This window comes from Euprymna scolopes, chromosome 46, assembly GCF_053919585.1.
Source record: "Euprymna scolopes isolate OS-2025 chromosome 46, ASM5391958v1, whole genome shotgun sequence".
Taxonomy (NCBI): domain Eukaryota; kingdom Metazoa; phylum Mollusca; class Cephalopoda; order Sepiida; family Sepiolidae; genus Euprymna; species Euprymna scolopes.
This window is the reverse complement of record NC_136527.1, coordinates 219,097,560-219,169,648: the sequence shown is the minus strand read 5'-3', so window position 1 is coordinate 219,169,648 and position 72,089 is coordinate 219,097,560. Positions and strand designations below refer to the sequence as shown.

At 39.1% G+C, this 72,089-nt stretch overlaps 1 protein-coding gene across 1 annotated transcript; it reads left to right on the top strand.

Annotated features, from left to right (window-relative positions):
• Window positions 1-36,990: 36,990 nt before the first annotated feature.
• LOC145271081 (uncharacterized) lies at window positions 36,991-55,885 on the top strand. The gene is made up of 2 exons (XM_080126625.1): window positions 36,991-37,094; window positions 54,823-55,885. The coding sequence occupies exon 2, from the start codon at window positions 54,871-54,873 to the stop codon at window positions 55,804-55,806; it is 936 nt and encodes a 311-aa protein (XP_079982751.1). The 5' UTR covers window positions 36,991-37,094; window positions 54,823-54,870; the 3' UTR covers window positions 55,807-55,885.
• The last annotated feature ends 16,204 nt before the right edge of the window (window positions 55,886-72,089 follow it).

Here is a 72,089-nt window from a genome sequence, read left to right as displayed (position 1 = left end):
AAGATTAAGTTCATACAGTTATTGCCATTTAGTTTATGGCAGTTCTATATTGGAAATAGGCTACAAATTCTGGTGAATCAAATAAGACTTAGATTAAGTTCATACAGTAATTTCCCTTGATTTTATGCCATTTTTATGTTGGAAATAGTCTAGGAAATGGTGCTAAATCATGTAAGACTAAGATTAAGTTCATACAGTTATTGCCCTTTAGTTTATGGCAGTTCTATATTGGAAATAGGCTACAAATTCTGGTGAATCAAATAAGACTTAGATTAAGTTCATACAGTAATTTCCCTTGATTTTATGCCATTTTTATGTTGGAAATAGTCTAGGAAATGGTGCTAAATCAAGTAAGACTAAGATTAAGTTCATACAGTTATTGCCCTTTAGTTTATGGCAGTTCTATATTGGAAATAGGCTACAAATTCTGGTGAATCAAATAAGACTTAGATTAAGTTCATACAGTAATTTCCCTTGATTTTATGCCATTTTTATGTTGGAAATAGTCTAGGAAATGGTGCTAAATCATGTAAGACTAAGATTAAGTTCATACAGTTATTGCCCTTTAGTTTATGGCAGTTCTATATTGGAAATAGGCTACAAATTCTGGTGAATCAAATAAGACTTAGATTAAGTTCATACAGTAATTTCCCTTGATTTTATGCCATTTTTATGTTGGAAATAGTCTAGAAAATTGTGCCAAATCAAGTAGGACTTAGATTAAGTTCATACAGTTATTGCCCTTTAGTTTATGGCAGTTCTATATTGGAAATAGGCTACAAATTCTGGTGAATCAAATAAGACTTAGATTAAGTTCATACAGTTATTGCCCTTTAGTTTATGGCAGTTCTATATTGGAAATAGGCTACAAATTCTGGTGAATCAAATAAGACTTAGATTAAGTTCATACAGTTATTGCCCTTTAGTTTATGGCAGTTCTATATTGGAAATAGGCTACAAATTCTGGTGAATCAAATAAGACTTAGATTAAGTTCATACAGTAATTTCCCTTGATTTTATGCCATTTTTATGTTGGAAATAATCTAGGAAATGGTGCTAAATCAAGTAAGACTAAGATTAAGTTCATACAGTTATTGCCATTTAGTTTATGGCAGTTCTATATTGGAAATAGGCTACAAATTCTGGTGAATCAAATAAGACTTAGATTAAGTTCATACAGTAATTTCCCTTGATTTTATGCCATTTTTATGTTGGAAATAGTCTAGGAAATGGTGCTAAATCATGTAAGACTAAGATTAAGTTCATACAGTTATTGCCCTTTAGTTTATGGCAGTTCTATATTGGAAATAGGCTACAAATTCTGGTGAATCAAATAAGACTTAGATTAAGTTCATACAGTAATTTCCCTTGATTTTATGCCATTTTTATGTTGGAAATAGTCTAGAAAATTGTGCCAAATCAAGTAGGACTTAGATTAAGTTCATACAGTTATTGCCCTTTAGTTTATGGCAGTTCTATATTGGAAATAGGCTACAAATTCTGGTGAATCAAATAAGACTTAGATTAAGTTCATACAGTTATTGCCCTTTAGTTTATGGCAGTTCTATATTGGAAATAGGCTACAAATTCTGGTGAATCAAATAAGACTTAGATTAAGTTCATACAGTTATTGCCCTTTAGTTTATGGCAGTTCTATATTGGAAATAGGCTACAAATTCTGGTGAATCAAATAAGACTTAGATTAAGTTCATACAGTTATTGCCCTTTAGTTTATGGCAGTTCTATATTGGAAATAGGCTACAAATTCTGGTGAATCAAATAAGACTTAGATTAAGTTCATACAGTAATTTCCCTTGATTTTATGCCATTTTTATGTTGGAAATAGTCTAGGAAATGGTGCTAAATCAAGTAAGACTAAGATTAAGTTCATACAGTTATTGCCATTTAGTTTATGGCAGTTCTATATTGGAAATAGGCTACAAATTCTGGTGAATCAAATAAGACTTAGATTAAGTTCATACAGTAATTTCCCTTGATTTTATGCCATTTTTATGTTGGAAATAGTCAAGGAAATGGTGCTAAATCATGTAAGACTAAGATTAAGTTCATACAGTTATTGCCCTTTAGTTTATGGCAGTTCTATATTGGAAATAGGCTACAAATTCTGGTGAATCAAATAAGACTTAGATTAAGTTCATACAGTAATTTCCCTTGATTTTATGCCATTTTTATGTTGGAAATAGTCTAGGAAATGGTGCTAAATCAAGTAAGACTAAGATTAAGTTCATACAGTTATTGCCATTTAGTTTATGGCAGTTCTATATTGGAAATAGGCTACAAATTCTGGTGAATCAAATAAGACTTAGATTAAGTTCATACAGTAATTTCCCTTGATTTTATGCCATTTTTATGTTGGAAATAGTCTAGGAAATGGTGCTAAATCATGTAAGACTAAGATTAAGTTCATACAGTTATTGCCCTTTAGTTTATGGCAGTTCTATATTGGAAATAGGCTACAAATTCTGGTGAATCAAATAAGACTTAGATTAAGTTCATACAGTAATTTCCCTTGATTTTATGCCATTTTTATGTTGGAAATAGTCTAGAAAATTGTGCCAAATCAAGTAGGACTTAGATTAAGTTCATACAGTTATTGCCCTTTAGTTTATGGCAGTTCTATATTGGAAATAGGCTACAAATTCTGGTGAATCTAATAAGACTTAGATTAAGTTCATACAGTAATTTCCCTTGATTTTATGCCATTTTTATGTTGGAAATAGTCTAGAAAATGGTGCTAAATCAAGTAGGACTTAGATTAAGTTCATACAGTTATTGCCCTTTAGTTTATGGCAGTTCTATATTGGAAATAGGCTACAAATTCTGGTGAATCTAATAAGACTTAGATTAAGTTCATACAGTAATTTCCCTTGATTTTATGCCATTTTTATGTTGGAAATAGTCTAGAAAATGGTGCTAAATCAAGTAAGACTTAGATTAAGTTCATACAGTTATTGCCCTTTAGTTTATGGCAGTTCTATATTGGAAATAGGCTACAAATTCTGGTGAATCTTATAAGACTTAGATTAAGTTCATACAGTAATTTCCCTTGATTTTATGCCATTTTTATGTTGGAAATAGTCTTGAAAATGGTGCTAAAATTTAACGTAAAATGAGCACCCACTTTATGGTCACCTTGTTTTTGTTGGGGGGGGGGGGGTAAACAATAAATAAAACACTATAAAATCAAATAAAAAATGTTAGACTCTCTCTCTCTTTCTGCTGTGTAACTAAGTGTTATATGATAATAAAAACAGGTAAAAATCAATTAATGTCATAGTGATATTTAGTTGCTGGATTTTTACATCTTTGAAGTCTCGATAATAGCTAAAAAAATAGAAAATTATGATAAAAAAAATGGTAAAGAAAGGTTTTTACCATTTTTTGTGCATAATTAATGTCACGGTGATATTTAATTGGTTAGATTTTTACCATTATTTTTAGTTATTTTCGAGTTTCCAACGATTATCGAGACTCTAAACACACAGTAATAATAAACTATAAACACACACACACACAAATAATGTGGGGGAGGGGTTCATTTATCAATTCTATACTTTCACCTAACAATTTAGTATTAAAAGATACCGTAATTAATTTGTTGTGCATTTTTTCAATTGACAAGAAGGAAATTGTGTTATAAAAACAATTATGAAAGAATGTTACCAAAGGCAATGTAAATAAATCTAAAATAAGATTTTGGGTTTTTAACTCATTTTGAAGTGTTTATTCGGTTCGAAAAAACAACTAGAAATTAGCAGATATGTGTGAGTCGTGTCTTTGAAGTCTCGATAATCGCTCAAAAATTAGAAATTTAAACAAAATGATAAAAATCAATCCAATTCATATTACAATAACATTTACTTATTTTTATTCATTTTCGAGTTTTGAACGATTATGGAGATCATTTTCTTCTATTAAGTTCACGTAAAATGAGCACCTACTTTATGTCCACCTTTTTATGGAGATCAAACTATTGTGGCCTGGAAGACCAACACAAAACATACCTTTAAAAATTTGTTTTCTTGGAGTTTTCCGGTGTGCTGAAAACGAATATCGCATTTAAAATTGGGTCTGGCAACTAGTTTTCACGATACTGAAAAGATACTTTCCCGCATATATGTGCGCGCTTACACGTACAACAATGGCCACCACTAAAGAATTACATTGTTTCATATACGGAAAATTTATTTGTGGAAAAGTATAATAATTTAATGTTAAATTGTGTTCATTTTATGTTGAGCAAACCACTACCCACCAAAAAAGTGGCCATTAAGTGGGTGCTTATTTCACGTTAAATTAATATAGAAAAATGATCCCCCGCTTTAGAACGGTTTTATTTCACACACAAAATAATAAAACTTGTTTATTTACGTGTTTGTACGATAAATTTCAGAATTATTGACATTTTTGGTGCTATTTTTAAAAATCGTATTTCCAAGTTTAATTAAAGTTTTGTGATATGTTTTTTTAATTCAATTGTAAGGTTAAAGTACAGAATAGGTACAAAACACCGTCCCCTCCCCATGTTAAGAATGGCTTTTTAAATAATAACGTTAATATTTCAGCACGGAGCAATAAGTGCACTAGTACGAATTTTTTTTTTGTTTCTTTTCTCCAAAATATTTCAAATCTAACACACACACATATTATAATAATAATAATAATAAACGAACACACACACACACACACACATATATATACACATGCACGCAAACTAAATAAACACACATAAAAAATAAACTATAAAAACACAGAATGGCTTTTTAAATAATAACGTTATTATTTAAGCACGGAGCAATAAGTGTTTGTATTAAAGTGAAAGTGCACTAGTACGATTTTTTTTTGTTTCTTTTCTCCAAAATATTTCAAATCTAACACACACACACAATAAATAATAAACTAACACACACACACACATATATATATATACACACACACAATAAATAATAAACTAACACACACACACACATATATATATATACACACAAACAATAAATAATAAACTAACACACACGCAAACTAAATAAACACACATTAAAAATAAACTATAAAAACACACATCAAATAAAAAATATTAGAGACAAACAAATAACTATTCTATACTTTCACCTAACAATTTAATAAACAAACAAAATAAACTAAAAACGAAGAAAACAACCGGGAGTAAAATGGGAACACTAATCGTAAAGATAACCACAAATAAAAAACAATTTGTTAAAAAAAGTTACGAATTTGCAAATATTTCTTTTATTCAAAATTTAACGTAAAATGAGCACCCACTTTATGGTCACCTTGTTTTTGTTGGGGGCGGGGGTCAACAATAATTTAAAAACTATAAAAACAAATAAAAAATGTTAGACAAAAAAAAAAAACAATATGGGGGGGGCGCTTTACCAATTGTATACTTTCACCTAACAATTTTATAAACAAAAAATACCGGAAGAATTTCGACTAAAAATGAAGAAACAACCGGAAGTGAATTGGAAACACTAATCGTAAAGATAACCACAAAAAAAAAAAAAATAGTAAAAAACAATTTGTTAAAAAAAATTTACGGATTTTCAAATATTTTTTTAATAAAAGACAAAATTTTATGAAAGTTACGAATAGACGAGAAACACAGACACGAGAAAGAAAAAACAAAAATAAAAAATTATTTTTAATTCTTTTTTATTTTTCAATAAAATTTTTTTTTAAATTTCGATTCCAATTCTTTTTTCATCGAATTAATTTCACAAACATCAAATTACTTTGAACTATAAAGGACTCTGCAGTTGATGAATTTTCGTAATTTTGGAATATATTACTATTTTCGACATGACAATTAAATACTTAATATTGGGGTTGTCTTTAAACGACACTTAAAATCAAACACCATTTTTGGAGTAGTTTTTAACAAACATACACATTACTTTGAACTATAAAGAACTCTGCATGTGATGAATTTTCGTAATTTTTGGATATATTACTATTTTCGACATGACAATTAACTACGTATGGAGGTTGTTGGGGACTTTCTTCTGATATACACCGAGACGACGGTCTCATGAAAGTCATCTCGGTCTTGTTCTAATTAAAGTCTCAACACTTGTTTTGTCTCGAAGTAAATAAACGCTTTAAAATAAGTTAAAACATAAAGCCAAGTACGTCCAAGGATGGAATACTGTTGCCATATCTGGGCAGGAGCTGCTAAAAACAGCCTATCCTGCCTTGATAGAGTACAAAATAGACTTCGTGGCTTAGTGGGGGATGCCCTTTTCTCTACCCTGCAACCTCTCTCCCACAGAAGAGACGTTGCGAGCCTATCCTTGTTTTATCGTTATTTCCATGGCAGGTACTCGTCTGAACTCCAATCTCTCGTCCCCCGTCACCAATCTTTCACGAAAAACACCCGTCTGGCTGAATCCACTGTGAAAAATTCCCCCCACTCTATATCTGTGCCTAAATCAAAACGCGGATTATGAACAAAGCTTCTTTCTTAGAACTGTACGCCTGTGGAACTCTGTTCCGTCTGCCTGCTTCCCGCCAGACTACAACTTGGATATTCAAGTCCAATGTTAACAAATTCCTAATGAACCGCCCCCTTAAGTAACCACTTCATCAAATCTCCACACTAACGTAATGTACTTGCAATAACCCTTATCCCTGAGTGGCTTCCGGGCCTTGATAAATGGTGATCACTGTGTAAAAAAAAAAAGAAAAAAAAAAAAAGACCATTCCAGATATTTTTCAAGGGAGATAATTAAAAAGTCACAGTTATGTACCTTCAGGAAACCAAATGAAAATATACTTACAAATATATAAATATATATTCTTCAAGGGAGATAATACAAATCAGAGTTATCTACCTTTAGAAAACGAACACACATACACAGACCACGTTTGTCCAAGATCCAAGCAGCTGGAAGAGCAAAGACTGTTATAGCCAAAGTTAACATCGCTCTGAAGAGGCTAATTCCAACAACAGTAATCCTCACAGAACTCAACCATATGACATATGCAGCTGGCCTCTATATTGACAGAAAAATTAACCTTCGAACATTCAATCACAATCATCGAATAGGGCCCAGAGTCTCTAGACAAACAGGTCACTGGAAGACCAAGCTGCAAAAACAACTGAACCTCTGCAGGAAAGAACTAAGCCAAATAAAACAGTTCCTTGCAAATCCCTCGATACAGGGTCGACTTAAAACCACCATCAAAAAACTCTGTACCAAATACCACCATGAGAAAATTGAGGGATTACATAATACAGCTAGGGAGTTGGAAGGAAAAATACCAGCACTTTCCCAGAGAATTAAAAACCAGGAGAACAAGATCAACTCCCAGATTCAAAATAGGCAGTTTAAAACAAACCAAAGGACTTTTTACAGGCAGCTGATAAGGGACACTATTACTGTAGATAGTCCACCTGCAGAGGAAGCCCTGGAAAACTACTGGAGACTTCTATTTGAAACAGAAGGTAAATATAATCAAGAGGCCCAGTGGATTGAAGATATTATTAGGCTCAATGAAACCAAGCCTCAGATGCCAGAACCAGTCATAACTCCTGGTATAATAACAAGAAAACTGGCACAATTATCCAACCACAAAGCACCTGGCATCGACAATGTCCAAAACTTTTGGCTGAAGCAATTGACTGCACTCCACCCCCACTACAGTGATTGCTTCAGCAGGATGCTAAGAGATGAAGAAGCTACACCATCCTGGCTGACAGAGGGGGACACCAGCCTCATACCCAAGACCAAGGAGACACAACGACCAAATAAATACAGGCCAATATGCTGCCTTACAACTACCTACAAGCTTTTCACTGGTCTGATAGCCGATGGTATATATGACCATCTATCTTCTGGGACCTACCTTGAAAAAGAGCAGACAGGGTGCAGAAGAAAATGCCTCGGTACCAAAGACCAGCTATTAATCAACAAGACCGTCCTAGAAGACTGTAGGAAGAGACACAAAAACCTGAGCATGGCATGGATTGATTACCAGAAGGCATTTGACAGTGTGCCACACTCATGGCTACTTCGGTGCCTTGAGTTATACAAAGTCCACCCGGTAATTAGAAAAACAATGGCTGCTCACCTTCAGATGTGGAAAACTACAATATCATTAAATCACAATGGAGGAAAAACCATCATCCCTGAAGTAAAAATCAAAAGGGGAATATTCCAAGGTGATAGCTTATCTCCCTTACTCTTCTGTATGGCAATAGACCCACTAAGCAAGCTCCTGAATAAAAATCAGAGCGCCTACAATTTGAGTCAGGGACGCCATCGAGATCCAAGCAAGAGAATAAACCATCTGCTCTTCATGGATGACCTTAAGCTGTATGCTAGCTCTGACACCGATCTGCACCACCTTCTGCAGGTAGTACACACATTCTCCAGTGACATCGGAATGAAGTTTGGCCTGGATAAATGTGCCAAATGTACACTCAGAGCTGGGAAGAAGACCCACACAGAAAATATGCAGCTTAATGAAAACATCGACATCAGGGATCTAGAAGAGCATGAGCCTTACAAGTACCTTGGCATTGAGGAAAACGAGAACATACAACATGCCAAGATGAGGGAGAAGATTAGTAAAGAATATGTACGCCGGGTGAGGAAAATATGCAAAACCCAGCTCACCAATAAAAATAAAATTACTGCCATAAACCAGGTTGCTATGCCAGTAATAACATACAGCTTTGGTATCATTGACTGGCCACAAAAATACATCAACCGGCTAGATGTAAAGACACGGAAGCTACTAACGCTTCATAAAATAATATATAGAAATCAGTGTCTACCAAGGCTGTATGTGCCCAGGGGAGAAGGAGGTCTGGGACTCTCAGAGATTAATCATCAACATAGGGCAACTATTGTGAGCACCAGTCAGTATCTGAGAAGCTCCCAGAATGACACCCTCTCAATAGTATATGAACATCAAGAGACAAGAGCCAGCAGAACAACATCAGTCACCCAGCTGGCCAAACATTTTGGTCAGAGTTGTCTCTCAGATGAGGACGAAACACCAAACAAGTGTGCCACAGAAATAGCAAGAAAGAGCCGGCAGAAATATACCGAGACCTTTCAACAGATGAACCTTAAAGAATGGGAACAACATCAGCGTGCAAAGTATTTTCTGGGGGAACTTTCTCGGGAATACATAGATAAAGAAGGTTCTTTGGACTGGGTCAAAAGAGGATCCCTCCACCACGATCAGGAAAGGGTCATAATGGCTGCCCAAGACCAGGGATTGATGACCAATGTATTCAAGAAGATGGCAGGGATCAGTAATGACAATAAATGCAGATTCTACCACACAGAATTGGAAAGTGTTGGTCATCTGATATCAAGTTGCAAAGTTCTTCTAGGGGACGGCTACTATACAGCGAGACATGATGGAGTATGCAAGTACCTCCACTGGATCATCTGTAAAAAATTAAACATCCAGTGTAGCAGCAAGTCCTGGGAACATCAACCTGAAAAAACAGTTGGAAATGATTTATATACCATACATTACGACCATGTAATCCCTACAGCCACCTACCTTGAAAATGCTGCTGTGAAACCTGACATAGTTATATGGAATAAGTCAGAGAGAGTTGCAACCTTGATTGAAGTGAGTGTTCCTAATGATGGCGGTCTTAACAGAGCTGAAAGTGAGAAACAGACCAAATACCAAGGTCTCATGTATGATATGAAAAGAAATTGGAACCTAAAGGGGATATCGATCATACCAGTTATCATAGGTGCCACAGGACTTATGAAGAAGAACCTGAAGTCCTACCTAACTAATATTCCTGGTGAACCAAGTGCAAAAGAGATTCAGACAATTGCACTTAAGGGATCAGCGAGGATACTAAAAAGAGGTCTCGGTTAGTTTCAATAAAAAAGCGGGGCAATGTTGGCAGCTGGTTTGGCTGCCCCAAGCCCGGCATTACAATCTTCAAAGGAAGAATAATAAAATAAAATAAAAAAAAATTTATGAAGATTAGAACAACTTTGGAACGACATTCGAATAAGCACTCGAGATCATGGCTCTGGATGCAGGAATATAATCAAGTCAAAACTGGTAGAATATCATTGGGACCGTTAAAGATAAATTTCCCAAGACCTCCGATTCAAAGAAGTGTCCTATCACATCACATCTACTTCTATACAAATTTAAGAAGATTAGAATAACTTTGGAACGACATTCGAATAAGAACTCGAGATCATGGCTGTAGATGCAGGAATATCAATGAGTCAAAAATGGTAAAATAGCATTGGGACCGTTAAAGATACATTTCCCAAGATCTCCAATGTATTTTCTCTACCGCTCTCCCTCAAACCAAGACTGTACCCTAATAAACAAAGTCTCAGACAGCATAGATATAGCACTCTCCCTCGATACTAGCGCACAAATACATGTATTTGGTGACTTCAATGTCCACCACAGTAACTGGCTAGCTGGTAGCGCAACTCATAGCTTCTCTATATCCCATTCCCTATCTCAGTTGGTTACATTTCCAACACGTTTCCCAGACCAGCACGATCAACATGCCTCACTTCTAGATCTCTTTCTGACAACGGTTCCCAATGACTGTACAACAAATGCCCACAGCCCGCTCGGGAATGCTGATCACGCTGTGATAATGGTAGAAATCAGCCTAAATTCTTGCCCTAAAACTGAAGACCCACTTCTCAAAACAACGAGGTATTACAAAAAGGCTGACTGGGAAGCCATCAGGGAGCTCATCAGAGATGCCCCATGGCAAAATATCTTTACTCTTCCAGCGGAACAGTCTGCAAATGAGACAACTGAATGGTTCAAAACTGCTATTGAAGCACATGTTCCCGCACGGAAATACTATAGCAAGCCCCACTCTCCCCATGGTTTACTTCTGCTTGTGCAGCTGCCATTTGTCAAAGGCAGCATGCGTTCCGCAGATTCAACCGACATAAGTCCAGCTCAAATAAACAGAAGTTTATAGAAGCTAGAAATAATTGTAAGAGAGTGATAGACACAGCTAAGGCAGATTACTCTGAAACCACCAGAAAGCGCATCGAAGCACAGAAATTAGGAACCCGGGATTTTTGAAAAATCTACAACAGCGTAGTTAATAATGGACAGTCAATTATTCCCCCACTAACAAACAATCATGAGGTTGCTTGCACGGCAACTGACAAGGCTAATCTGCTTGCCAGTCGGTTTGCCTCAAACTCCACACTGAACTCGGTACACCACTCACTCCCTGATTTTCCTCTGCGAACAGACGCCACACTTGACGATTTGAAAATCACCCCTTCTCAGGTACATGCTATTATAAAAAACCTAGACACCTCAAAAGCATGTGGACCAGATCTCATCCCGGCTGTGCTATTAAAAAAATGCTCTGCTGAGGTTGCTCCAGTTCTGTCCAAACTTTACAATAAATGCCTTAACGAATCTTGTTTTCCCGACTGCTGGAAAACCGCCTTTGTGGTACCAGTCTTCAAGAATTCTGGTGAAAGAATTGACCCACTAAATTATCGCCCCATTAGCCTCCTCCCGCTTTTCGCCAAAATATTTGAGTCCTTAGTTCATCAAGCCCTAGTCCAGCACCTAACAGCTGCTAAACTCCTGACTGACAAACAATATGGATTCAGGCAGGCCCGTTCAACAGCAGATATCTTAACTGTAGTTTCTGAACGTATATACCGTTCATTGGACAAAACAGGGGAGCGTAGAGCGGTGGCCCTTGATATATCTAAGGCTTTTGACAGGGTATGGCACGATGGGCTTCTAAGGAAAATTAGATCATATGGAATCACTGGAAGAATTCATAACGTAATTAAATCCTTCTTAAGTAATAGAAAAATCAAAGTTGTCCTCGACGGACATACATCCAAACAATATGACATAAATGCGGGAGTACCTCAGGGGTCTATCCTTGGACCTCCATTATTCCTGATATTCATAAACGACCTCCCTGATAATATTGTTTCGGAGATGGGTATATTTGCCAATGACACCACTTTCTATAACATATATGAGGGGAAAACAAATGAACACATATCCAAGGAAATGGCAGAAACACTAGAGGACGACCTCCAATCCGTAGTGGAATGGGGACAAAAATGGTTGGTCACATTCAATGCTGCTAAGACTAAGCTTTTTTCCTTCAATAACTACAAGAAACCTTCTCTACCACCAATAGCAATGGCCAAGAACACATTGCCTGAAAGTACTTCTTTTAAACTCCTCGGCCTAACGTTTACAGGGAATATGAACTGGAATAGATACATTGAGAGCATTGCCAAGGCTGCTGCAAGGAAGGTTGGCTCCCTCTACCGTGCTAGAAAACTACTTACGCCTGCTAGTATCCTATACCTCTATAAGGCAACCATTCGCCCATGTATGGAGTACTGTTGTCACATCTGGGCTGGTGCATCTGCTGCTTGTCTCTCGCTCCTGGACAGGGTTCAAAAAAGAGTCGCCAACCTGATAGGTCCTGAACTGTCATCTAGGCTTCAACCTCTGTCCCATCGACGAGATGCTGCATCCCTCTACCTGTTCTACAAATACTTTAATGGTGAATGCTCTGACGAACTGCTAACACTTGTACCAACCCGACGTAACTACCCCCGACAAACCCGACAAGCTACTAAGTCTCATCCCTTTACAGTAGAGATCCCTAGGTGCAAGAAAGCCTTTTACTCCAATAGTTTTCTTCCCCAGAACTGCGGGTCTTTGGAACTCCCTTCCGGGATTCTGCTTTCCCAACTGCACTGATATGCAGAAGTTCAAGTGTAATGTTTACAAACATCTTTCTACTCTTCTCCCCTCATAATGACCCCGCTAATTAATTCCCTAATAGTAGCCCCCTGCTTCACAGTTGCACTGTGCCTTGTTTGGGGTGAAAATTGAATAAAAAAAAAAAAAAAAAAAAAAAATGTGATGTGATAGGACCCTTCTGTTAATAAGAGATCTTGGTAAATGTATCTTTAACGGTCCCAATGATATTCTACCAGTTTTGACTCATGGATATTCCTGCATCTACAGCCATGATCTCGAGTTCTTGTTCGAATGTCGTTATAAAGTTGTTCTAATCTTCTTAAATTTGTATAGAATTAAATGCGATGTGATAGGAGCCTTCTGTTAATCGGAGATCTTGGGAAATTTATCTTTAACGGTCCCAATGCTATTTTACTAGTTTTGACTTATTGATATTCCTGCATCTACAGCCATGTTCTCGAGTTCTTTTTCGAATATCGTTCCAAAGTTGTTCTAATCTTCTTAAATTTGTATAGAAGTAGATGTGATGTGATAGGACCCTTCTGTTAATCGGAGATCGTCGGAAATTAATCTTTAACGGTCCCAATATTCTACCAGTTTTGATTCAGTGATATTCCTGCATCTACAGCCATGATCTCGAGTTCTTATTCGAATGTTATACCAAAGTAGAATATCATAGGGACCGTTAAAGATAAGTTTCCCAAGATCTCCAATTAACTAAAGGGTCCTATCACATCACATCTACTTCTATAGAGTTTTGACTTATTGATATTCCTGCATCTACAGCCATGATCTCGAGTTCTTATTCGAATGTCGTTCCGAAGTTGTTTTCGTCTTCTTAAATTTGTATGTAAGCAGATGTGATGTGAAAGGACCGTTCTGTTAACCGGAGATCGTGGGAAATGTATCTTTAACGGTCCCTATGATATTCTACCAGTTTTTACTCAGTGATATGTCGTTAAAATGTGATGTGATAGGACCCTTCTGTTAATCGGAGATCTTGGGAAATTAATCTTTAACGGTCCAAATGATATGCTACTAGTTTGGACTTATTGATATTCCTGCCTCTACAGCCACGATCTCGAGTTCTTATTTGAATGTCGTTCCAAAGTTGTTCTAATCTTCTAAGATTATTTATAGAAGTAGATGTGATGTGATAGGACGCTTCCGTCAATCGGAGATCTTGAGAAATGTATCTTTAACGATCCCAATGATATTCTATCAGTTTTGACTCAGCGATATTCCTGCATCTACAGCCAAGATCTCGAGTTCTTATTCGAATGTCGTTCCAAAGTTGTTCTAATCTTCTTAAATTTGTATAGAAGTAGATGTGATGTGATAGGACCGTTCTGTTAATCGGAGATCTTGGGAAATGTATCTTTGATGGTCCCAATGATATGCTACCAGTTATTATAGACCATTTTGTTAATCGGAAATCTTGAGAAATTTATCATAAACGGTCCCAAGGATATTCTATCAGTTTTGACTCAGCGATATTCCTGCATCTACAGCCATGATCTCGAGATCTTATTCGAATGTCGTTCCAAAGTTGTTCTAATCTTCTTAAATTTGTATAGAAGTAGATTTGATGTGATAGGACCCTTCTGTTAATCCGAGATCTTAGACAATTTATCTTTAACGGTCCCAATTATATATTACAATTTTCGTTCCAAAGTTGTTCTATTCGAATGTCGTTCCAAAGTTTTTTCGCCTTCTTAAATTTGTATAGAAGTAGATGTGATGTGATAGGAGCCTTCTGTTAATCGGACATCTCATTAAATTTATCCTTTACGGTCCCAATGATATTTAACCAGTTTTGACTCATTGATATTCCTGCATCTACAGCCTTGATCTCGAGTTCTTATTTGAATGTCGTTCCAAAGTCGTTTTCGTCTTCTTAAATTTGTATAGAAGTAGATGTGATGTGATAGGCCCCTTCTGTTAATACGAGATCTTGGGAAATGTATCTTTAACGGTCCCAATATTCTACCAGTTTTGATTCAGTGATATTCCTGCATCTACAGCCATGATCTCGAGTTCTTATTCGAATGTTATACCAAAGTAGAATATCATAGGGACCGTTAAAGATAAGTTTCCCAAGATCTCCAATTAACTAAAGGGTCCTATCACATCACATCTACTTCTATAGAGTTTTGACTTATTGATATTCCTGCATCTACAGCCATGATCTCGACTTCTTATTCGAATGTCGTTCCAAAGTTGTTCCAATCTTCTTAAACTTGTATAGAAGTATATGTGATGTGATAGGACCCTTCTGTTAATCAGAGATCTTGGGAAATTAATCTTTAACGGTCCCAATTATATGCTACCAGTTTGGACTTATTGATATTTCTGCATCTACAGCCATGATCTCGAGTTCTTATTCGAATGTCGTTCCAAAGTTATTTTCGTCTTCTTAAATTTGTATAGAAGTAGATGTGATGTGATAGGAGCCTTCTGTTAATCGGACATCTCATTAAATTTATCCTTTACGGTCCCAATGATATTTAACCAGTTTTGACTCATTGATATTCCTGCATCTACAGCCTTGATCTCGAGTTCTTATTTGAATGTCGTTCCAAAGTCGTTTTCGTCTTCTTAAATTTGTATAGAAGTAGATGTGATGTGATAGGCCCCTTCTGTTAATACGAGATCTTGGGAAATGTATCTTTAACGGTCCCAATATTCTACCAGTTTTGATTCAGTGATATTCCTGCATCTACAGCCATGATCTCGAGTTCTTATTCGAATGTTATACCAAAGTAGAATATCATAGGGACCGTTAAAGATAAGTTTCCCAAGATCTCCAATTAACTAAAGGGTCCTATCACATCACATCTACTTCTATAGAGTTTTGACTTATTGATATTCCTGCATCTACAGCCATGATCTCGACTTCTTATTCGAATGTCGTTCCAAAGTTGTTCCAATCTTCTTAAACTTGTATAGAAGTATATGTGATGTGATAGGACCCTTCTGTTAATCAGAGATCTTGGGAAATTAATCTTTAACGGTCCCAATTATATGCTACCAGTTTGGACTTATTGATATTTCTGCATCTACAGCCATGATCTCGAGTTCTTATTCGAATGTCGTTCCAAAGTTATTTTCGTCTTCTTAAATTTGTATAGAAGTAGATGTGATGTGATAGGACCCTTCTGTTAATCGGACATCTCATTAAATTTATCCTTTACGGTCCCAATGATATTTAACCAGTTTTGACTCATTGATATTCCTGCATCTACAGCCTTGATCTCGAGTTCTTATTTGAATGTCGTTCCAAAGTCGTTTTCGTCTTCTTAAATTTGTATAGAAGTAGATGTGATGTGATAGGCCCCTTCTGTTAATACGAGATCTTGGGAAATGTATCTTTAACGGTCCCAATATTCTACCAGTTTTGATTCAGTGATATTCCTGCATCTACAGCCATGATCTCGAGTTCTTATTCGAATGTTATACCAAAGTAGAATATCATAGGGACCGTTAAAGATAAGTTTCCCAAGATCTCCAATTAACTAAAGGGTCCTATCACATCACATCTACTTCTATAGAGTTTTGACTTATTGATATTCCTGCATCTACAGCCATGATCTCGACTTCTTATTCGAATGTCGTTCCAAAGTTGTTCCAATCTTCTTAAACTTGTATAGAAGTATATGTGATGTGATAGGACCCTTCTGTTAATCAGAGATCTTGGGAAATTAATCTTTAACGGTCCCAATTATATGCTACCAGTTTGGACTTATTGATATTTCTGCATCTACAGCCATGATCTCGAGTTCTTATTCGAATGTCGTTCCAAAGTTATTTTCGTCTTCTTAAATTTGTATAGAAGTAGATGTGATGTGATAGGACCCTTCTGTTAATCGGAGATCTTGGGAAATTTATCTTTAACGGTCCCAATGCTATTTTACTAGTTTTTACTTATTGATGTTCCTGCATTTACAGCCATGATCTCGACTTCTTATTCGAATGTCGTTCCAAAGTTGTTCTAATCTTCTTAAATTTGTATAGAAGTAGATGTGATATGATAGGAGCCTTCTGTTAATCGGAGATCTTCAGAAATGTATCTTTAACGGTCCCAATGATATTCGACCAGTTTTGACTTATTGATATTCCTGCATCTACAGCCATGATCTCGAGTTCTTATTCGAATGTCGTTCCAAAGTTGTTCCAATCTTCTTAAATATGTATAGAATTAAATGCGATGTGATAAGAGTCTTCTGTTAATCGGAGATCTTGGGAAATGTATCTTTAACGGTCCGAATGCTATTTTTCCAGTTTAGACTTATTGATATTCCTGCATCTACAGCCATGATCTCGAGATCTTATTCGAATATCGTTCCAAAGTTATTTTAATCTTCATAAATTTGTATAGAAGTAAATGTGATGTGATAGGACCCTTCTGTTAATCATAGATCTTGGGAAATTTATCCATCTACAGCCATGATCTGTAGTTCTTATTCGAATATCGTTCCAAAGTTGTTTTAATCTTCATAAATTTGTATAGAAGTAGATGTGTTGTGATAGGACCCTTCTGTAAATCGGAGATCTTAGGGGAAATTTATCTTTAACGGTCCCAATGCAATTTTACAAGTGTTGACTTATTGATATTCCTGCATCTACAGCCATGATCTCGAGTTCTTATTCGAATGTCGTTCCAAAGTTTTTCTAATCGTCTTAAATTTGTATAGAAGTAGATGTGATGTGATAGGACCCTTCTGTTAATCGGAGATCTTGTTGAATTTATCTTTAATGGTCCAATGATATGCTACCAGTTTTGATACATACATTTTTTTTTTTTTTGTGAAATATGGAAGGGAGGGATGTTACATGATACGGGCTGTCCCCTGTTCATGTAAGTATAAAAATAGAGAGATTAGTTAAAATGAAAATAAGAGAAAGCAGAAATCGAACCCTGGACATAAGTTTTAAAGAACAATAGGTTTAAATGGAATGTCCAGTAAATTGTTAATTCGGATGAAATAAATAATAAATAAACTATTCAATTGTTAAAAGAATGTGGATAATAAAATATGGGTTAAATAAATTAGATATGTAGGTTGAATTCCTTTGTGGAAACAACACAAGAAAAAATAGGTTATTGGGAAATCAATGTCGGAAACGTGCAAAGTCGCGCATGTTGAAACACGTGAATTTTGCTCACGTGGCCGGGATGCATGGATTTCTCAATATAGGGAGTGAGAGTTAGTTGGTCGGAGAGACAGTCAGGGGAGACGGTCAGTGAGAAAACTCAGAGACAGGCGGACGTCTGAAGCGAGACGTCACTTCAGAAACTAAAATGTGAAACTTTGAATTCTTAATGAGGAAATCACGACCGGTCGTAAGGAAATAAAATTCATCATGTGTTTTATGATAAAGCTCATCTTTGTGTTTGTGATTTCTACAAAAAGGCAAATTGTATTGTTATTATATGTCTGTGTTATAAAATGTCATTACATAACACTATCTCATCATTACAAGAGCTTTCTTCATATCTACACGTCTAAGTAATGAACATTTAAAATATAGGAATAGTTATAAACGAACAATCTCTTTTAAAAAGCCTCTCTCTCTCTCTCACAAGAAAAAGCATCACTTATAATACTCTCTCTCTAAGACTCTTTAATGAAACCCCTGTATAACAAATAAACGGAAAAGATACTCCCATCATTAATTAATTCTGCAAAAAAATAAATAAAATGTTAATTTAGTGTTTAAACATTTCAACAACACTCGGCTGAATCCGGTGATTGCCGGTCGAACCCTAGACTAATTGGAATCCAGTGCGAGGAAGGGGGGGGGGTTAGGGTTAGGGTTAGGGTTAAATTCTGAATGACTACCATAATTTTAAATTTTGTCTTTTGTTCAATTTTTTGTGTGGGATTTCAGCGCTAGCAAACTAACAAATTTAACCAAAATGCAAAAAATTCAACAATTAAATAATTTTAATAAGTGCCCGGCTCCTAATACAAACCCTAGTAAATCAATCCCCCTTATTGGAAACACTGAAAGGAAGGACGAAACCAAATTATTGCCAGTATGTTTGGGAGAGGTTCTATAGGTGTATCAGAAAGTGGCCGTTAAAAATGATGATCAGAACCAACTTGCTATTTTTTAAGCTTATAACTACTTGAAAATATAATTCAAACCCTAATTTTTTTTTCAATTAAAGGAGCAAAGACCAAAGTTTAAAAAAATAACAGGTTTAATAGCAAATTATGCAATATTTGTTTCTTTAAAGCGGTTTTCTTTAAAAAAAATATAAAGAAAATCAACATATTTTGACTTGCTTATAAATATATATATATATATATATATATATATATATATGCAAAAAAATCACTTACCTAAACAAAATATTATTAAATGGGTAGTTCCATTCTTCATTGTTAAGAATTTATCCATATTTATATTTTAAATTCCATGTATTTTTTAAATAAAAGGATTTTTTAAAGCGAGGGTCCTAGAAAATCGCATTTTTGTAACATGTTTTGTGTGAAGCGTTAAATAGCTGCTGCTGCTAAAATGAAATTTATGAAGTATGGTTTCGTCCAAGGGCATAAATAATGTCTCTTTTTTATTGCGTGTGTTAACCAAAATTAGTATTTTTCATCGTCCGTAGTTAAAAATGAAACGCACATTCACTTATAAGTTTTCAGAGAGGAATTTCCATTTATTATTGTTTTATTTTTAAAATTAATAATTTTTAAAAACTAATTATTTTACTTTTAAATTATTTTAACCATTTTTTTACTCATAGAAATGAATTTGCATTTATTATTGTTTTATTTTTAAAATTAATAATTTTTAAAAACTAATTATTTTACTTTTAAATCATTTGGACAATTTTTTTTACTCATAAAAATGAATTTCCATTTATTATTGTTTTATTTTTAAAATTAATAATTTTTTAAAACTGGCCCTGACGGCATTCCAGTTATAGTGCTGAAAAAGCTCCAACCAGAAATTGCCACCATACTTACAAAACTGTTTAAGCGTTGCCTTAAGGAGAAGTGCTTTCCAACAACCTGGAAAACCTCATCAGTATGTCCTGTATTTAAGAATTCAGGTGAAAAGTCATCTCCCTCTCAGTACAAACCAATAAGTCTCCTGTGTGTTATGAGTAAGTTACTGGAATCCATATTAAATAGAGAAGTAGTCAACCACCTACGCAGAAATAACCTTTTTTGTGACACGCAATATTGTTTCTACTCTGCAAGATCTACCACAGATGTGCTAACGGTTATATCTCATAGGATTAGTGAATCTCTTGACAAAGGCTTCCTTTCTAGGGCAATTGCTCTTGACATATCAAAGGCCTTCGACAAGGTATGACATAAAGGCCTACTTCACAAGATTTCCAGCTACGGTATAACTGGAAATGTTTTCTCAATCATTAAATCATTTCTCTCCGATAGACTCATAAGAGTAGTGGTTGATGGACAAAAATCAGAGGCCTGCAGTATTAATGCTGGAGTCCCTCAAGGGCCCATTCTGGGCCCAACTCTCTTCCTGATCTACATCAATGATCTCACAAAACACATACTAAAATCATTCGTTGACATCTATGCTGATGACACGACCATCTATGGCAACACATCAAAAGCTGTAAATGAGAAATTTCTCTCTGATTCTCTCTCCTCTGATCTTGAGCGTGTGGTTCAGTGGGAGAAGAGATGGCTGGTTACTTTTAATGCATCTAAAACCAAACTCCTATCTTTACATCATCAAAGCTCTGATCCCCATTGAGCATCAATTGAAATAGATGACGTCTAGGGGAGGCCCCATATTTTGACAAGCTTCTGGGTTTGACCTTCTGATCTGAAATGGAACACGTACATCAAGTCTGTTGCCAAGGTCGCTGGAAAAATGGTGGGATCCTTCTACCGCTCCAGAAGATATCTCACTTCTGATGCAATTCCCTATCTATATAAAAGCCAAGTACGGCCAAGGATGGAATACTGCTGCCACATCTGGGCAGGAGCTGCTAAAAATAGCCTATCCTGCCTTGACAGAGTACAAAATAGACTTTGTGGCTTAGTGGGGAATGACCTTTTCTCTTCCCTGCAACCTCTCTCCTACAGAAGAGACGTTGTGAGCCTATCTTTATTTTATCGTTATTACCATGGCAGGTGCTCGTCTGAGCTCCATTCTCTGGTCCCCTCTTGCCAATCTTTCACGAAAAACACCCGTCTAGCTGAAACCACTGTCAAAAATTTTCCCCACTCTTTATCTGTGCCTCAATCAAAATGTAGATTCCATGAACAAAGCTTCTTTCTTAGAACTGCACGCCTGTGGAACTCTCTACCACTTACCTGTTTCCCTCCTCACTTTAACATGGATGTCTTCAAGTCCAACATAAACAAATTCCTGATGAACCGCCTCCCCCCAAAGTGATGACACTTTATTAAATCTCCAATACTAATGAATACTGCAACACTATCCCATTGATTACTGTACACAAAATAACTCTGATCCCGAGTGGCTTCTGGGCCTTGATAAGTGGTGACCTTCATGTAAAAAAAAACCCTATATGTAAAACGACGTAACTTTATTATAAATTAATATTATCAAAATAACTTTTATACCATTTAAAAGAAGGGCAAAAGAAACTAGTAATCATTTTTTTAAAAATTTTTTCATTGTACGAAAATAATGAAATTGCAAGACGAAAATCGTGTTTAGATAATTGTATGGAAGCCGGTATTAACCAAATGAACATTCAGTAAAACCGTATTTCATATTTAATATACAAATGTTTATAATATTATTAATCAATAAACTGTGTAAATCTTAAAACCTAACAAAATTATAACAAAGATTAATTATTAATTGCAGTTTGAAGAATATAAACAAAAATTTTAAAAAATCATTAAGTCGCTTCTGCTTTTCCGTAGTTCGTATAGTTAACACAAATCTGACGTCACTGAATCATGCTTTCTTTTTTTCACATTCGGTTGGAAATTCCTATAGACATCTCAAGGTCTTTTTTTTTTACATGGTAGTCACCACTTTTCAAGGCCCAGAAGCCACTCGAGGATGTTCAGTAATCAATGGGATAGTATCGTAGTAATCATTAGTATTGGAGATTTGATAAAGTGTCTTACTTAAGGGAGCTGTTCATGAGGAATTTGTTTATGCTTGACTTGAAGACATCCAAGTTGCAGTCAGATGGGAAACAGGCCAACAGAAGAGAGTTCCACAGGCATGCACTTCGAAGAAAGAAACTGTGTTCATGGAATCTACGTTTTGATTCAGGCACAGATAAAGACTGGGGAGAAATTATTGACAGTGGTTTCAGCTAGACGGGTGTTTATCACGAAAGATTGACGAGGAGGGGGATCAGAGATTGGAGCTTAGACAAGCACTTGCCATGGAAGTAACGATTAAACAAAGAGAGGCTCGCAACGTCTCTTCTGTGGGAGAGAGGTTGCAGGGAAGAGAAAAGGGCATCCCCACTAAGCCACGAAGTCTATTTTGTACTCTGTCAAGGCAGCTTTCCAACGCTACCACTTCTGACGGATTCACGGGGTGAGGGGGGCACGGGCGACCCCGCTGGTCCATGGATTAATTGAGTTTAGTTTATGTTTTTACAGATATGTAGCAGAAACAAATGGGACTTTTTTCTTCCTCGAATCACTGCCTCTCCCCTGTGTGATTCGGCCACATCTTGACCAGTCAGGGGAATGGCACATTGATACTTCCTATCCCTAAAGGAAATCGGCCAGCATCCGGTTCGAAGAAGAACAACTCATTCTTACGCAGAGAGACTCCAAACGGAACGGACCTCCTTTTCTTCTCTCTCTCTCTCTCTCTCTCTCTTTCTCTCTCTCTCTCTCTCTCTCTCTCTCTCTCCACCTCGGTGTTATCTCTACGGTATCGACGATTCCACTGGAATAACTACCGCAATAATACCAGGTGCCGGAGTCCAGCTTTCTACAAGGAAAATACCACATTCTCCTCAATAAACCCTTTCTGTGTTACATTTTATGAAGTGGTTGCGTTTGTCATTTCAGAAGCTTGTATTGAATTATTTATTTTATTAGTGTGCCCTAAAAGCATTACAAACCCTAAAATGGTGACCCGACGTGTACACAAGTTTTCTGAATGGCGAGCCTTCATTTTTCGTAAAACCCGACACAGCATAGAAAAGCCAGCGACCTCCCCCCCCCCAAACAAGAAAAACAGAACATCCTCGTCAAACAAAAAATTAAGGAGCCGAGAGGTGGCCAAAGACACAAAGACACGTGTCACATAAAAAAAAAAAAACAAGAAAAGCTGAAAACATTTGAACGCATTTCATAAGAAATATTCCTCAGTTTCACAGTGAAAAATAAAACATTTCAAACGAAGAAAAAACACATTTTCTTTCACAACAGCTACGCACATATAAAAAATTTTTTTTTTAAAGTGACTAAACATTTCTCTTCGTCCAACAAAAAAAAAAAACGTAAGTACCCTTTTATAAAGATTTACTTCAGTTTTACACATATACACACATTTTAAAAAAAAATCTCTCTCTCTCTCTATATATATATTTTTTTTTTTTATTACATTTTCACCCCAAACAAGGCAAATTGCCACTTTGGTGTAGGGGACTACTATCAGGGGCAACACTACTGGGGTACTATGTAGGGATTTGGGCAGCAAGGTGTCGGTTCACGTTACACTTGAACTTCTGCACGTCAGTACTGTTGGGGAAGCAGGGACCTGGAATGGAATTCCAGAGTCTAGCGGTTCTGGGGAAGAAACTATTGGAGTAAAAAGATCTTTTACATCTAGGGATCTCTACAGTGTGGGGGTGGGATTTAGCAGCCTGTCGGGTTTGTCGAGGGTCCTCACGTCGTGGGGGCACAAGTGATTGCAGTTCGTTTTTTTTTTTTTTTTTTTTTTACACAGTGATCACCACTTATCAAGGCCTGGAAGCCACTCAGGGATAAGGGTTATTGCAAGTACATTACGTTAGTGAGGAGATTTGCTGAAATGTTTACTTAAGGGGGCGGTTCATTAGGAATTTGTTAACATTGGACTTGAAGACATCCAAGTTGTAGTCCGGAGGGAAGCAGGCAGACGGAACAGAGTTCCACAGGCGTGCAGTTCTAACAAAGAAGCTTTGTTCATGGAATCTGCGTTTTGATTTAGGCACAGATATAGAGTGGGGGAAATTTTTGACAGTGGATTCAGCTAGACGTGTGTTTTTCGTGAAAGATTGGCGAGGGGGGACCAGAGATTGGAGTTCAGACGAGCATCTGCCATGGAAATAACGATAAAACAAGGACAGGCTCGCAACGTCTCTTCTGTGGGAGAGAGGTTGCAGGGTAGAGAAAAGGGCATCCCCCACTAAGCCACGAAGTCTATTTTGTACTCTGTCAAGGCAGGATAGGCTGTTTTTAGCAGCTCCTGCCCAGATATGGCAACAGTATTCCATCCTTGGACGTACTTGGCTTTTATATAGATAGAGAATTGCATCCGTAGTGAGATATCTTCTGGAGCGGTAGAAGGATCCCACCATCTTTCCAGCGACCTTGGCAACAGACTTGATGTACGTGTTCCATTTCAGATCAGGAGTAAAGGTCAAACCCAGAAGCTTGTCAAAACACGGGGCCTCACCCAGACGAGAGCCATCCATCACAATTGATGCCAGATGGGGAAAAGTCAGAGCATTCACCACTAAAATACTTGTAGAAAAGGCAGAGGGATGCAACATTTCGTCGATGGGACAGAGGCTGAAGCTTAGATGCCAGTTCAGGGCCTATCAGGTTTGCGACTCTCTTTTGAACCTTGTCTAGGAGCGAGAGACTAGTAGCAGATGCACCAGCCCAGATGTGGCAGCAATACTCCATACATGGGCGAATGGTGGCCTTATAGAGGTACAGGATACTTTCGGGTGTTAGAAGTTTTCTAGCACGGTAGAGAGAGCCCACCTTTCTTGCAGCGGCCCTGGCAATGCCTTCAATGTAATTGTTCCAACTCATGTTTCCTGTGAACGTTAGGCCAAGGAGTTTGAAAGATGGACTCTCAGATAAAGAGTCGTTGGCCATTGCTATGGGTGGTAGAGAGGGTTTCTTGTAATTATTGAATGAAACTAGTTTAGTCTTGGCAGCATTGAACGCGACCAACCACTTTTGTCCCCATTCCACTACAGATTGGAGGTCTTCCTCTAGTGTTTCTGCCATTTCTTTAGAAATGTGTTCATTCGTCTTCCTGTCGTGCCTGCCATAGAGTGTAGTGTCATCAGCATATATACCCATCTCAGAGGCAATGTTGTCGGGGAGGTCATTTATGAATATCAGGAACAATAGAGGTCCAAGGATAGAACCCTGGGGCACTCCCGCATTTATATCATATTGTTTAGATGTGCGACCGTCGAGGACTACCTGGATTTTTCTCTTATCTAAGAAGGATTTAATTATGTTAAGTATTCTACCAGTGATACCGTATGATCTGATTTTACTGAGGAGACCCTCATGCCATACCCTGTCAAAAGCCTTAGATATATCTAGAGCTACCGCTCTGCCTTCCCCTGCTTTGTCTAGTGAATGGTATATACGTTCAGAGATCACAGTGAGGATGTCTGCTGTGGAACGGGCTTGTCTAAATCCATATTGTTTGTCAGTCAGTAGTTTAGCATCTGTAAGATGATGGACTAGAGCATGGTTAATTATGGTCTCAAATATTTTGGCAAAAAGTGGGAGGAGGCTAATGGGGCGATAATTTGATGGGTCTGTCCTTTCGCCAGAATTCTTGAATACTGGTACAACAGAAGCAGTTTTCCAACAGCCCGGAAAGCAGGCTTCATTAAGACATTTGTTGTAGAGTTTGGAGAGAACTGGAGCTACTCCGGCTGAGCACTTTTTTAATAGCACAGCTGGGATAAGATCGGGTCCACATGCTTTTGAGGTGTCAAGGTTTTTTGTGTCATCAGCATATATACCCATCTCAGAGGCAATGTTGTCGGGGAGGTCATTTATGAATATATATATATTTATATTATTTATATATATATACACTCACAAAAAAAAAAACACACACACACCCATATGTTAACTCTTTTACCACTTCCTTGCATTTCTATTTTGTTTTTTTTTGTGGAATCTCTTCTTTTTTCGTCTCTTATCCGTATTTTATCTAGTGTTAAATATTTCCCCCACGTGGTCCTGTCTATATTTCGGATAGTTAGTTTTTTTTGGTCTGTTTCGTCGTTTCCCCAATAAAAAAAAATGGCTATGAATTTACCTGCCTTTGCCGGCGATGTTCGAGTTTGGTTTGCTCAACTCGAATCCTATTTTTCAGCAAATAACGTCACGGAGCAATGACAACATACTCTTCAGTGTATTTCCTGTGTCGTTAACACCAGTTCTGACACCCCTCCGCATGCAACATACAATAGTATCAAGCGGGAGGTTCTGCTCCGGACGTCAGCGTTGGCAGAAAAACGTTTCCAGTTAGTACACGAGAAGCTTTTGGGGGAACGTATGCCAACCGGAGAATGAGGGAGCTGGCAGAAAACGTCCCTGCTGACAGTGCCCTTATAAAGCAACTTTTCTTCTCGAGGCTGCCTCCACAAGTTAAGACTATACTGGCACCCATGCTGGAGAAGCATCCCATTGATGAGATAGCGGCATCGGCAGATAAAGTGATAGACTTCACTAAGGGGCCTACTACCGCCTCCATCCCTCACCCACAGGCCGCAGCCTCTATATATTCCGCGACTGCTAGGGATGCAAGTCGAGACGCTACATCTGTGGCTATTCTCGACGCTATCGAATGCCTCACCAGAGAGGTGAGTAAGCAGAACAGTGGCAGGTCACATTCACCCCGACGCCACTACAAGAGTCGTTCGCCATCCCCACATCACCGCTGTCACTCTAGCAACCAGGACTATGCTTTTATCATAGTCGTTTTGGCAAGGACGCACGGCGCTGTAAAGTGCCCTGTTCATATTTGAACCAGGGAAACGATCGTCGGGAGAACTGAGCACGGCACATTCTCCACAATCCACCCACAACCCTAACCCTAACCCTAACCCACAACCGTGCCTATTTTACCACTGACTCCTTATCCCAAGTGCATTGCTTGGTTGATACAGGAGCAGCTTGCAGCATTTGGCCACTTAAACTTCTCACAGAGAAGCCTCCAGTGTCGTCCATCACACTGCAAGCAGTAAATCATTCTCCCATTCCCACATACGGTCAAATTTCTCGTTCTCTGGACTTGGAATTACGGAGAAACTTTACGTGGGTCTTCACTATAGCAGATTTACCCTACCCCATACTAGGCGCGGACTTCCTGCACCACTTCAACCTGATAGTGGATATGCGCAGACGCCGGCTGAAAGACGCAAATACAGAACTTTCTGTCCTTGGTGTAAAAACAAACACCCCCTCTTTCAGCCCAGTATTCTTCATTGCCGCTTCAGATAACCCGTATCAGACCACCTTAGACACCTACCCGGAGTTAACAAACTTAAATTTTGTGGTGAGCAAACCCACGCACACCACAAAACACCACATCGAGACCACAGGTGCTCCTGTTTTCTCACACCCTCGCCGCCTCAATTGCTGATAAACTTAAGGCAGCGAAGGCAGAATTTAACTATATTTTTTTTTGTTTACATGTAGTTCACCACTTATCAAGGCTCAATGCCCACTCAGGGATAAGGGTTATTTTGTGTACAGTAATCAATAGGACAGTATAGCAATAATATTGGAGAATTGGTAAGGTGTCATTACTTGGGGGGGGCGGTTCATCAGGAATTTGTTTGCGTTGGACTTGAAGACATCCAGGTTGTATTCGGGAGGGAAACAGTCAAGCGGAACAGAGTTCCACAGGCGTGCAGTTCTAAGAAAGAAGCTTTGTTCATGGTATCTACGTTTTGATTTAGGCACAGATAGGGAGTGAGGAAAATTATTGACGGTGGTTTCAGCTAGTCGGGTGTTTTTTGAAAAAGATTGGCAAGGACGGACCAGAGAATAGAGCTCAGACGAGCACCTGCCATGGTAATAACGATAGTACAATGACAGGCTCGCTACGTCTCTTCTGTGGGAAAGAGGTTGCAGGGTAGAGAAAAGGACATCCCCCACCAAGCCATGAAGTCTGTTTTGGATTCTGTCAAGGTAGGATAGGTTGTTTTAAGCAGCTCCCCCCCAGACGTGGCAGAAGTACTCCATCTTTGGATGTACTTGGCTCTTATATAGATAGAGAATTGTATGATTAGTAAGATATCTTCTACAGCGGTAGAAGGATCCCACCATTTTCCCAGCGACCTTGGTCACAGACTTGATGTATGTGTTCCATTTAAGATCAGGTTTAAAGGTCAAACCTAGGAGCTTATCAAAACATGGGGCCTCCCCTAGACGAGAGCCATCCATTCCAATTGATGCTTGATGGGGATCTGAGCGTTTATGATGTAGAGATAGGAGCTTGGTCTTAGATGCATTAAAGGTAACCAGCCACCTCTTTCTCCACTATACCACGTGCTCAAGATCAGAGGAGAGAGAATCAGAGAGAACACTGAAGCGAGGTGCTCGCTGGGCAAAACAACAAACAGCTCACTTAAAATTAATTTTTCAAAAACATTAATAAGAAAACAAATATTTAGAAAAATTAATTAAAAACAAATAATCAGACTTAATAATAGGTGTGAATTTATTTATTTATGTGTTTATTTTGAGTGCGAAAAAAAAGAAGAAGAAATCCTTCCCGACTGGTCAAATGTTTTTGGCGTTAAGTTGGAAAGAAACGATAAACTAATTTTCTTTAGAAAAGCCGTGCGGGTAAGGAGCGGAGTGAATAGATAAGAAGAATGCTTTTCTTTTTTTTTTTTTTTTTTTTTTTTTTTTGGTGTGGTTTCACCATTGGAAACGGAACAGGGTGTGTCACGCACGAGCAACAGAGTGTGGCAGTAACGCGTCTTACTCCTCTAGTGTTCGCGAGCAAAAAGAGAGTGAGAGACTCCTCGAATTTAGCGCCACACCTTTTTTTTGTCTTTTATCTGGAGCTCTCCGGAAATGGTGAATGTTCAATGTCACTGTCAAAATTAGTTCTGGGGTAGACGCTACAACACCATCATTTACGGCCTTTGATGTGTTGCCATAGATGGTCGTGTCATCAGCATAGATGCCAACAAAAGATTTTAGTATGTGTTTTGGGAGATCATTGATGTAGATCAGGAAGAGAGTTGGGCCCACTATGGACCCCTGCGGCTAGGAATAATACGCCCCTCGTTCAGTCTATGGGCTTCCCCTTTGCATATGGTCCCGAAACGAGATGGAGATTGGCGTCCGACTGCGGACTACCGACGACTCAATGCCATGACGGTACCTGATCATTACCCAATCTCACATATACAAGATTTTGCTTCCTCTCTGCATGGTTGTAAGACCTTCTCCAAACTAGACCTAGTTAAGGCTTACCATCAGATTCCAGTAAATCCGGCCGACATACCTAAGACTACGGTAACAACTCCATTCGGAGCGTTTGAATTCTTCACTATGCCCTTTGGTTTATGAAACGCGGCTAGCACATTTCAGCGCTTCATGGAGAAAGTGGTGCATGACTTGGACTTCGTCTATAACTATATTGACGACATCCTCATGGCAAGCGCCTCACCTGAGGAACATGTCACTCACCTCCGCCTACTATCTGAACGGTTTCAGAAATACCAGGTGAGGATTAACCCAGGTAAATGCGTTTTTGGTGCGTCGTCACTAGTTTTCCTGGGCCACATTATTAGCCCAGATGGTATATCTCTGTTATCGGAAAAGGTGAAGGCTCTGAAAGACCTTCAACCATCTACTTCACTTCGCCAACTAAGGCACTTCCTTGGTCTGTTGAACTACTACAGACGCTTTATCCCACACTGTGCGAATCTTCTAGCTCCTCTTTCCGACCTGTTACGTAACAGGAAGAAAAAAAATGAGCAGATCTCACTTAATGAGGCCCAGCTAAATGCTTTCAATGAAGTGAAAACAAAACTAGCGACAACATCTCTACTTGCACATCCTGTACCCGATGCCCAGTTTTCACTGGTCGTTGACGCATCAGGCACAGCTGTAGGTGCAGTATTGCAACAGCAGCACCAATAACAGTTACAACCTCTCGCATACTTTTCGAGACAGCTGAAACCGGCAGAACAACGTTACAGCACGTTTAGCCTTGAACTCCTGGCAATGTACCTCACAGTGAAACATTTCCAACATTCACTCGAGGGCCGTCAATTTGTGATCTATACTGATCACCATCCGCTTACATACGCACTTCGTTCTAAGCCGGACAAATATTCTCCCCGTGAAACACGCCACTTGGATTTTGTTTCGCAATTTACCAGCGATATCCGACATATCTCAGGTGAGCAGAATGCTGCGGCAGATGCTTTATCCCGCCTTCCCATTAATTCTCTGTCCTCACCATCGGATATTGACTTACAGCAGATGGCCTTAGACCAGCCAAGTCTGGACACGTTGGATCTGTCGTCATGTGAATTTGCAACTTGCAAATTCACATACCTGCTCGTGCCTACCTTTGACATGCAGATCATTTGTGACACCTCAACGGATTCACTTCGACCATTCGTTCCAATGTACTCATTGTAGAGTTGTTTTTAACACCCTACACAATTTGGCACACCCCGGATGCAAAGCCACAGTGAAGCTGATTACAGCTAGATTTTTCTGGCCAAATATTAGGTGTAATATCACTGCCTGGACACGTTCCTGTGTATCCTGCCAAAAGTCAAAGGTGCACAAGCATATCCGTGCACCCCTTGGAACATTCACCCCCCCAGACACTCGGTTTAGCCATGTGCACATCGACCTGGTTGGACCTTGGCCGGTCAGTCAGGGATTTACTTATCTCCTGACCTGTATAGACCGTTTCACACGGTGGCCTGAAGCCATTCCCCTCACAGACATTTCGGCTGAGTCTGTAGTGCGAGCCCTTATATCAGGCTGGATATCGCGTTACGGTTCCCACTACCATCACCACTGATCGTGGCATACAGTTTGAATCCTACCTCTTCCAGGAACTCTCCAGGATGCCAGGGATCCAACGTATTTGCACCACAAGCTATCACCCTGCTGCTAATGGGATGATTGAACGCTTCCATCGCCAATTGAAAGCAGCATTACTTGCTTACCCTGATCAAGAAAGATGGAGCGAATATGTACCGGTTGTCCTTCTCGGCTGTCGTGCTGCTATCAAAGAGGACCTGAGATACTCTTCAGCCGAACTTGTATATGGAGTACCTCTATCATTGCCAGGCCAAATGTTGAGCCTGATAGAGAACAACAAACCATTCAGCTCTATATGTAAACAGACTGCGAGCTTATTTTAGTAAGCTCCCACCGATGCACACTAGGGAACAGACCATTAGATCTTCAGTCCCAAAGGACATTTCGTCTTGGACTCACGTTTTTCTTAGAAAGGACGCTGTGAAAGCCCCCCCTAACTTCACCTTATACGGGCCCTTATCGTGTGCTTTCACGTACTGATAAACTTTTACTTTAGATATCAGTGGTAAAAGAGAAACTGTTTCTATTGATAGAGTAAAAAAAGCCTTTCTTGACACAAAAACACACGAGCCACACATTCCCCCTACTTTCACACAGCATCAAAATATGCATACACCTGTATACCAAGTAATGCTGCTTTCAATTGGCGATGGAAGCGTTCAATCATCCCATTAGAAGCAGGGTGATAGCTTGTGGTGCAAATACGTTGGATCCCTGGCATCCTGGAGAGTTCCTGGAAGAGGTAGGATTCAAACTGTACACCACGATCAGTGGTGATGGTAGTGGGAACCGTAACGCGATATCCAGCCTGATATAAGGGCTCGCACTACAGACTCAGCCGAAATGTCTGTGAGGGGAATGGCTTCAGGCCACCGTGTGAAACGGTCTATACAAATGAAGACGATCACGTCACCACTACACGCAGTGGTCGGCGGGTACATTGGCCGAAGAGACTGTGTAAAACTTTGTATTTCTGTTAAGAAAATATTTTTTCCTTGTTTTTCCTTATTTCAAAAAAAAAAAAAAAAATCTATTACAAGAAGTTGCAAATATTCCCCAACTTTCCACACAAAAGTAAGAACATTTTGTTTCTTTCTTTTAAAAATAAAGAAAAGACATTTTATTTTTTTGCCATTTGTTATGCTACCTTTTTCTCTGTCGGCTTTCAGCCTAAGCAGGGGGTTATGTAGCAGAAACAAATGGAACTTTTTTCTTCCTCGAATCACTGCCTCTCCCCTGTGTGATTCGGCCACATCTTGACCAGTAAGGGGTACGGCGCATTGATACTTCCTATCCCCAAAGGAAATCGGCCAGCATCCGGTTTGAAGAAGAACAACTCATTCTTACGCAGAGAGACTCCAAACGGAACGGACCTCCTTTTCTTCTCACTCTCTCTCTCTCTCTCCACCTCGGTGTTATCTCTACGGTATCGACAATTCCACTGGAATAACTACTGCGGTAATACCAGGTGCCGGAGTCCAGCTTTCTACGAGGAAAATACCAGGTGCTGGAGTCCAGCTTTCTACGAGGATAATACCAGGTGCCGGAGTCCAGCTTTCTACGAGGATAATACCAGGTGCCAGAGTCCAGCTTTCTACGAGGTAAATACCAGGTGCCGGAGTCCAGCTTTCTACGAGGAAAATACCAGGTGCCGGAGTCCAGCTTTCTACGAGGATAATACCAGGTGCCAGAGTCCAGCTTTCTACGAGGTAAATACCAGGTGCCAGAGTCCAGCTTTCTACGAGGAAAATACCAGGTGCCGGAGTCCAGCTTTCTACGAGGAAAATACCAGGTGCCGGAGTCCAGCTTTCTACGAGGATAATACCAGGTGCCAGAGTCCAGCTTTCTACGAGGAAAATACCAGGTGCCGGAGTCCAGCTTTCTACGAGGATAATACCAGGTGCCAGAGTCCAGCTTTCTACGAGGTAAATACCAGGTGCCGGAGTCCAGCTTTCTACGAGGAAAATACCAGGTGCCGGAGTCCAGCTTTCTACGAGGAAAATACCAGGTGCCAGAGTCCAGCTTTCTACGAAGAAAATACCAGGTGCCAGAGTCCAGCTTTCTACGAGGATAATACCAGGTGCCAGAGTCCAGCTTTCTACGAGGAAAATACCAGGTGCCGGAGTCCAGCTTTCTACGAGGAAAATACCAGGTGCCAGAGTCCAGCTTTCTACGAAGAAAATACCAGGTGCCAGAGTCCAGCTTTCTACAAGGATAATACCAGGTGCCGGAGTCCAGCTTTCTACAAGGATAATACCAGGTGCCGGAGTCCAGCTTTCTACGAGGATAATACCAGGTGCCGGAGTCCAGCTTTCTACAAGGAAAATACCAGGTGCCGGAGTCCAGATTTCTACGAGGATAATACCAGGTGCCGGAGTCCAGCTTTCTACAAGGATAATACCAGGTGCCGGAGTCCAGCTTTCTACGAGGATAATACCAGGTGCCAGAGTCCAGCTTTCTACGAGGAAAATACCAGGTGCCGGAGTCCAGCTTTCTACGAGGAAAATACCAGGTGCCAGAGTCCAGCTTTCTACGAGGAAAATACCAGGTGCTGGAGTCCAGCTTTCTACGAGGAAAATACCAGGTACAAGAGTCCAGCTTTCTACGAGGAAAATACCAGGTGCCGGAGTCCAGCTTTCTACGAGGAAAATACCAGGTGCCAGAGTCCAGCTTTCTACGAGGAAAATACCAGGTGCCAGAGTCCAGCTTTCTATGAGGAAAATACCAGGTGCTGGAGTCCAGCTTTCTACGAGGAAAATACCAGGTTCCAGAGTCCAGCTTTCTACGAGGAAAATACCAGGTGCCGGAGTCCAGCTTTCTACGAGGAAAATACCAGGTGCCGGAGTCCAGCTTTCTACAAGGAAAATACCAGGTGCCGGAGTCCAGCTTTCTACGAGGAAAATACCAGGTGCCAGAGTCCAGCTTTCTACGAGGAAAATACCAGGTGCCAGAGTCCAGCTTTCTACGAGGAAAATACCAGGTGCCAGAGTCCAGCTTTCTACGAGGAAAATACCAGGTGGCGGAGTCCAGCTTTCTACAAGGAAAATACCAGGTGCTGGAGTCCAGCTTTCTACGAGGCAAATACCAGGTGCCGGAGTCCAGCTTTCTACGAGGAAAATACCAGGTGCCGGAATCCAGCTTTCTACGAGGAAAATATCAGGTGCCAGAGTCCAGCTTTCCACGAGGAAAATACCAGGTGCCGGAGTCCAGCTTTCTACGAGGAAAATACCAGGTGCCAGAGTCCAGCTTTCTACGAGGAAAATACCAGGTGCAAGAGTCCAGCTTTCTACGAGGAAAATACCAGGTGCCAGAGTCCAGCTTTCTACAAGGAAAATACCAGTTGCTGGAGTCCAGCTTTCTACGAGGAAAATACCAGGTGACAGAGTCCAGCTTTCTACGAGGAAAATACCAGGTGCCGGAGTCCAGCTTTCTACGAGGAAAATACCAGGTGCCAGAGTCCAGCTTTCTACGAGGTAAATACCAGGTGCCAGAGTGCAGCTTTCTACGATGAAAATACCAGGTGCCAGAGTCCAGCTTTCTACGAGGAAAATACCAGGTGCCAGAGTCCAGCTTTCTACGAGGAAAATACCAGGTGCCGGAGTCCAGCTTTCTACGAGGAAAATACCAGGTGCCAGAGTCCAGCTTTCTACGAGGAAAATACCAGGTGCCAGAGTCCAGCTTTCTACGAGGAAAATACCAGGTGCCAGAGTCCAGCTTTCTACGAGGAAAATACCAGGTGCCGAAGTCCAGCTTTCTATGAGGAAAATACCAGGTGCCAGAGTCCAGCTTTCTACGAGAAAAATACCAGGTGCCAGAGTCCAGCTTTCTACAAGGAAAATACCAGGTGCCGGAGTCCAGCTTTCTACGAGGAAAATACCAGGTGCCAGAGTCCAGCTTTCTACGAGAAAAATACTAGGTGCCGGAGTCCAGCTTTCTACAAGGAAAATACCACATTTTCCTCAATAAACCCGTTCTGTGTTACATTTTATGAAGTTGCTGCGTTTGTCATTTCAGAAGCTTGTATCAAATTATTTATTTTATTAGGGTGTGCTCTAAAAGCATTACAAACCCTAAAAATATTTGCAAAGGCTTTTCTTTATTTTTTTAATCTAAAATTACGGCGTGTACATGTCAAAAAAAAAAAGAAAAAAAAACTCCAGATTTTGTAGAAAAAGCCGTCTGAATTGCAAATGAAATATCCAGATCTAGCGGGAAAATCGCTAAATTGGCAACACTGGATACCGGTGTCGAACGTAGAGAGTTTTTTTTAATGATTACAGGGTTCGAGGGTATTTGTACAGCTAAAAGGCAAATCTGCACATCTTTTCTGGCAATAATAAACAAAAATAAATTTCGTTTCATTTCGTTTTCGATATTTAAGGTTCGGTGTTTAAGTTTGATGGACGCGGATGATTTTTTTTTTAGCGGTGATTTGGCCAGGGTATTCCGATCGCCACATTTACCAACTTATTTTATTTTTATTTTATTTTTCGGTACTTATACAGTTTAGTCAAGACATTAAAAAACGAAAATATCGAAGAAAAAAAAAGGTTATATTGTACGTATCTGTTTTGGACTGAAGATCTCCGAAAAAAAAAATTTCATTTAATTTTTTTTTTTTCGTGAAAGATTTGCTCGAGTAGTTTTTATTTTACAGCAGAAAAACACGTTCTTATGAGAGCGCGTTGAAGTCAGCCATTGTAAAATTTGCTGAACACGCCACGGGGAGATAACTCAATGTAAAGCGCCGACACCCCCTCTCCATCTTTAATACTAGCTTTTCTTCCTAAAAATCGAACTTTTTGCTCGGTATCGTAACAAATTGTTTTTTCGCTGAAAAAAAAAACAAAAAAAAACAAAACAAAACAAAAAGAAAAACAAAAAAAAACTACTCGATGAAAGTAAGTGAATTTTTTTTCGGAAAACTTCGTTCCATAACGGATACGTGCAATATAACCTTTTTTCGATATTTTCATTTTTTAATCTCTTGACATCTATGGTAGCACATCTAATAGAGTAAACGACCAAGTTCTCTCCGATTCTCTCTCCTCTGATCTTGAGCATGTAGTACAATGGGGAAAGGAGTGGCTGGTTACTTTTAATGCATCTAAAACTAAGCTTCTCTCTTTACATCATCAACGTTCTGATCCCCATCTGGCATCAATTAAAATGAATGGCTCTCGTCTTGGGGAGGCCTCAAGTTTTGACAGGCTTCTGGGCTTGACCTTTACTCCTGATCTGAAATGGAACACGTACATCAAATCTGTTGCCAATGCCGCTGGAAAAATGGTGGGATCTTTCTATCGATCCGGTAGATATCTCACTGCTGATGCAATTCTCTATCTATATAAGAGCCAAGTACGTCCAAGAATGGAATACTGTTGCCACATCTGGGAAGGAGCTGCTAGAAAGGACTTGTCCTGCGTTGATAGAGTTCAAAATAGACTTCATAGCCTCGTAGGAGATGTCCTTTTCTCTTCTCTGCAACCTCTATCTCACAGAAGATATGTTGCGAGTTTGTCTCTGCTTTATCGTTATTTTCATGGAAAGTGTTCGACTGAGCTCCAGTCTCTGGTCCCCCCTCCTCGCCTAACTTTCACAAGAAGCACTCGTCTAACTGTAAACACTATGAATAATTCCCCCCACTCTTTATCTGTTCCTAAACCTAAACGTAGATTCCATGAACAAATCTTCTTTCTTAGAACTGCAGTACTGCAGTACTGCACGCCTATGGAATTGTCTTCCGTTTTCCTGCTTTCCGGCTGACTACAATATGGTTGTGTTTGTGTTCAAGTCTAACGTAAATAAGTTCTTGATGAGCCGTTACATATAAGTTATCAAATTTACCGAATTTTCATTACTAATGATTACTATATTGTCCAATTTCTACTGTACATTCTTTAACCCTTATCCTCGAGTGGCCTCTTGGCCTTGATAATGTGGTGATGCCTATGTAAAAAAAAAAAAAAGTACCTTTTTTCAACAGGGGTGGGAAATCGGTTTGCACCGTCTTCTTCCTGTCAACTGGCACGGAGCAAAATCTCGAATTATTGAATATGCCTAAGATAATCATTTTTTGGGGGGGGGGGGGCGGTAATATTTAACAACAACAACAACAACAACAACAAATGTCCGTTCTATTTTGAAATGTTTCATTTAATTTTCGTCCTTTCTACTTTTCTGCGAACCTGCTTTTCCGGTCGCCATCTTGAAAAAATTGGTTTGGCTGCATCAACTCGTCACAATTAATTTTTGTTTGATTTTAAAGCTGAAAAATCATTCGAAATCAATTCGTCCAACAAAAAAAAAGCAAGTATTTCTGGAATTTTTTGTTTTTTTTTGTATTCTTTCATAATAATATTTGGTAAATGGGGTTTGTATTACTGTACACATAGATTCGAAAAAGTTGTCAAAAAAACAAATATATAACAAATAAATGTTACCAAAGGCAAGATAAGTTACTTTTCTACCAAACTGGATATATTTTTCGTGTTTTTATTCAATTTAACATGTTTATTCAGCTCGAAAAACATGCAGTGTTTACCGATGTATTGGAAAATTCAAAATGGCGGCCGACTCTCTCTTTAACATCAGGAAAAGATGTTATAAATAATAAACTAGACAAAATACAATATTCGCTCAATGTATGTTACCCTGACATAAGTTGACATATATTCGGTGGTTTTTGATGGTATTTTGTCTAGTTTGATAACATTTATTTGTTATATATACTTTTTTTTTTTTGACAACTTTTTCGAATCTATGTGTATGGACTGTTTTTTTGTTGTTTTTTGTTTTTTGGTACTAGTGCAGAGAGTGATCCGGACGTAAATAAAAACGTTATTATTTAAAAAGCCATTCTTAACATGGGGAGGGGAGGGTGTTTTGTACCTATTCTATACTTCAACCTTACAATTGAATAAAAAAAAACATATCATAAAACTTTAATTAAACTTGGAAATAAGATTTAAAAAATAGCGCGGATCAGTAAGTGCACCGGTTTTTTTTTTTTTTGTTTTTTTTTTGTTTTGTTTTGTATTTATTAACTGTTTTAGTCTTTTTATCAAACAAAAATAGAACTTTATAATGAAATATAGGTAAATTTTTAGATTAGGTCGTCCACCTCCACAATGTTCTTCTAAATGACGACTTTTATAGGTTTTCGACTACGATGAATACGGAAATCGCATTGAAATTTTACAGAAATATGTAGTTATCGAGATATAAAAAGTTGTATTATGCATTGTATTCTTTGGCGGCCATCTTTTTTACGCGCGTGCGTCATAACAGTACTGACGTGCAGAAGTTCAAGTGTAACGTGAACCGACACCTTGCTGCCCAAATCCCTACATAGTACCCCAGTAGTTTTTGCCCCTGATAGTAGCCCCCTACACCAAAGTGGCAATTTGCCTTGTTTGGGGTGAAAATGTAATAAAAAAAAAAAAAATAAAAAAATAAACAAATTTACCCGCGTCACAAAGATGGCCGCCATAGAATACAATGCTTAATACAACTTTTTATATCTCGATAACTACTTATTTCTGCAAAATTTCAAGGCGATTTCTGCATTCAGCATAGTCGAAAACCTATAAATGTCGTAATTTAAAAGAAAAATTTTTGAAGGTCCTGGCTTATATCCTGTGAACTCGATGGTTCCGTGCCTATTGGGTTGAGTTCTCCAGGCTGTTGATAGAGTATGTGTCTATAACTCCATTCCCTTTCCTCACCTTCACCATGCACACCAATTCATCACTTCCTTGGATTAGCTGCAGAACTTCACCTAGGGACCAGAAAGGCCTCGTCTTCAGAGGGCTTTTTATGAACACTATATCCCCTGGTTTTTCTTGGCCTTCGGATCAAGATCAAAGTGTAGTATCTGTTCTTCAGATGCTGCACTTCTATTTCTTGTTCTCTTTCGGTGGAGGAGAAATCCTTCACGACTGAGACAATTTTTATTTTTGTACCTTTTCTCCACGTTAAAAAACGACCCTGGTGTCTAACTCTGTCCCGTGGGGAGGCATAGTAAATAGGTACACTATATGGGACAAAGCTAAGTGCACAGCACTTATCAAGGCCCGGAGGCCACTCAAGGATAAACCCGAAAATCAAAAAGAACAATCAGCCAAGCTCATTGCTCTTTCTCTGAGACTCAATAAATAGTCCTCATTCCAACTTTTCCTAAATTTAGTCAGGCTTTCTTCCCAGGAATGCAGGGTTTGAATCAACTCACTTCGACTAAGGTCTTGGTTTTCCAACCACATTATTATTCCGCATTCATGAGGGAGTTAGGGGTTAAGACATTCAGATCAGCATCCTCAGAGCTCCTATATGTCAGGGGGCGGCTATTTACTGCCCTTTGCACATCAGACAAAATTGTTAGTAGACCAAAATCGTCTACTTTACCGCTTCCTATTGCTTTATATAAGCAAGATTTTATGGTCTTTATAGACCTCTCCCAACTACCACCGTACCAAGGTGAAAACAGTGGAATTGTGCAATGTTTTAAGTCATATGGGCTAAACCTTTCCTTGAATTCATCTGCTATCATGCCCTGGTTAATGATTCTGGCAGCAGCATTAAATGTGTGAGCATTATTCGAATAAAGGTGTGTAGAGATTCTATCCACGTTCTTGAACCTAATGAATGCTTGAATAAATGATTTTACAGTCATATCCGGAACCAGTTCCAAATGTACAGCCCTAATACTCATACTCAGAAGAATGTAAATTTTATAATTCTTTTCTTGTCCTTTAACATAGATATGGCTGGTAAAATCCACACCGGTATGTAGATAGGGCCTGACAAAATTCTCCAAACTGAACTTTTTTTTTTTTTTTTTACACAGTGATCACCACTTATCAAGGCCCGGAAGCCACTCAGGGATAAGGGTTATTGCAAGTACATCACGTTAGTGAGGAGATTTTATGAAGTGTTTAATTAGGGGGGCGGTTCATTAGGAATTTGTTAACATTAGACTTGAAGACATCCAAGTTGTAGTCCGGAGGGAAGCAGGCAGACGGAACAGAGTTCCACAGGCATGCAGTTCTAAGAAAGAAGCTTTGCTCATGAAATCCGCGTTTTGATTTAGGCACAGATATAGAGTGGGGGAATTTTTCACAGTGGACTCAGCTAGACGGGTGTTTTTCGTGAAAGATTGGCGAGGGGGGACCAGGGATTGGAGTTCAGACGAGCACCTGCCATGAAAATAACGATAAAACAAGGATAGGCTCGCAACGTCTCTTCTGTGGGAGAGGGGTTGCAGGGTAGAGAAAAGGGCATCCCCCACTAAACCACGAAGTCTATTTTGTACTCTGTCAAGGCAGGATAGGCTGTTTTTGGACTCATACTTTGTGGAACGATATCATCCCAATTCAGTTTTTGTCTCCATATTTCTCTCATCAATAAACGACCTCGCAAGTAGATACAGAGACAAAGGATTTTTTTTTTTTTTACACTGTGATCACCACTTATCAAGGCCCGGAAGCCACTCAGGGATAAGGGTTATTGCAAGTACATTACGTTATGACAAAGATCGTGTTTACATTTTTCTGGCAAGAAAAATGTGTTTTCTGGAATGATTTCCAAGTATTAAGTTAAAGTCTTAAGATAATGAATTAATACAATAAATGTACTTAACTTTTGCTAAAAAAAGTAATAATTATCCACGAGACTTTTTTTTTTTTACATAGACGTCACCACTTATCAAGGCCGATAGGCCACTCAAGGATAAGGGTTAAAGAGTGCAGAGTAGTCAAAAGGACAATATAGTAATCGATAGTAATGGAAATTCGGTTAATTTGTTAACCTAAGTGGAACGGCTCATCAGAAACTTGTTCACGTTGGACTTGAAAACAACCATATTATAGAAAGCTGGAAAGCAGGAAAACGGAAGACAATTCCACAGGCGTGCAGTTCTAAGGAAGAAACTTTGATCATGGAATCTATGTTTAGGTTTAGGTACAGATAAAGAGTGGGGGGAATTATTGATCGTGTTTACAGCTAGACGAGTGTTTCTTGTGAAAGTTTGGCGAGGGGGGGGACCATAGACTGAAGCTCAGTCGAACACTTGATAATGTTTTCAGCTAGTCTAGTGTTTCTTGTGAAAGTTTTTTTTTTTACACAGTGATCACCACTTATCAAGGCCCGGAAGCCACTCAGGGATAAGAGTTATTGCAAGTACATTACGTTATGACAAAGATCGTGTTTACATTTTTCTGGCAAGAAAAATGTGTTTTCTGGAATGATTTCCAAGTATTAAGTTAAAGTCTTAAGATAATGAATTAATACAATAAATGTACTTAACTTTTGCTAAAAAAAGTAATAATTATCCAAAAATGCATCACTGGTAGCAACAAGACTTGTTCATCGTATAAAAAAAACTCTAGCAGCGAAATTTGGCCTTTTTTTATCAAAAAAAAGAAAAAAAAAAAAGGTAAAACCCCCTACTTGAACTTTCCATATATGTTTTTCGAACCGAATAAGCATTTTACAAAAAAACACTAAAAACTCATCCAGTTAGGTAGAAGAGTAACTTATCTTGCCTTTGGTAACATTAGTTTTTTTGGTATTTTTTTTTTAGATTAGGTCCACCACAATTTTCTTTTAAATGACGACTTTTATAAGTTTTCGACTATGCTGAATACGAAAATCGCATTGAAAGTTTTATGCATTGTATTCTTTGGCGGCCATCTTTTTTACGCGCATGCGTTGTCAGAGATGAGTAGATTTGTTTATGGCGTAAAAAAGATGGCTAGCAGCAAAAATTAAATATGTATGGAAGGACAAATTAGACATAATTTATGTCTAATTTGTCCTTCCATACATATTTAATTTTTGCTAAAAAAAGTAATAATTATCCACGAGACTTGTTCATCATATAAAAAAAACTCTAGCAGCAAAAATTAAATATGTATGGAAGGACAAATTAGACATAATTTATGTCTAATTTGTCCTTCCATACATATTTAATTTTTGCTAAAAAAGTAATAATTATCCACGAGACTTGTTCATCGTATAAAAAAAACTCTAGCAGCAAAAATTAAATATGTATGGAAGGACAAATTAGACATAATTTATGTCTAATTTGTCCTTCCATACATATTTAATTTTTGCTAAAAAAAGTAATAATTATCCACGAGACTTGTTCATCATATAAAAAAAACTCTAGCAGCAAAAATTAAATATGTATGGAAGGACAAATTAGACATAATTCATGTCTAATTTGTCCTTCCATACATATTTAATTTTTGCTAAAAAAAGTAATAATTATCCACGAGACTTGTTCATCGTATAAAAAAAACTCTAGCAGCAAAAATTAAATATGTATGGAAGGACAAATTAGACATAATTTATGTCTTTATTTAACATTATTCTGGCATACCGAGCGACTTTCTTTTTTTTTTCTAATAATAATCTTTACGTGAAATTTAAAGTTGATGAACACAGACGGGTAGTTGAAGAGAGGAGGAGGTTGGGCAAAACAGACTGGATTTTTTTTTCAACTCTGCGCATCTGTATTTACCGAGATGGAACGTTTGTATAATTTTTGCCATTTTTTTATTAAATTATTTTTCTATGTTCCTGTTTTTCAATTTAATTTTTTTACTTTATTTTCCAAGATTATATGAACATTATTTTACATTGATAATACGTTCTTGCGTGCAATGGAAATATTAGAGTCTTACATGTAAAGATTACATTAAAAATGTAAGCGTAAATAAAGTAGAAATAATTTTTTTGCATGAAAATATTAAATAAACAATACTTAATTCAATGATAATATTGGTAGTGTGAGAAATTAATTTTTCTTCGAGTTGTATCGAATTTATTAATACGGACTTCATGGGCTTTTTTCGTAATGTTCTGTAAAAATTATTTTATTGTTACAATCTCTCGTCCCCCCTCGCCAATCTTTCATGATAAACACTCATCTAGCTGAAACCACTGTCAGCAATTTCCCCCACTCTTTATCCGTGCCCAAACCAAAACATAGATTCCATGAACAAAGCTTCTTTCTGAGAAGTGTACACTTGTGGAACTCTCTTCCGTTTGCCTGTTTCCCACCTGACTACAACTTGGATGTCTTCAAGTCCAGCATAAACAAATTCCTGATTAATCGCCCCTTTAAGTAAGACACTTTATCAAATCTCCAATACCAACTATTACTACGATATTATCCCCTTGATTACTGTACACACAATAACCCTTATCCCCGAGTGGCTTCTGGGCCTTGATAAGAGGTGATCACCAAGTAAAACAAATAAAAACACTAAAAACTTTTCCAGGTAGGTAGAAGAGTAACTTCTCTTGCCTTTGGTAACATTTGTTATTTTTTATTTTATGTCATGGTAACCTATGTTTTCCCAAACATAATGTATTCAAACTTCAAACGTATACAAAATAAAATAAAATAAAATAATAAACAGAGAAACCCACTGGAAAGTGAGAAAACTTAAAGAAACAGCTCACATGCTCGGACATAACAACCTACTGAGCAAACCAAGCATAGAGCTGAATGCAATTTGGACACCTCTGATAGAGAGAGAAAACCTTGAATAACAACATAGGTTTAACATTAACAAAAACCAACTAAGAATTGTCCTAGTGACATATGGCCGAGTGGTCCTAGACGTTGTATCAAAGTTTACAGTTACCCAAAGGTGCTGAGTTCAATCCTGAACGAAGGCAGTGTAAAAGTAACATTGAAAAACAGAGAATCAGCAACTATGTCCCAAAGCCTAGCTGGAGTCCGAACACGAATAATAATAAAGGGTTGGGTTCGAGACTCCTAACAAACCGTTCACCTGACGAAGGCCGGAGGGCAAAACGGCGGAAACGTTGTGACAATAACAACCAAGATGAGGAAGTTAGTCCGACAATCTCAATCAATGAAAACAACTCATCTCAAAAAAAAAAAAAAAAAAAAAAATACAGACAATTAGTATACAAACTACTGTTAGAAACTCACTCAAAACCATGACATCGGCTGACATATATTTGTTGGCTTTCTTTGTTTTTTTTTTTTATTATTACATTTTCACCGCAAACAAGACACATTGCCACTTTGGTGCTACTATCAGGGGCAATAACTACTGGGGTACTATGTTGGGATTTGGGCAGCAAGATGTCGGTTCACGTTACACTTGAACTTCTGCATGTCAGTACAGTTGGGGAAGCAGTGGCCTGGAATGGAATTCCAGAGTTTAGCGGTTCTGGGGAAGAAACTACTGGAGTAAAAACATTTTTTACATCTAGGGATCTCTACTATGTGGGGGTGGGATTTAGCTGCCTGTCGTGTTTGTCGAGGGTGTCTACGTCGTGAGGGGCACAAGTGTCTGCAGTTCGCCAGAGCATTCACCATCAAAATACTTGTAGAACAGGCAGAGGGATGCAGCATTTCGTCGATGGGACAGAGGCTGAAGCTTAGATGCCAGTTCAGGGCCTATCAGATTTGTGACTCTCTTTTGAACCTTGTCTAGGAGCGAGACACTAGTAGCAGATGCACCAGCCCAAATGTGACAGCAATACTCCATACATGAGCGAATGGTGGCCTTATAGAGGTACAGGATACTTTCGAATGTTAGTAGTTTTCTAGCATGGTAGAGAGAGCCCACCTTCTTCGCAGCGGCCCTGGCAATGCTTTCAATGTAATTGTTCTAACTCATGTTTCCTGTGAACGTTAGGCCAAGGAGTTTGAAAGATGTACTCTCAGATAAAGAATTACTGGCCATTGCTATTGGTGGCAGAGAAGGTTTCTTGTAATTATTGAAGGAAACCAGTTTAGTCTTGGCAGCATTGAATGTAACCATCCATTTTTGTCCCCATTCCACTACAGATTGGAGGTCATCCTCTAGTGTTTTTGCCATTTCTTTAGATATGTGTTCATTTGTTTTCCTGTCGTGCCTGTTATAGTGTGGTGTCATCAGCATATATACCCATCTCAGAAGCAATATTTATTATTTTATCATTATTACCAGCAGTGAAGATTTTGCTTTAAACATGAGTGTCACCACTTATCAAGGCCCGAAGGCCACTCAGGGATAAGGGTAATTGCATGTACAGTAATCAGTGAGATAGTATTGTAGTAATCATTAGTATTGGGGGTTTTGATAGAGTATCTTACTTAAGGGGGAGGTTTGTCAGGAGTTTGTTTATGTTGGACTTGAAGACGTCCAAGTTGTAGTCAGGTGGGAAACAGGCAAGCGGCAGAGAGTTCCACTGGCATGCAGTTCTAAGAAAGAAGCTTTGCTCATGGAATCTACGTTTGGATTTAGGCAGATAAAGAGTGGGGAAAATTGTTGACAGTAGTTTCAGCTAGATGGGTGTTTCTTGTGAAAGATTGGTGGGGGGGGGACCAGGGATTGGAGCTCAAACGAGCACCCGCCATGGAAATAACGATAAAACAAAGACAGGCTCGCAAGGTCTCTTCTGTGGGAGAGAGGTTGAAGGGTAGAGAAAAGGGCATCCCCCACTAAGCCACGAAGTCTATTTTGTACTCTGTCAAGGCAGGATAGGTTGTTTTTTGCAACTTCTGCCCAGATGTGGCAGCAGTACTCCATCCTTGGACGTACTTGGCTTTTATACAGATAGAGAATTGCATCAGTAGTGAGATATCTTCTGGAGTGGTAGAAGTATCCCACCATTTTCCCAGCGTCCCTGGCAACAGATTTGATGTACGTGTTCCATTTCAGATCAGGAGTAAAGGTCAAACCCAGAAGCTTGTCAAAACATGGAGCCTCTCCAAGACGAGAGCCATCCATTTCAATTGTTTCCGATACTGATTCCCCCAAATTTGTCGACTTTTTTGATTTCATATTCCGATTAATCGTAAGAACACTAATATATATATATATATATATATATATATATATATATATATATATATGTTATTTATTTGTTAAAACATACTTATTCTTGTAAAACATATGCATTCTTATGTACATCTATATCAAAAACACTTGTAAACGTTTTTTTTTATTTTAAATTTTTTATTTCCATACTCTGTGGACCAGGCGCGAACACAGAATTTTAATGAACCACCATTCTGCCAGATCAAACATACCCATTCCTGTGTCTCGATACATCTTCTATCATTATATGTAATCAGTTTTTTAAAATAGTCAACCATATAGGAGCCTATTCGTGACCAGACACACATTCACACACAGACATTCAGCTTTATATATATATATACACCCTTTTCCATAAAATGGAGTAAAATAGAGCATAGACCAGCATACGTCCCGGAATTAAGTCAATGCTCACTCTGTAACGCAGAGAAATACTACATCCTCCGGTCCATTCATGACCCAAAAATAAAATGTTTAAATGTGAGGAGTGAAGCTTTGAAAAGTTGCATACATAGAAGGAAGGGGCTCCTAATAAATTGGATCAATGAAAAGAACAACACTTAGATGTTGTTTATATATATATATATAAGGAAAAAAAATTGTAAATACATAAATAATTAGTCGGTAAACTTGGATTTTAATCGCAATTATATTATAGATTTTTAATTAATGTCATATATATATAAAAAAAAAAAAAAAAAAAAAATATTTTATAAATGTAATTTATAATCTATTTCGAATTTAAAACTATAGAAAAATATAATAATGTTAATAAACTAGGGAAATCACTTAGGATACATAAATACTCACTTCCCCAAACCTTGAAAGATTTGGGTTTTTTAAAAATATTTTTTAAAAATAATTTTTAAACGTATTTCGAAATTTTTAAACGTGATTCGATATAATTAAAAATATATTTTTTTAAACTTTAAACGTATTTTTGGAAATTTTTAAATGTTCGATATAATTAAACGAATTTTTAAGTTTTTAACCGATACCAATACAGATTTTGAAGTTTTTATACATAAGGAAAGAGATTTTGAAATTAAATGGGGTTCAAATTAAAATCGATTCATATAAAAAAAACATTTTTTCGAAATTAGATCTTAAATTTAAATAATTCAAAGTTGAAAATTAGGTATTACATTACCCGATATATATATATATATATATATATATATATATATATTAGATAGATAAAAAAAAAAAAAAAAGGGGGGGGGGAATTAAACAAAACGAGATTTGAACGTGGATTCGCGAGGTATATATACTTCACACTTCCGGTTATAAGATAGACGAATATTGGCTGAAGAGAGCTTGATAAGGATACCTTAAACGGGCCTTATTATCGGGCTTGAAACCGACGGTACCAATGACCTGTCTCAACTAACAACTTTCTGTACACAAAATATATATATATATATATTCAAGCACATGTTATAAAATGCAACAGAGACACTTTGCTTTATGATTCTTGTTTTTAATTTTTCCGATTTTCCATATAATCTTTTTTGTATCAAAGTCAAAAATATTAATAAAAGTTCCATAGTTGTTGCTGTCGAGCGCTTTCGATTCGTCTACGGATTATCCTCAGGTCTTAAAAGTGCAAAGGAGCAAAAATGAGAATTAAAAGTGAAAACTAAAATATACAGTAAACGGCGATAAGTTAAAATATATAGAGTCGATGAAAAATCGATTAAAAATATAGGTCAATTAAAATTCAAGTATTAAAATCAGCAGGTTTGTGTATACCGTTAACATAGTCCGTCCAATACGAACTGTGCAAGACATTTAAGAACGTTACTGCTTTTCTCAAATGTGATATCATTTATAGTGATTTGAAGGGTTCTAATATATAACGCTTCAAAAACTTTTAATTTTTTAATATTATTCTCATGTTGTATAATTTTTATATGGTCATCGAGGACTTTTCTAAGATTGGAGGGGGGACAGTTATGTTCTTTTATCAAATGTTTATATATAGCACTGGTATTATTTAGAATCATGGTTAAAATCAGCAGGTTTGTGGACACCGTTAACATAGTCCGTCCAATACGGACTACACAAGACATTTAAGAACGTTACTGCTTTTCTCAAATGTGATATCATTTATAGTGATTTGAAGTGTTCTTATATATAACGCTTCAAGAACTTTTAATTTTTTAATATTATTCTCATGTTGTATAATTTTTATATGGTCATCGAGGACTTTTCTAAGATTGGAGGGGGGACAGTTATGTTCTTTTATCAAATGTTTATATATAGCACTGGTATTATTTAGAATCATGGTTAAAATCAGCAGGTTTGTGGACATCGTTAACATAGTCCGTCCAATACGGACTACACAAGACATTTAAGAACGTTACTGCTTTTCTCGAATGTGATATCATTTATAGTGGGTTGAAGGGTTCTAATATATAACGCTTCAAAAATTAATATTATTTTCATGTTGTATGATTTTTATGTTTTAAATAAGAACCTTTCTAAGATTGGAGGGGGGGGGACAGTTATGTTCTTTTATCAAATGTTTATATATAGCACTGGTATTATTTAGATGCATGGTTAAAATCAGCAGGTTTGTGGACGTCGTTAACATAGTCCGTCCAATACGGACTACACAAGACATTTAAGAACGTTACTGCTTTTCTCGAATGTGATATCATTTATAGTGGGTTGAAGTGTTCTTATATATAACGCTTCAAGAACTTTTAATTTTTTAATATTATTCTCATGTTGTATAATTTTTATATGGTCATCGAGGACTTTTCTAAGATTGGAGGGGGGACAGTTATGTTCTTTTATCAAATGTTTATATATAGCACTGGTATTATTTAGAATCATGGTTATTCGCCGGGACAATGTTGTTGTTTTGGCCCAATGTATGTATTATTTTCGGAGTTACATTCTTTTATAGAGCATTTGAATTGATACACTACATTGGTTTGTTCCAACATCTTTATAGCCAGTGAGTTGTTTCTATATATATATATATATTTATTTATATATATATATATATATATATATATATATATATATATAGTTCCTAGGTATCTATAACTAGTTGACTGAAACATACTCATGAATGTGTAGCGACATATTAATGCTTTTTTTTTTTACATAGGCATCACCACATTATCAAGGCCAAGAGGCCACTCAAGGATAAGGGTTAAAGAGTGTACAGTAGAAATTGGACAATATAGTAATCATTAGTAATGAAAATTTGGTAAATTTGATAACTTATATGGAATGGCTCATCAAGAACTTATTTACGTTAGACTTGAACACAACCATATTGTAGTCAGCCGGAAAGCAGGAAAACGGAAGACAATTTCACAGGCGTGCAGTTCTAAGAAAAAAGCTTTGTTCATGGAATCTACGTTTAGGTTTAGGCACAGATAAAGAGTGGGGGGGAATTATTGATAGTGTTTACAGCTAGACGAGTGTTTGTTGTGAAAGTTTGGCGAGGGGCGACCATAGATTGAAGCTCAGCCGAAAATAACGATACATCAGAGACAAACACGCAACATCTCTTCTGTGAGATAGAGGTTGCAAGGAAGAGAAAAGGACATCTCCTACGAGGCTACGAAGTCTATTTTGAACTCTATCAAGGCAGGACAAGTCCTTTCTAGCAGCTCCTGCCCATATGTGGCAACAGTATTCCATCCTTGGACGTACCTGGCTCTTATATAGATAGAGAATAGCATCAGCAGTGAGATATTTACCGGATCGATAGAAAGATCCCACCATTTTTCCAGCGGCCTTGGCAACAGATTTGATGTACGTGTTCCATTTAAGATCAGGAGTAATGGTCAAGCCCAGAAGCTTGTCAAAACTTGAGGCCTCCTGAAGACGAGAGCCATTCATTTCAATTGATGCCAAATGTGGATTAGAATGTTGAGTATGTAAAGAGAGAAGCTTGGTTTTAGATGCATTAAAAGTAACCAGCCACTCCTTTCCCCATTGTACTACGTGCTCAAGATCAGAGGAGAGAGAATTGGAGAGAACTTGGTCGTTTACTGTCTTCGATGTGCTACCATAAATGGTAGTGTCGTCAGCATAAATGTCTACAAATGATGTAAGGATGTGATTTGCAAGATCATTAATGTAGATCAGGAAAAGAGTTGGGCCCAGGATGGACCCCTGAGGGACACCGGCATTAATACTGTGAGCTTCTGATTTTTGCCCATCAACTACTACTCTTATGAACCTATCAGAAAGAAATGATTTAATAATTGAGAAGACATTTCCAGCTATACCATAGCTAGCGATCTTATGAAGTAAACCTTTATGCCACACCCTATCAAAGGCCTTAGATATGTCAAGAGCAATTGCCCTAGAAAGATTGCCATCGTCGAGAGATTTGCTAATCCTATGCAATATAACTGTAAGCACATCTGCTGTAGATCTAGCAGAACGGAAACCATATTGAGTGTCACTAAGAAGGTTATTTTTGTTGAGATGGTTGATTACTTCTGTATTTAACACAGATCCTAGCAACTTACTCATGACGCACAGGAGACTTATTGGCCTGTACTGAGAAGGGGATGAGCGATCACCTGAATTCTTAAATACAGGGCATACTGATGAGATTTTCCAGGGAGATGGGAAACTATTCTCCTTAAGACAACGTTTAAACAGTTTTGTAAGTATGGGTGCTAGTTCAGGTTGAAGTTTTTTGAGTACTATAATTGGAATACCGTCAGGGCCAGTTGCTTTACTGGAATCAAGGTTTTTGATTAGCTTGGCAACATCACGTACAGATATACGTATATCACATAGCGTGTTTTCTGATACAGGAGGAAATATTGGGGGTTGGCGGCCTTGGTCGCAAAGGGTAGAATTAGCTGCAAAGTTCTTGACAAAGAGTTTGGCTTTGTCTGATGCTGACGAGATTACCTAAGGTCCATTGATAATAGTTGGGATGGAGCGCACGCTTCTGTTCAGGATTCTGTTTGCTATTTGCCAAAACTGGTGGGAACCAAGCCGCTGCTCAGCTACTTTGGACTTAACAGATTGAGCATACAACTCTCTTGCGTTCCTTATTACTTTCTTACAATGGTTGCTGGCAGTCCTGAAAACGGCTTTAGTTTCCATACATCTATTACGTTTGAAGCAGTGGAAAAACTGATTTCTGTGCGCAATGGCAGCAGCACATTCTGGAGAGAACCAGGGTTATTCAATGTCTATATATATATATATACACTTTTAAAAATATGTTATTTAAGTAACAAACAGTGAAGAGATATAAGGAATGGTAACGCCCTAAATGCACTCTTTTGTGCAGAACACGATCATTCATTTAACTTCGATCATGTGAAAATTATAAAATTCGTGATAGAGCCAAAAGAAAATTTTTAGAGTCAGCACTGATATTAAATACTAATACTATTAGGCAATGAAAGGGCTTCTACCATTTAGCCCCTAGTATCGGGAAAATAATCAAAGAACAAAATATAAAGACAGATCCTGGTTAATTCCTGCTATTGTGCCAGACCATTTTTCCTTAAATAATTTAAACAAAATGAATAAGATTAGGGGGGGGAAGCTTGTACATAGGTATTTAAATAACATGTTTCCTTTCTCTTTCTGCTTTCCTCTCTCTCTCTCTTTCTGCTTTCCTCTCTCTCTCTCTCTCTTTCTGCTTTCCTCTCTCTCTCTCTCTGCTTTCCTCTCTCTCTCTCTCTCTTTCTGCTTTCCTCTCTCTCTCTCTCTCTCTCTTTCTGTTTTCCTCTCTCTCTCTCTCTCTTTCTGCTTTCCTCTCTCTCTCTCTCTCTCTCTCTCTCTCTTTCTGCTTTCCTCTCTCTCTCTGCTTTCCCCCCCTCTCTCTCTCTCTCTCTCTCTCTTTCTGCTTTCCTCTCTCTCTCTCTCTCTCTTTCTGCTTTCCTCTCTCTCTCTGCTTCCCCCCCCTCTCTCTCTCTCTCTCTGCTTTCCTCTCTCTCTCTCTCCTATTAATATGAGAGATTTAGGGTTAGGGTTACTGTTTCTCCTATTAATACGAGAGATTTCTTAATTTTTGCAGATTTCCCAGCAAGAAGAAATCCTTTATTGAAATTTGTAACTTTATAGAATGTTAGATATAATGATTAATATCATCGAAGTATATAGTTTCATATGTAAATTTAAGACGTGTGTGGCTGTGTGTGTGTGTGTGTGTGTGTGTGTGTGTGGCTGTGTGTGTGGCTGTGTGTGTGTGTGATTTCTTATCTTGGACCCTTTCTCCTTTCCCTTTCCCTCCCATCTCTCTCTACTAATCTATCTCTCTCCCTAACTATCTTTCTCCCATTCTCTCTTAATATATATTTCTCTATCAATACCCCCACTATCTCTCTCTCTCTCTTTCTGCTTTCCTCTCTCTCTCTCCTATTAATACGAGAGATTTCTTAATTTTTGCAGATTTCCCAGCTAGAAGAAATCCTTTATTGAAATTTGTAACTTTATAGAATGTTAGATATAATGATTGATATCATCGAAGTATATAGTTTCATATGTAAATTTAAGACGTGTGTGGCTGTGTGTGTGTGTGGCTGTGTGTGTGTGTGTGTGGCTGTGTGTGTGTGGCTGTGTGTGTGTGTGTGGCTGTGTGTGTGTGTGATTCCTTATCTTTGACCCTTTCTCCTTTCCCTTTCCCTCCCATCTCTCTTTACTAATCTATCTCTCTCTCTAACTATCTTTCTCCCATTCTCTCTCTATATATATATTTCTCTATCAATACCCCCACTATCTCTCTCTCTCTCTCACTTACTGTTTCTCCTATTAATGCGAGAGATTTATTAATTTTTGCAGATTTCCCAGCAAGAAGAGAACTTTTATTGACTTTTGTGGCTTTAGATATGGAAATGCCTTAAGCCAAAACAAATTGTCCCAAACAATTTTTCCTTAAATAATTTAAACAAAATGAATAAGATTGGGAGGGGGGGAAGCTTGTACATAGGTATTTAAATAACATGTTTCCTTTCTCTTTCTGCTTTCCTCTCTCTCTCTCTCTGCTTTCCTCTCTCTCTCTCTCTCTCTCTCTCTCTTTCTGCTTTCCTCTCTCTCTCTCTGCTTCCCCCCCTCTCTCTCTCTCTCTCTGCTTTCCTCTCTCTCTCTCTCCTATTAATACGAGAGATTTCTTAATTTTTGCAGATTTCCCAGCAAGAAGAAATCCTTTATTGAAATTTGTAACTTTATAGAATGTTAGATATAATGATTAATATCATCGAAGTATATAGTTTCATATGTAAATTTAAGACATGTGTGGCTGTGTGTGTGTGGCTGTGTGTTTGATTTTTTATCTTTGACCCTTTCTCCTTTCCCTTTCCCTCCCATCTCTCTTTACTAATCTATCTCTCTCCCTAACTATCTTTCTCCCATTCTCTCTCTCTATATATATTTCTCTATCAATACCCCCACTATCTCTCTCTCTCTCTCTCTCTCTCTCTCTCTTTCTTACTGTTTCTCCTATTAATGCGAGACATTTATTAATTTTTGCAGATTTCCCAGCAAGAAGAAATCCTTTATTGAAATTTGTAACTTTATAGAATGTTAGATATAATGATTAATATCATTGAAGTATATAGTTTCATATGTAAATTTAAGACGTGTGTGGCTGTGTGTGTGTGTGTGTGTGTGTGTGTGGCTGTGTGTGGCTGTGTGTGGCTGTGTGTGTGTGTGATTTCTTATCTTTGACCCTTTCTCCTTTCCCTTTCCCTCCCATCTCTCTTTACTAATCTATCTCTCTCCCTAACTATCTTTCTCCCATTCTCTCTCTATATATATATTTCTCTATCAATACCCCCACTATCTCTCCCTCTCTCTCTCTCTTACTGTTTCTCCTATTAATGCGAGAGATTTATTAATTTTTGCAGATTTCCCAGCAAGAAGAGAACTTTTATTGACTTTTGTGGCTTTAGATATGGAAATGCATTCAGCCAAAACAAATTGTGCCAAACAATTTTCCCTTAAATAATTTAAACAAAATGAATAAGATTGGGGGGGGGGGAGCTTGTACATAGGTATTTAAATAACATGTTTCCTTTCTCTTTCTGCTTTCCTCTCTCTCTCTCTGCTTTCCTCTCTCTCTCTCTCTCTCTCTCTCTTTCTGCTTTCCTCTCTCTCTCTCTCCTATTAATACGAGAGATTTATTAATTTTTGCAGATTTCCCAGCAAGAAGAAATCCTTTATTGAAATTTGTAACTTTATAGAATGTTAGATATAATGATTAATATCATCGAAGTATATAGTTTCATATGTAAATTTAAGACGTGTGTGGCTGTGTGTGTGTGTGGGTGTGTGTGTGTGTGTGGCTGTGTGTGGCTGTGTGTGTGTGTGATTTCTTATCTTTGACCCTTTCTCCTTTCCCTTTCCCTCCCATCTCTCTCTACTAATCTATCTCTCTCCCTAACTATCTTTCTCCCATTCTCTCTCTATATATATATATTTCTCTATCAATACCCCCACTATCTCTCTCTCTCTCTCTCTCTCTCTCTCTCTTACTGTTTCTCCTATTAATGTGAGACATTTATTAATTTTTGTAGATTTCCCAGCAAGAAGAAATCCTTTATTGAAATTTGTAACTTTATAGAATGTTAGATATAATGATTAATATCATCGAAGTATATAGTTTCATATGTAAATTTAAGACGTGTGTGGCTGTGTGTGGGTGTGGCTGTGTGTGTGTGTGTGTGTGTGTGTGTGTGTGGCTGTGTGTGTGTGTGATTTCTTATCTTTGACCCTTTCTCCTTTCCCTTTCCCTCCCATCTCTCTCTACTAATCTATCTCTCTCCCTAACTATCTTTCTCCCATTCTCTCTCTATATATATATATTTCTCTATCAATACCCCCACTATCTCTCTCTCTCTCTCTCTCTCTCTCTCTCTCTCTTACTGTTTCTCCTATTAATGTGAGACATTTATTAATTTTTGTAGATTTCCCAGCAAGAAGAAATCCTTTATTGAAATTTGTAACTTTATAGAATGTTAGATATAATGATTAATATCATCGAAGTATATAGTTTCATATGTAAATTTAAGACGTGTGTGGCTGTGTGTGGGTGTGTGTGTGCGTGTGGCTGTGTGTGTGTGTGATTTCTTATCTTTGACCCTTTCTCCTTCTCTATATATATTTCTCTATCAATACCCCCACTATCTCTCTCTCTCTCTCACTTACTGTTTCTCCTATTAATGCGAGACATTTATTAATTTTTGCAGATTTCCCAGCAAGAAGAGAACTTTTATTGACTTTTTGTGGCTTTAGATATGGAAATGCCTTCAGCCAAAACAAATTGTGCTAAAATGTCTCGTGTTTCAACAATGAAAGAGACGTTGCTATTTCATGGCGAAGATGAACCCAATTCGGATGCTGCTTTATCGAAAGACAAAACAAAAAAACATAAAGTACCGATTCGAAGAAAGAAACCGTACACATGCGGTGTTTGCTGCCATTCAGCTAGAAGCAACCCCCACTCTGTTGCTGCTTTATCGAAAGAGAAAACGAAAACACGTAAAGAACGAATTCGAAAAAAGAAACCGTACACATGCGGTGTTTGCTGCCATTCAGTTCAAACCAAATACAATTTGTTTAAGCATATGAGGGAGCATTCCGGAGAGACCTCATTTTATTGTAAAGTGTGCGGGCTAAGTTTCGCTCATAAATCGAGTCAACTATTACACATGCAAATACATTCTCGCAAGAAGACACACACTTGTGAAGTTTGTGGCTTTTCTTTTACAAAGAAATCATATTTGCAGAAACACATGCGACGTCACACTGGTGACAAGCCGTATCCTTGCGACGTGTGTAGCGCTTGCTTTGCAGAGAAATACACTTTAGAGAAGCACGTCCGAACACACACTGGAGTCAAACCATATTCGTGTGGCGAATGCGGTGCTTCATTTTCACAGAAATCAAGTCTGCGGACACATGCACTGATACACAGTGGATTGAAACCATTTTCATGTGAGATATGTGGTTCGCTGTTTCGACAGCGATCGACAATGGCGAGACATATGAACATACACACTGGAGACAAACCATTCTCTTGTCAAGAGTGTGATTCGACTTTTGCCTTGAAAGCAAGTCTGTTAAGTCATATGCGCACACACACTGGGGAGAAACCATTTTCATGTGAAGTATGTGGCTCTTCTTTTGCATGGAGAACAACACTGATGTCACACAAGCGATTAAAACATTGAAATAGACGATATTTTTTGTGAAGAATGTGGCTCTTCTTTTGCGTGGAGAACAACACTGATGTCACACAAGCGATTAAAACATTGAAATAGACGATATTTTTTGTGAAGAATGTGGCTCTTCTTTTGCGTGGAGAACAGCACTGATGTCACACAAGCGATTAAAACATTGAAATAGACGATATTTTTTGTGAAGAATGTGGCTCTTCTTTTGCGTGGAGAACAACACTGATGTCACACAAGCGATTAAAACATTGAAATAGACGATATTTTTTGTGAAGAATGTGGCTCTTCTTTTGCGTGGAGAACAACACTAATGTCACACAAGCGATTAAAACATTGAAATAGACGATATTTTTTGTGAAGAATGTGGCTCTTCTTTTGCGTGGAGAACAACACTGATGTCACACAAGCGATTAAAACATTGAAATAGACGATATTTTTTGTGAAGAATGTGGCTCTTCTTTTGCGTGGAGAACAACACTGATGTCACACAAGCGATTAAAACATTGAAATAGACGATATTTTTTGTGAAGAATGTGGCTCTTCTTTTGCGTGGAGAACAACACTGATGTCACACAAGCGATTAAAACATTGAAATAGACGATATTTTTTGTGAAGAATGTGGCTCTTCTTTTGCGTGGAGAACAACACTGATGTCACACAAGCGATTAAAACATTGAAATAGACGATATTTTTTGTGAAGAATGTGGCTCTTCTTTTGCGTGGAGAACAACACTGATGTCACACAAGCGATTAAAACATTGAAATAGACGATATTTTTTGTGAAGAATGTGGCTCTTCTTTTGCGTGGAGAACAACACTGATGTCACACAAGCGATTAAAACATTGAAATAGACGATATTTTTTGTGAAGAATGTGGCTCTTCTTTTGCGTGGAGAACAACACTGATGTCACACAAGCGATTAAAACATTGAAATAGACGATATTTTTTTTGAAGAATGTGGCTCTTCTTTTGCGTGGAGAACAACACTGATGTCACACAAGCGATTAAAACATTGAAATAGACGATATTTTTTTTGAAGAATGTGGCTCTTCTTTTGCGTGGAGAACAACACTGATGTCACACAAGCGATTAAAACATTGAAATAGACGATATTTTTTGTGAAGAATGTGGCTCTTCTTTTGCGTGGAGAACAACACTGATGTCACACAAGCGATTAAAACATTGAAATAGACGATATTTTTTGTGAAGAATGTGGCTCTTCTTTTGCGTGGAGAACAACACTGATGTCACACAAGCGATTAAAACATTGAAATAGACGATATTTTTTGTGAAGAATGTGGCTCTTCTTTTGCGTGGAGAACAACACTGATGTCACACAAGTGATTAAAACATTGAAATAGACGATATTTTTTGTGAAGAATGTGGCTCTTCTTTTGCGTGGAGAACAACACTGATGTCACACAAGCGATTAAAACATTGAAATAGACGATATTTTTTGTGAAGAATGTGGCTCTTCTTTTGCGTGGAGAACAACACTGATGTCACACAAGCGATTAAAACATTGAAATAGACGATATTTTTTGTGAAGAATGTGGCTCTTCTTTTGCGTGGAGAACAACACTGATGTCACACAAGTGATTAAAACATTGAAATAGACGATATTTTTTGTGAAGAATGTGGCTCTTCTTTTGCGTGGAGAACAACACTGATGTCACACAAGCGATTAAAACATTGAAATAGACAATATTTTTTGTGAAGAATGTGGCTCTTCTTTTGCATGGAGAACAACACTGATGTCACACAAGCGATTAAAACATTGAAATAGACGATATTTTTTGTGAAGAATGTGGCTCTTCTTTTGCGTGGAGAACAACACTGATGTCACACAAGCGATTAAAACATTGAAATAGACGATATTTTTTGTGAAGAATGTGGCTCTTCTTTTGCGTGGAGAACAACACTGATGTCACACAAGCGATTAAAACATTGAAATAGACGATATTTTTTGTGAAGAATGTGGCTCTTCTTTTGCGTGGAGAACAACACTGATGTCACACAAGCGATTAAAACATTGAAATAGACGATATTTTTTGTGAAGAATGTGGCTCTTCTTTTGCGTGGAGAACAACACTGATGTCACATAAGTGATTAAAACATTGAAATAGACGATATTTTTTGTGAAGAATGTGGCTCTTCTTTTGCGTGGAGAACAACACTGATGTCACACAAGCGATTAAAACATTGAAATAGACAATATTTTTTGTGAAGAATGTGGCTCTTCTTTTGCATGGAGAACAACACTGATGTCACACAAGCGATTAAAACATTGAAATAGACGATATTTTTTGTGAAGAATGTGGCTCTTCTTTTGCGTGGAGAACAACACTGATGTCACACAAGCGATTAAAACATTGAAATAGACGATATTTTTTGTGAAGAATGTGGCTCTTCTTTTGCGTGGAGAACAACACTGATGTCACACAAGCGATTAAAACATTGAAATAGACGATATTTTTTGTGAAGAATGTGGCTCTTCTTTTGCGTGGAGAACAACACTGATGTCACACAAGCGATTAAAACATTGAAATAGACGATATTTTTTGTGAAGAATGTGGCTCTTCTTTTGCGTGCAGAACAACACTGATGTCACACAAGCGATTAAAACATTGAAATAGACGATATTTTTTGTGAAGAATGTGGCTCTTTTTTTGCGTGGAGAACAACACTGATGTCACACAAGCGATTAAAACATTGAAATAGACAATATTTTTTGTGAAGAATGTGGCTCTTCTTTTACATGAAAATAAAAATACTTTTTTACATGCAAATAAAACATTTAATAAAACAATATTTTTGTTAAATATTTGGTTCTTTTTTTTTAAATAGGAAAACACTTCTTTACATGCAAAAAAATTTAATATAACAATATTTGTTGTGAAATATTGAATTCGTTTTAACTAGAAAACACTTTTTTACATGCAAATAAAACATTTAATTAATAAGACAATCTTTTTTTGTGAAATATTTGATTATTTTGTTAACTAGAAAAACACTGTTTTACATGCAAGTTAAACATTTAATAAAACAATATTTTTTGATGACGACATATCAGTGACCCCCCCCTTCATTGTACACTGCCATTTCCTTTCCGGACACCTGTTCCGAACCTATGCTCTTGATCCATCATTTCATCAAAATACGAAGACGATGGGCTCCTATGTCTTACACAACAATTTATCAGTCTGTACAATTGTCTATAAACTGATATCATCAAAAATTAGATAAGCTGTTTTAAATTTCCTCTTTTGACAAAATTGCCAATCGAAATACAAACGGATTTTCCTTTACAATAGAGGATAGAACTGAAGCAGTATACTTAATATGTACAATTACGTGCGTACTAAACTAAACCACCTTTGCTAACTATATACAATCGCCTATACTGAATCCTCATCAGCTCACAACTTTCTGTATCCCCAGACTCTTAATTTCTCAAATCTTATATCACCAAGACATCCTTCTGAATAGATACAAGAATTTTCCTGAGCAGCTCAACATCCTGTGATCATATATCTAATCCTCATGAAATTGCTTATATCACTCTGGATATTACCTTAAATTTTCATTCTATCCCTAAGCTAAGTAGAACATCTCATAATACTCTATTCAACTACTTTTAAAATTAGACACACCCAGTTGCAATATTAGAAGTGCTTCGTCCCTCACCTAGACTACGGACTTGTACAACAAACCATGAAACTATTGTACCTAAAATTCCTCTCAAAACTGCAAAATACTGCTGGTTGTATACTAAGTACCTCCTATAGATACTTTACCTCCCAGATGACTGCCTTGTCTGTTTTGCATGACAAACCTTTTTATTTTTTACTTGAATTCTCTTTCTCCTGATCACTAACAAATCAAACTGCTCTATTTCTCAAGTTGCCGCTAAACCTAATCCGTTTCACGTAACTTAGAGGGGTCCTTGCTCTCCGCCCTTGACCCTAACAGACTCGTAAATCGATATCCATTAACAACCAAAATTTCCTAGGCATGCTCCTGATTATAACTCCTAACCCATAACCAAGCTTCTAAGTAAATACTTACTAGCCATAGTCCTATACACAGACTTAAAGTAATCTATAATGAACAGCAACCATTAATATCTCTTTGTTAAGAGATAGTATTGCAATAATCATTACACAAACTAAACCGGTACTCATTGAAATAAAAAACTTCTGGATATTAAGAGAAAGACGAAGTCATTCTCCTTCGTTATAGTCTAAAGGCAACTTACTCAAATTGTCTAAAATTCCATGCATTCGTATACAATACTACTTATCCATCCATCTATATTTAACTATACTTACAGAATATGCAATAACCTATATCTATCAAGTATAACTGTACTCCATATCAAATGTTCTCTTGTATCTATACTGAGCATATCTTATCTTTCAGTCTTACTAAATATTCGGTTTGGGCACCAAATCAGAATTTCTAATAGCAAGTAAATCATACCCTAACACTTTATCCTAATCCTAAACCTACTAAACCATATCTAATCATCCATTCCTAAACTTACAAAACTATATCTAACCATACATTAACTCGTCTCTCTCAATTCAATACTGTAGCAAATTTAGCTGCTTTCACAGCACGAATTTTTACCTATACCCTCTCCCAGTAAAAATGAAAATGGAAGCATAGTAATGCCCTTTTTTAACCAGGTTTGAGGAGTGAAAATTTTCTGGAGAAGTTAACCTAAATGCCCGATTTTTTCATCAGGAGATAACCTAAATAACCAATAAATATTAACTACCCATGCGGGGGCGCAGAAATACCTGGATTAGGACCCAGGCGCGGGGCGAACCCCCTCGGAGCTGATGGACCCGTAGGTCTTCCCAGGTCATCCGTCTAGAAGGAAAACTCTGAAACTAAACCTAGGGGAGGGAGGCCTCTTCAGTCCTGGACGACAACCTTCCTAGAGCTGGTGACTCAAACAAATCACCGGTTGGCAAACCTAAACTGCTTAAGGAGGAGATAGGCTCTGTCTATCGCCCGGCTTTCATACTCCTTCTTTGCCTATTGGCCAGGCGTAGAGGTACTATCACAGGGACTCGGCTGAATCACCCAGTGGTTGACCTTGTTTCCTGACTAGGGCAATAAACGCCGCTTCTCCCCACTCCCACCACATCCCATCCCCCTAAACTGGACACAGTGGGGTGCTTCAGTGACATATATGTCGGTGCAGTTGGACTGGGCTGGCTTTGCCTAACGGATTGAGGGTACCGGATTGACAGTTCCTGGCTGCTGTTTCCGACTGATAGTACAGGAGCCCTAACTCTTTGGTAGCGCTTAGAGCGGCTGCTCCATCAACAGTTGTAAAATATCGGGATGTTTGTAGTGCCATGTCGCGCATGGAAAGGGACTCTGCACTCATTCCCGGTGGGCTTTCCTGAGGCCACAATCCTGTGGGTGAGGACAGCTGATAGTCTACTTGTATTGCATGTCTGGTATTCTGCACAACTACTTGTCCAGCACCCCCTCACTCACTCACCTTAACTGAAACTTTTAAATAAAATAAAATGAAATGACAGCTCAAGCAAAAGTTACGTTTAAACCAGGACCAAACTCAAAGAAAACCAACCTGCCTCCTCCCTTGAGGCTTGCATTTACTAATATCCGCGGGCTTAGAACTAACAGATGATGTTGAGTCATTTCTCCTTGTAAACACCCCGGATATCTTAGCATTAAGTGAAACTAACCTTCACTCCTTCCTTTCCCTCTAACCACTTTAACATGCCTGGTTATCTCCCGCTCTACCGTAAGGACTCTGACAGACATATGCATGGACTTGGAGTCTATATTCGTAACACCCTCCCCCTGACTAGAGAAATAAAACTAGAATCAGAGGACCAGGCCTTTATGTGCTTCAGACTAAATATGCAACACAATATTAGCTACTTGTATTTTCTCTACCGCTCTCCCTCAAATCAAGACTGTACCCTAATAAACAAAGTCTCAGACAGCATAGATATAGCACTCTCCCTCGATACTAGCGCACAAATACATGTATTTGGTGACTTCAATGTCCACCACAGTAACTGGCTAGGATTCTCAAATCACACAGACGTAGCTGGTAGCGCAACACATAGCTTCTCTATATCCCATTCCCTATCTCAGTTGGTTACATTTCCGACACGTTTCTCAGATCAGCAAGATCAACATGCCTCACTTCTAGATCTCTTTCTGACAACAGTTCCCAATGACTGTACAACAAATGCCCACAGCCCACTCGGGAATGCTGATCACGCTGTGATAATGGTAGAAATCAGCCTAAATTCTCACCCTAAAACTGAAGACCCACTACTCAAAACAACGAGGTATTACAAAAAGGCTGATTGGGAAGCCATCAGGGAGCTCATCAGAGATGCCCCATGACAAAATATCTTTACTCTTCCAGCGGAACAGTGTGCAAAAGGGACCACTGAATGGTTCAAAACTGCTATTGGAGAACATGTTCCCGCACGGAAATTCTATAGCAAGCCCCACTCCCCCCAATGGTTTACTTCTGCTTGTGCAGCTGCCATTTGTCAAAGGCAGCATGCGTTCCGCAGATTCAACCGAACCGACATAAGTCCAGCTCAAATAAACAGAAGTTTATAGAAGCTAGAAATAATTGTAAGAGAGTGATAGAGACAGCTAAGACAGATTACTCTGAAACCACCAGAAAACGCATCGAAGCACAGAAATTAGGAACCCGGGATTTTTGGAAAATCTACAACAGCGTAGTAAATAATGGACAGTCAACTATTCCCCCACTATCAAACGATCATGAGGTTGCTTGCACGGCAACTGACAAGGCTAATCTGCTTGCCAGTCGGTTTGCCTCAAACTCCACACTGAACTCGGTACACCACTCACTCCCTGATTTTCCTCTGCGAACAGACGCCACACTTGACGACTTGAAAATCACCCCTTCTCAGGTACATGCTATTATAAAAAACCTAGACACCTCTAAAGCATGTGGACCAGATCTCATCCCGGCTGTGCTATTAAAAAAATGCTCTGCCGAGGTTGCTCCAGTTTTGTCCAAACTTTACAATAAATGCCTTAATGAATCTTGTTTTCCCGACTGCTGGAAAACCGCCTCTGTGGTACCAGTCTTCAAGAATTCTGGTGAAAGAACTGACTCACTAAATTATCGCCCCATTAGCCTCCTCCCGCTTTTCGCCAAAATATTTGAGTCCTTAGTTAATAAAGCCCTAGTCCAGCACCTAACAGCTGCTAAACTCCTGACTGACAAACAATATGGATTCAGGCAAGCCCGTTCAACAGCAGATATCTTAACTGTAGTTTCTGAACGTATATACCGTTCATTGGATAAAACAGGGGAGGGTAGAGCGGTGGCCCTCGATATATCTAAGGCTTTTGACAGGGTATGGCACGATGGTCTTCTAAGGAAAATTAGATCATATGGAATCACTGGAAGAATTCATAATGTAATTAAATTCTTCTTAAGTAATAGAAAAATCAAAGTTGTCCTCGACGGTCGTACATCCAAACAATACGACATAAATGCGGGAGTACCTCAGGGGTCTATCCTTGGACCTCTATTAGTCTTGATATTCATAAACGACCTCCCTGATAAAATTGTTTCGGAGATGGGTATATTTGCCGATGACACCACTCTCTATAACAGATATGAGGGGAAAACAAATGAACACATATCCAAGGAAATGGCAGAAACACTAGAGGACGACCTCCAATCCGTAGTGGAATGGGGACAAAAATGGTTGGTCACATTCAATGCTGCTAAGACTAAGCTTGTTTCCTTCAATAACTACAAGAAACCTTCTCTACCACCAATAGCAATGGCCAAGAACACATTACCTGAAAGTACTTCTTTTAAACTCCTCGGCCTAACGTTTACAGGGAATATGAACTGGAATAGATACATTGAGAGCATTGCCAAGGCTGCTGCAAGGAAGGTTGGCTCCCTCTACCGTGCTAGAAAACTACTTACGCCTGACCGTATCCTATATATATAAGGCAACCATTCGCCCATGTATGGAGTACTGTTGTCACATCTGGGCTGGTGCATCTGCTTCTTGTCTCTCGCTCCTGGACAGGGTTCAAAAGAGAGTCGCCAACCTGATAGGTCCTGAACTGTCATCTAAGCTTCAGCCTCTGTCCCATCGACGAGATATTGCATCCCTCTGCCTGTTCTACAAATACTTCAATGGTGAATGCTCTGACGAACTGCAAACACTTGTACCTCCCCGACGTAACTACCCCCGCCAAACCCGACAAGCTACTAAGTCTCATCCCTTTACAGTAGAGATCCCTAGGTACAAGAAAGCCTTTTACTCCAATAGTTTCTTCCCCAGAACTGCGGGTCTTTGGAACTCCCTTCCGGGATCCTGCTTTTCCAACTGCAATGATATGCAGAAGTTCAAGTGTAATGTTAACAAACATCTTTCTACTCATCTCCCTTCATAATGACCCCGCTAATTAATTCCCTGATAGTAGCCCCCTGCTTCAAAGTGGCACTGTGACATGTTTGGGGTGAAAATTGAATTTAAAAAAAAAAAAAAAAAAAAATCCAAAAATAATCTTAGATATAACCTCTACAAACTAACCCAATAACATTAACTAACCTCGCGGGGTCGCAGAAATACCTGGATTAGAACCCAGGCGCGGAGCAAACCCTCTCAGTGGTGACGGACCCAGTAGATCTTTCCAGTTCATCCGTCTAGGAGAAGGAAAACTCTGAAACTAAACCAAAGAGGAGGGAGGCCTCTTCAGTCTTGGATGACAACCTTCCTAGAGCTGGTGACTCAAACAAATTACCGGTTTGCAAACCTAAATTGCTTAAGGAGTAGATAGGTTCTGCCTATCGCCCGGCTTCCATACTCCTTCTTTGCCTATTAGTCAGGCGCAGAAATACTATCACAGTGATTCGACAGAAACACCCAGTGGTAGATCTTGTTTCTTGTCTAGGGCAATGAACGCCGTTTCCCCACTCCCGACACACCCCACCCCTAAAGCTGGGCACTCGAGAATGCTTGAGTACCACATATGCCTGAGCAATTAGATTGGGTTGACCTTCCTCTGATGGGTTGAGAGTACCGGATTGACAGTTACTGGCTGCTGTTTCCGACTGGTAGTACAGGAGCCCTAACTCTTTGGTAGCGCTTAGAGCGGCTGCTCCATCAACAGTTGAATAATATCGGGTTGTTTGCAGTGCCATGGCGCGCATGGAAAGGGACCCTGCACTCATCCCCGGTGGGCTTTCCTGAGGCCACAGTCCTAGTTGATGGAGGGTCAGCTGATGGTCTACTTGTGATGCATGTGTGATATTCTGCATAACCTCCTGTTCGGCTTCCCCTAACCTAACTGAAACTCGTTAAAAAACATGATGACATACAATCTAAAAATAAGCTTAAACCAGGCTTAGGGTCAAACAAATCCAACTTGCCTCCTCCCTTGAGGCTTGCATTCACAAATATCCGTAGGCTTAGAACTAATTTAGCTTATGTTGAAGCATTTCTCCTAACAAATACCCCGGATATCTTAGCACTAAGTGAGACTAACCTACACTCCTCCATCCCCTCTAACTACTTTAACATGCCTGGATATCTCTCACTCTGCCGTAAGGACTCTGACAGACACATGCATGGACTTGGAGTTTACATTCGTAATACCCTTCCCTTTACTAGAGAAACAAACCTAGAATCGGATGATCACCATAACGTTAGCTACTTTTACTTTCTCTACCACTCTCCCTCAACCCAGGACTGCACCATAATAAACAAAGTCTCTGACAGCATAGACACAGCACTCTCCCTCGACACTAGTGCACAAGTACATGTATTTGGTGACTTTAATGTCCACCACAAAAACTGGCTTGGATTCTCTACATACACAGATGCAGCGAGCAGCTCAACTCATAGCTTCTCTATATCTCACTCCCTATCACAAATTGTTACGTTTTCAACCCATTTCCCTGACCAGGAAGAACAACACGCATCACTTCTAGATCTGTTTTTGACCACAGTTCCCGATGATTGTATAACAAATGCTGACAGCCCACTTGGGAACACTGATCATGCAGTGATAATGGTTGAAATCACCCTAAACACTAGACCCAAAACCAGTGCTCAAAACAACGAGATATTATAAAAAGGCTGACAGAAAGCCATCAGAGATGCCCCATGGGGAAATATTTTTTCTCTTTCTGCTGAACAGTGCGCAAACGCGACCACTGAATGGTTCAAAACTGCAATTGAAGCGCATGTTCCCATGTGGAAATTTTATAGCAAGCCCCACTCTCCCCAATGGTTTTATTTTGACTTGCGCAACTGCCATTGCTCAAAGGCAGCATACATACCGCAGATTTAACCGACATAAGTCCAGTTCAAACTGACAGAAGTATATAGAAGCTAGAAGAGACGTTAAGAAAGAAATAGCGACAGCTAAGAGAGAATTTACGGAAACCACTAAAAAACGCATCGAAGCACAAAGACTAGGAACTCGTGACTTCTGGAAAATCTACAACAGTGTAGTAAATAATGGGCAATCAACAATTCTCCCACTAACCAACAATCATGAGGTTGTTTGCTCAACAATCGACAAGGCTAACATGCTTGTCAGTCGGTTTGACTCAAACTCCACATTGGACCCTTCCAACCACCCCCTATCTGAATTTCCTGTGTGGACAGACGCCACGCTAGACGATCTGAAAATCACCCCCGCTCAGGTGCATGCTATCATAAAAAACCTTGACACTTCAAAAGTGTGAGACTAACCGTAGCCCTCGGCGCAAGAGGGTCCGTGTGTGCCTGGCGTGTGGGGTGGTGGCTGATCCTGTGGTCGGGGCAGCGGAAGAAAGAGTTTCAAGATGGCGCCTGCCTGCTTTTATTAGAGACGGAATCTCGCAGGATCGCGCGAGATCTCGCGGGGATGCAAATTAGCTAGGCCATCTTGAGTAATAAAAATCGGTCCATTGGAGGTGCGAGTCAGTCGGGTTCTGACGTTCGTGGCGATCAGTACAGTGACCGTTGGGTTCCGTGTCTATTCGTGCAGTCAGCTGAGCTTTGTAAGTTGCCTTCGCGCCGTGGCTGTGATTGTTTGTTGGTTTGCTGTGTGTTGCTGTGGTTCTTCAGTGAAACGCTTCGTCGCCCACGACGAGTCTCACCGTCTCCTACACAAGATACTCTTACAAGCTATTTCGGCCTCCCCACTCCGAACTTGGTTTTCTTTTCTTCAATGGCGGATAGGTTCGATCTAAAATTGATACCGGAATTCGACGGATCCGACCCGGTACTCAGCTGGGTTGAGAAGGTCGAGTTACATTGTCAGTTGTCCGGCGTGAAAAATGTCGAGCGCGTGATTCCTTTGCGGCTGACCGGCGGGGCCTTCGCTGTATATCAGCAACTCAGCGCTGAGGAGAAGTGTGACTACTCGAGTATCAAGGCGGCGTTGTACAGGGCTTTCGCCACTGACCCCGCCACTGCATGGGAGCAGTTTGAGACGAGGTCTATACGCTTGGGCGAAACTGTGGACGTGTATCTCGCCGAACTTAAGAAGCTGACGGTGTTGTTCGGCGGTCTTCCCGAGAGGGCCCTAGCCTACAAATTCCTGTCAGGACTCCCCGCTGGAGCAAAGCAGCTCCTGCGAGCAACCTCTACCATGTCCTCACTACCGCTGAGTGACCTAGTGGACAGAGCCAGGACAATAATGAAGGACGACTCGACGGTGCAGGAAACGGTAGTCGCTGTCGCACAGGCCCCACCAAGTGGCGAAGGACCGTCTCAGGGACCCAGCCCGCAAGGTGATGTCATCTGCTACAGATGCAACGGGCGAGGCCACATGGCAAGAAATTGTAGAAGGCGGTCGACGGCTGTTCGCTGCTACCGCTGTAACAAGACTGGGCACATGGCCCGAGACTGTGCGGGAAACGGGGACGGGGACAAGGTGCCAGTGCCGACCTCTTCCCCGAACAGAAAATAAACAAGGCGCTCCCTGTCATTCAGGTCCGAGTTAATGACACGTTATGTTCAGCCCTCCTTGATTCCGGTTGCTCCCGCACCATAGTGTGTGCGGACTTCTGTCGGGCGTGGAAAAAGAAGAACGTCAGGATAACTACCATCACTGGAAAAATACGAATGTGTTGCGGCGTGGGTGTGGTACACATTCGCACAAGAACTGGGAACTCAGCCAACGTCGAAGCGCTGGTGACACGCGAAAAACCGCTGAGTTTCGACCTGTTGCTAGGCTACGATGCCATCAAAGCCCTGGGCGGCGTGCGCATAACGCGCGCTGGCGTTGTAGAGTTTCAGGATAGGCCCCCGGTGTGCGCAGCACTAAGAGTCGACCAGCCGGACTTCAGTGCGGAATTCGACGACCAACAGAAGGCGTGGACCGCCACTTGGAGGTGGTCAGAAGACAAGGAACCGGCCAAACTACAAAACAAAGTGGCAGAGTACCGTATGCCCGACCAGATAAGGCCTGCATACGAAAGCGAGCTCCGTGAATGGATTAAGAACGGTTGGCTGATTCCATACCCCTACGACAAACTTGGACCCCCCATGGACCTGATGACTCAACTGCGAGCTCTAATGCTGATGCTTCCGATGCCACTTCTGAGAGCTCCGATGAGGAAGTCCCGGCAATACCCCTCCGCAGGAGTGCTCGAATCAAACGGCCACGTCCGCCGTGTCACGTATGTGATCTGGAGACCAGGGGGGAGTGTGAGACTAACCGTAGCCCTTGGCGCAAGAGGGTCCGTGTGTGCCTGGCGTGTGGGGTGGTGGCTGATCCTGTGGTCGGGGCAGCGGAAGAAAGAGTTTCAAGATGGCGCCTGCCTGCTTTTATTAGAGACGGAATCTCGCAGGATCGCGCGAGATCTCGCGGGGATGCAAATTAGCTAGGCCATCTTGAGTAATAAAAATCGGTCCATTGGAGGTGCGAGTCAGTCGGGTTCTGACGTTCGTGGCGATCAGTACAGTGACCGTTGGGTTCCGTGTCTATTCGTGCAGTCAGCTGAGCTTTGTAAGTTGCCTTCGCGCCGTGGCTGTGATTGTTTGTTGGTTTGCTGTGTGTTGCTGTGGTTCTTCAGTGAAACGCTTCGTCGCCCACGACGAGTCTCACCGTCTCCTACACAAGATACTCTTACAAAAAGCATGTGGACCCGATCTCATCCCAGCTGTGCTATTAAAAAAGTGCTCAGCCGAAGTAGCTCCAGTTCTCTCCAAACTCTACAACAAATGCCTTATGAAGCTTGCTTTCCGGGCTGTTGGAAAACTGCTTCTGTTGTACCAGTATTCAAGAATTCTGGCGAAAGAACTGACCCATCAAATTATCGCCCCATTAGCTTCCTCCCACTTTTTGCCAAAATATTTGAGACCTTAATTAACCATGCTCTAGTCCGTCACCTTACAGATGCTAAACTTCTGACTGACAAGCAATATGGATTTAGACAAGCCCATTCCACAGCAGACATCCTAACTGTAATCTCTGAACGTATATACCATTCGCTGGACAAAGCGGTAGCTCTAGATATATCTAAGGCTTTTGACAGGGTATGGCATGAGGGTCTTCTCAGGAAAATTAGATCATATGGTATCACTGGTAAAATACTTAACATAATTAAATGCTTCTTAGATAAGAGAAAAATCCAGGTTGTCCTCGACGGTCGTACATCTAAACAATATGATATAAATGCGGGAGTGCTCCAAGGGTCTATCCTTGGACCTCTACTGTTCCTGATATTCATGAATGACCTCCCCGACAAAATTGCCTCTGAGATGGGTATATATGCTGATGACACTACACTCTATAGCAGGCATGACAGGAAAACAAATGAACATATATCTAAAGAAATGGCAGAAACACTAGAGGATGACCTCCAATCAGTAGTGGAATGGAGACAAAAATGGATGGTCACATTCAATGCTGCCAAGACTAAACTAGTTTAATTCAATAACTACAAGAAACCTTCTGTAGCACCTATAGCAATGGCCAACGACTCTTTATCTGAGAGTACATCTTTCAAACTCCTTGGCCTAACGTTCACAGGAAACATGAGTTGGAACAATTATATTGAAAGCATTGCCAGGGCCGCTGCAAGGAAGGTGGGCTCTCTCTACCATGCTAGAAAATTACTAACACCTGAAAGTATCCTGTACCTCTATAAGGACACCATTCGCTCATGTATGGAGCATTGCTGTCCCATCTGGGCTGGTGCATCTGCTACTAGTCTCTCGCTCCTAGACAAGGTTCAAAAGAGAGTCACAAATCTGATAGGCCCTGAACTGGCATCTAAGCTTCAGCCTCTGTCCCATCGGCAAAACGTTGCATCCCTCTGCCTGTTCTACAAGTATTTTAATGGTGAATGGTCTGACGAACTGCAAGCACTTGTGCCCCCACGAGGTGAACACCCTCGACAGACACAACAAGCAGCTAAATCCCACCCCCACACTGTAGAGATCCCTAGATGTAACAGATCTTTCTACTCCAGTAGTTTCTTCCCCAGAACTGCTAGACTTTGGAATTCCATTCCAGGTCCCTGCTTCCCCAACTGTACTGACATGCAGAAGTTCAAGTGCAGCATGAACCGACATCTTGCTGCCCAAATCCCTACATAGTACCCCAGTAGTTGTTGCCCCTGATAGTACCCCCAAAGTGACAATGTGCCTTGCTTGGGGTGAAAATGTAATAATAATAAATAAATAAAAACATTTTATGAAACAATATTTTTTGTGAAATTTTGGATTCTTTTTTTACTGGGAAACACAGTACATATTCCCGACAAACTTGTTAGCAACAAAATCACACCCCTTCACTGTTGAGGGCCCGAAATGTCAGAAAGTTTTCTATTCTAATAACTTCTTCCTTACAACAGCTAGACTTTGGAATTCCCTTCCTGCTGCCTGCTTCCCAAACTGTACTGATATGCAGCAGTTTAAAGGCAACATAAACCAACATCTTAATCTTGCGTAGGTATGGACCCAATTAATAACCCCTTACGTCCAAGTGGCAACAAGCCTTGTTTGGAGCGAAGGTGTATAAAAAAAACAGAAATTTCATATGAAAAAAATATTTTTCTAAATTTTAATCTGTTTTGTACTCTTCCAGCAGCTTCCGATCCTGCCCACATGGGCCAGACTTACCTGAGAGATCTCAACGCATTGCATGACTGCCAGCATCAATTAGGTTATTAGCATAGGCAGGTTGTTTGTTTATACAAAATGTCCTAACAAAATGGTAAAACGAGTTGAATATGCAGAGCTTTGTTGAACTGGCGTTATGTCGACGAAAAGCAAAAGTAAAGCTTTGCATGTGTGTCGGAAATGAAAGACAGACAAAATCAGGGTTTCTAGCTATGAAAAGTTAATTTTAAAAAATTACAGATTTTTACAGATGTACATCGTTCAGTTCACCAAAACATTTTAAGTCGTTCAAATCTTATTCTTTTGTTCACTAGGTAGTGGTCAGGATAGATGGAGAGGGCCTTTGGGCGTTTTTTTTTTTTACATGGTGGTCACCACTTATCAAGGCCCAGAAGCCACTCAGGGATAAAGGTTATTGCAAATACAGTACGTTAGTGTGGAGATTTGATGAAGTGTTTACTTAAGGGGGCAGTTCATTAGGAATTTGTTAACGTTGGACTTGAAGAAATCCAAGTTGTAGTCAGGTGGGAAGCAGGCAGACAGAACAGAGTTCTATAGGCGTGCAGTTCAGGAAAGATGGAGGGGATCTTTGGGCGTTCTGGGAGCATGTGTCGTTCTCTCGAGATTTTCGGCTTAATCTGCTAATTTCGGCCAGGTGTTGGCTTTTATAGTGGGGTCACAGGGTGGGTCGGCGATCCGCTCAACCAATCAGAGTTCAATACGTTCTGGGGAATTCCAGATCCAAATTGTGTGTGCATTTCAGCAATAAGTTTTGTAAATCTGTGACCAAAAATGAAATCCCTTTCACACGACCCCTGATATGCAGCAGTTTAAGGGCAACATAAACCAACATCTTAATCTTGCGTAGGTATGGACCCAATTAATAACCCCTTACGTCCAAGTGGCAACAAGCCTTGTTTGGAGTGAAGGTGTATAGAAAAAAACAGAAATTTCATATGAAAAAATATTTTTCTAAATTTTAATCTGTTTTTGTACTCTTCCAGCAGCTTCCGATCCTGCCCACATGGGCCAGACTTACCTGAGAGATCTCAACGCATTGCATGACTGCCAGCATCAATTAGAGATTTCAGATTAGAAAATATTTCCGCACAAACTGTAAAAGAAAACAAATCATCACA

Bases quoted from the DNA above. Each gene is read 5' to 3' on its own strand.
- LOC145271081 (XM_080126625.1), top strand. From the start codon at position 54,871: ATGGAAATGCCTTCAGCCAAAACAAATTGTGCTAAAATGTCTCGTGTT.